This window comes from Mixophyes fleayi, chromosome 2, assembly GCF_038048845.1.
Source record: "Mixophyes fleayi isolate aMixFle1 chromosome 2, aMixFle1.hap1, whole genome shotgun sequence".
Taxonomy (NCBI): Eukaryota; Metazoa; Chordata; class Amphibia; order Anura; family Limnodynastidae; genus Mixophyes; species Mixophyes fleayi.
The window spans coordinates 65,261,815-65,333,903 of NC_134403.1; the positions used below are offsets into that span (position 1 = coordinate 65,261,815).

Consider the following 72,089-nt stretch of genomic DNA (forward strand, 5'->3'; position numbering starts at 1 on the left):
TCTAATACATTCAATATTCTACCATGATACATTCCAAATAGTACTATGCACACATATAGATTAAATCCTTTTTATAAACGTAATTTTAACATCTGATAAGATCTCTTTGTATTACAAGTTTTATATAGTTTTAAGTTTTCTGCTAATTGAAAACCCGATAGCGCTGCAACAACTCCTCAATTATATTTTATTCAATAGACTTAGTCAACAAGCCAGGGTCTGGGACACGTACAGACATAAGAGGTAGAAGGGAGATTTGAATTGCAGTCAGCAATCTGAGTCCAAAATACCAGTGGGAAACAAAGTACCAGAAGGAGAATTCAAAGTCAAAGTCAAGAAACAAGCAGGGTCATACACTGGAAGCACATTGATAACTGCAGGAACAATGAACCATGGGAGCCAGATGTCAAGGAGGTAAATCTATTGCTCTGACATTGATCTAGTATACAGAGCCGTCTTAATCAGTGCAGGGGCTTCAAATTCCCCACCCCACTATAACATGAATGCATCCCCAATCAGAAGCCTCTTGTACTGACTGACAGTCAGTGCGAGAGGATGAGGAATATTGCCGGAGCTGATATCACGGGACCCGGAGTGAGGTAAGTATAGTCTCTTACAATACCCCTGTCAGGATCTGCCTCGCTTTCTCTGCAGTATTGCCTCAGGATGCTGCTTTATCTTGACAGCTCCTCCCTCTGGGATTATTGCACTCTATTCTTGTGTTCATTGAATGTTTCTCCAGGAGTACCTCTCTCAGAGTTGCTGCTATTGTGCTTGTTTTTTCCTACTACTAGGCATTACCTTGCTGAGCTAATTAATCACCAGCATCTGATTGTTTTTCTGCTTATACCTACCCCTTCCAGTTAACCTTGCTGGTCATTGTTGTTTCCTGCCTTCCCTATGGTTTGTTCTACCTGCTGCTCCTGTGCCCTGGGGCTTCACATTCTGCTGCTACACCACTTCTCCAGATCTCTATCCACCTACCATTATACCTGTGTCTGCAGTATTCCCTGTGCACTTTCAGCTATAGTGGGTTTATCTGTATTTTCTGAGCAATAAACACCTTTATGCTTCATCACATCCCAGGCTCCATAGCTGTGATTTATATTGAAGCATGACAGTATGAGCAGCAAAAAGTACAGCTTTGGAGTCAAGTGAATGATCCTGCTTCAGATTTTTTCCTGGGACTCTTACTGCAATTGTGTCCATTTGTTTTTTCCTGCAAAAATGCCTTACAAATGACTGAACTGCCTCTGCTACAGACACTGCAAATGGACATAATTGTGTTACTCTCTCAGCTGGCTCAATTTTCTGCTTTACTCACAAACCCACTCAAGAGACTGTCAGATTTTGTCTCTTCCAATTCTAATGCTGTTGATATATCTCAACCTACTTTCTCTGCTGTTACTGAATCTGTGCAAACAACATCTTTTAATAGTGCTACCGCAAGCTTGCATTTATTCAAGAACCACTTTGTTACAAACTCCAGGCTAGCAGGTGGTCCATGCCCCCATCTGACTGAAGAGGAGCGGTGGTACAGAAGGACTAGCAAATTTTGTATTTACTGTGTCAGTAATGGACACTTCCTACAAAACTGTCCTCTTCGTAGGCCTTGACATCCTACAGAACTGTCTTGTTTTATCCCCTCCTCATTCTTCATGGTTACATGTTGGAAAACCAAACCTTGTCACCAGGAGTTAATGAAGGAGTTATTTTTCTCCAATAGGAGGCTTGAATGAATTTCTCATTGGCCTGAGACAACAGCAACGATAGGTCTTGGAACAGGGAATCCACTGCTGGTACTCCAGAAGATGGTAGCCAGGGACGCTTTGGATGAAAATCTTGGAGGGCATGAAAGGGAGAAACTGAGGTGGATTCATGATAATGGTTATAATGAGCAACTCTGTCCAATGTAGTAAGTCAAACCAATCGTCCTGTTTGGCTGAAATGTACATTCTGAGGATTTTTGTCCGGTTCTTGATTGGTCCTCTCAGTTAGGCCATTTGACTGGGGATGGTAGGCTGTTGAAAGTTACGTTTCATCACCATTAGCAGCAGCAGCTATTTGTAAAGTGCCACTAAGTCCACAGCACTGTATAGTGAAGTCACTCACATCAAGTTTGACTCCAGTGGTTCGGCAAAAGCTCTCCAGAATTTGGATACAAATTGGGTAATTGATCTGAGACTATTTCTTCTGTACATCCATGTGCTGTTTATCGTCTGACAAAGCATGCTGGGTTTATATTTTCACAACATCTGGAGAGCCACAGGTTCGCCAGACTTCATGGTAACTAAAGATTTTCTTTCTAAATAGTTGAGCAAAAGTGAAGGCTGAGGGTTTACCTTTCAAAGGCACAAAATGAACTGCTCAAGAGAATCGGTCGGTAATTACCCACACAACTGAGCAGCCCTTAGACAATGGAAGGTCAGTAATGAAATCCATTGACATATAGGTCCATGGACGCTTGGGAATGGGTACAGGATTTTATAGACCATACGGTGCTTGTTGTGGACCTTTATTTCAAGCACAAGTGGAGCAGGAAGAAACAAATTCCTTCACATCGGAATGTAAGTAAGGCTACCAAAAACTACATGTGATCTTTGTTCTTCTTAGTGCTGGCATGTCTAGAAAACCGAGAAGCGTGAGCTTATTTGAGGCGTGTTGTAAAAAGATGGCAGGAATGAAGGTTTCCCCTTAAGGAACTCTGATTGGAAGGGGTAACTGCCAGGATACATTTAGGATCCAGAATGATTTTTTTTATTATCAGAGGTTCCATATCAGATGGATCAAAATACCGAGACAGTGCACCAGCCTTCTGGTTCTTCTGAATGGAAAGTGATGACAAGATCAAAGCGGAAGAAAAATATTGACTACCTCTCCTGGCGTGGATTCAGACACAATGCGGTTTGCAAATAAGGGATATTTTTGTGGTCCGTGTAAATGATCACAGGGAATTGTAGCCCCTTCAACAGGTGTCTCCATTCTTCCAAAGCTACCTTAATCCCCAATTACATAGTTTTTCTTGGCTGAAGTGAATTTCTGAGAGAAGAACCCACATGGGTGATGTTTCCCTGAGGAGGCTTGTTGTGATAAGACTGTCTGCATCCAAAAGAAAGGATGAGCAGCAAGGATTTGTTCAAGAACTGGAGCAGAGTTGAAGGTAACATTGAGATATTTAAAGACTTCTATCACCTCAGGTGGTCAATGTTTGGAGAAGAGGAGCTACTATGAAAGAAAAGACTTTGATATAGTGCTAATATTAATTGGTGAAGCCTATAAATCATTGGATGGCCTTGATTCTAGCGGGCTGAGTTCAATCTGATATGGCCCTAAGATTCTTGGGGTCCATTTAAAGTGCGGAACCAGGCAGCTGAGAAAAGGATTGTGAAATTTTTCAAAGATGCACTTGCCGAGCTTGCAGTACAGTCGATGGTAACGAAAGCGAGACAGGACTTGGGCCACATGCTCCTGATGGGTAGGAAGATCGCGGGAGAAAATAATAATATCATCTAGGTACACCATCATATACTGATAAAGACATCCTGGAAAATTTAGTTGATAAAATTTTTAAAAACTGCAGGAGCATTGCATAATCTGAAGGTCATGACCATATACTCAAAATGTCCATCATGGGTATTGAAAGTGTTTCTCCATTCATCACCTTTTTAATACAGATTAAGTTTTATGCCCCTCTGAGGTCTAAGTTGATGAACACCTCACCTCCCTTTATCAGGTCAAATAATTCGGAGAATAAAGGTATTGGATATTCAATTCAGTTTAGTAAAGGCACGTGAATATTTGTAAGGGATACTGATGAGCTTAAATTGGCATATTTAAACTATGTAACAAATTTGATTTAAAATTTTTTAAATACATTTATAGTAAATTGAGTGACAATGATACCATTTGAAAATCAGTTTAATGCAGAAAAAGATTAAGTCATAAGGTATACATGATGCAGAAGAAAAAAATGGCATTTTGCACTTTTTGAAGGAGTGAAAATTTGTGAATAGACATTGCATAAAGACAGCTCTTTCAACAGGATATTCTCCTTGAGTATAATGCAGTGAAGTGTCTTGGAAAGTTGTCTACATATCCTGTTTAACAATGGTGACCGTGGCTAGAGTGGTGTTTGGAGACGTGGCTGCTTGAACTGAATCCTGCTTTGCGATGATGATGCCCACTTGTTGAATGGGACATTTCTCGTGAATGGTGTTTTCCCCCAGTGCTGGAGTGCAGAACAGCTAAGCAAAAAACAAACATTAATGTTACCATTGTAGCTATTGTGAACAACAGATAGCTGTCAATATAAATGAGAAAATAAATGTAAAATGCATATAAATATAACAAAATCTGCATTAAGTTAGACTTATCTACTGAAATATAATAATCTAAGCTTGATGGAAACCACCAGCAGTTGGAGTCGGCAGAAGCAGGGAGTAACTGATTGATGAAAGAGTACCAGTTTTGATTGTGAATGTCAAGTGATCACCACACATGCTACCCACATTCTTTGTACCAAGTAAACCCAGCTGCTACAAGTCCCCCCAAGTTCTAATTGTGGTGAATATTTAAATGTTGCTGGGGGTTTCCATTCCCTCTAATTGTTCATGTTTGGTGATAACAAAATGTTTTACAATCCGATCTAGATATGAGAACCTCAATACACATTGAATAGTTTAGTACAGGTGTTTTTACTATGTGCCTTGTGCTGCCGTTTTATGTTCATTCTATCTTGATGTACATTATAACTCTGTCAGACTATACTGCAGTACTTGTTTGTAATATAAGTGAATAATGCATTTTTTCTTCTTTTATTAATAAGGCAAAATGTTATAGACAGAGTTAAACATGGTATTAAAATGGCAACTTAGCAACTAAATATTTATTGTCAGAAAAGGTTACCACACAATTTTAAAATTTATATTCTCCGTTTGATAATACCACGATTTGAAAAATAATTTTTTTAACCTGTTGGTAGCTAGCAGAATAATAAGCATATTTTTTAAGTTATTTTTATTTGCGTGTTAGATGGCGATTCAAGCTGACATATAATTATTTCACTTCTCCCTCTTTTCTCTATTTATAAAAAATTTTTTGCAAGCAGCCAAGACTACTCTGCAAAACATTGAGCAGTGCAGAGAATCTGATAATTGTAAGTTTAATTTCCAAACAGAAGGTTTGGGTCAAACAGGCTTTTTAGAATGCTGCAATTTTCTGCCCAAGAAACCAGGACAATCTAAAGAGAGGATATGCGGAGTTGCTCTCAGTCAGTGTGATATTAAAGTGAACAGGAAACGATGTTCCCATCACAGCATAGCATTTCCGCTGTCAAAACACAACATGCAGCTTTGTGATGGCCCTAAGGGAAGAGTGAAATAAATAATAATGTGTTACTATCAATTGGAGGATATTAATTACAACAAAAATAAGTATGTGGACATCTTCTTTAACACTCATCTTCTAAAAATACAGTCCATACTCATATGAACTGATATTTAGTGTATTAGCAAAATCTATTGTTATTACAATGTTTTTATCCTTTTTTAGTAGTATGCCTAATAAGTGACACAGGTTTTTGAAGTATGGGACTTTGTATGTTCAAATTGTTTCAAATGTTTAATTATTACAGATTATATTTACTTACAAATGTTAACAGGCCCGTCTGTAGCCAACCTATAAAAAAAAAGATATACATATTATTAATGCTTAATATCACAAAATACTATAAAATAAAGGATTATACACATTAAATAAGATTTCAGATTTTGTTTATTTTTACCTGCGTGGAGATAACTACGTTTTCTTATTTAAATTGAATTTTTATGATAAAACTTATGTTAGATAAAGCTTCTCTGGTAGCTTTGATAGGTTTGTGAAGTAAGCAATGTTGTTAATTGACTGTGAGATTGCCAGTTGGTGTTTTAACTTCAGTGTATTCTACAAAATATGTTTGTGATGTATGACATTACTTAGTAATGTATTAAATATACTATTGGGCAATAACCTTTTCCTCACTGAGCAAAACAAAGGTTGGTTCATTAATGGTTGCCTCACCACTAGGCCATGGCGTCAAAATGTCATCCTTCTACAAACCACCAACCTGCCATAGCAGTTTATTGTTATTCTAAACTTATATCATGCTAATAATTAGCAACAACTTTGGCCTTTTCTCCACTTCTGAGTCTGCTCATTTATGTACTGAATTAACACTTGTTATTGAATTTTTAGTACTAAATGTCCCGATAGTTCTAGAGTTGGGTAACCGGATAAAATATAGGACAGGAAGGCAACATGCGGTATGCTTGTGATGCATGTCATCATTTAGTGAAGTACTGGAGATATTCCCAAATAATAAACCCACCCACCCACTGAGGAAAACATTGGTTGCTTATCAAATAGACCAAGCTGTCTTTACAGGCCTCAAGGAGGAGGAGAGGGAACTGGGCAATGCATGGATAGGAGAAGGATGGCTGGGATCTACGTGGGGTTGAATAAGGGAGGTGTATTTAGGTAAAAAAAAAAAGGTCTGTATAAATCTCTTCTCTTGGATGGAGACAACTGTTTGCAAGAGTGTATATAAAACTATGTTTTATGGTTACATATGTGGATTTACTAGCATTAGTAGCATATGTAGGAATTCATTTGTGAAATAGGTTGGATCTGTTTTAGAATATTTGAGAATGAATAAGGTGGAGAACCCCTGGTTTTGGATATTAGACTCACCTGCACTCTTCTCCTTCCAGCATCTTCTTATATGTCGCAATCTCAATATCCAGAGCCAGTTTAACATTCATCAGTTCCTGGTAATCTCTCAGTTGGCGAGCCATGTCCTGCTTGGCCTTCTGTAGAGCAGCCTCCAGCTCAGCCAGTTTATTCTTGGCATCTCGGACAGCTTCTTCTCCACGTTCTTCAGCCTCATTGACAGCAGTTTCCAGTGCAGCACGCTGGGACAACAATAGAATAATGCTTGTTAAACTGGGGTGTAATAGAGAGTAATATGGGAAATACTGTCATTGTCAGAAATAACAGGAATAATGTGCTTCTGTCACTTCCAGAACAACACTTCCTTAGGATAACAAACCACTTGTGTGACTTCGCAGAAACAAACCACTTGTCTCCACTCAAAACTTAAAATTATGTTTTTAGTGTAGTTCTCTAAATGAAACATAAATGCAAAACTTACTCATATTATCTAGCAGTTTATCAATAATTTACCAAATTTGGCGTTACTCCCGACATTAGGGGAGGCTGCCTTTCCTGCTATCTGTATAAAAAAAGTTAGCATCGGTAAGAGTGTCCTCCAATGTCTGAAACAGTTCAGTGATGCTCTGCTAGTTCCCACTGAATCAGGTTGTTACCCTACAGACAATGTGTTGGTCATTGACAACTATTAGCAGTGAGTCTCTCCTGACCAGAGAAGATGCCAGGGGACCTGCCAGATTCGGTGACTCACCAGATACAGGAAATACAATGTTGCATATATAAATAACTTGAATTCCATTTTGAGTGGAAAAAGCCCTTACTTGGGATATAGCATGGCCAATCTCTCCTTTAAGTCTCTGAATGGCTTGGTTGAGTTCAGTGATCTCGTTCCTGCTGTTCTGCAGATTATTTCCATTTCTTCCAGCTGCCATGCGCAGGTCCTCAAACTGTGATTGAAAGTAGAAGAACATGTTATTATTAGTCATTTTAGTGTACTCCAATATGTATGTAATTATATTTGTAGTATATGCCTGCTTGTCAAACTCACCCTTGACTGGTACATGGACTCAGCCTCAGCTCGGCTCCTGTTAGCAATGTCCTCATATTGAGCTCTGACCTCAGCGATGATACCTTCCATGTCCAGATTTCGGCTGTTGTCCATGGAAACAATAACTGAAGTGTCTGAGATCTGAGCTTGAAGCTGACCAATCTCCTGCAGAGTTAGGAAAAATGATAATAAGTCTTACACTTGGTTTATGAAGGCAATCAACATCACATTAATCTAATACAGATATGGGATCTCTTATTTAGAAATCTCTTAAATAGGAAGTTTATTGAACCAATGAGAAAAAGTAAACTATTGCTGATTGTGGGATGAAATACAGACACACAGATATGATCGCCAAGTGGTTTTTCTTACAGTCACCTATAGAGTAAGTATAGACACCTGCTACTTTAAAACCTTATTTGATATGTTTTAGACATGGTGCTCCACATTACAGAAAGACCTGTTATCTGTCACTAGCATTCTGAATAATACATCTCTTAACTGTTTATTTATCAAAATACACAACTGGTACTGTTGATATCAAATTATATAGATTCAGTTATATTGTAATAATTTGAGAGCAGGGTCTTCATTATTATTGTTCTGTATGCCTTGTAATTAATTAAATTCTTACTCTGTTCAATTCTTACTCTACAATAGCATTAAAAATAAAATACTGACTCTTAGAAATTTGTGGATATGTCATTGAACAGTAATGAGATTTAGAAGGTTGATGATGAATTATGTCTAACTCAGGGTCTACAAAATGTAGAAAATAGATAGAGCTGCTTGATCACAAATCTAGTGAAAATTATTTTTACATATGGTGATGACATCTAAATGGCCATGATTTACAAGTAATTGTGATATTGATAACAACACACATACTTCAAGTATACCACATGTGTCTATTAAAGTCATGGGCAGCTCCTGTGATGTGCAGACAATATAGTTGGACATTGTTAGTGATAGACAGTTTCCCTTTAGTTTGATTCCTGGGTTTATCAGTGAAGTCACAGCAAATATTAAGAGCAAGAAATGTCCCTGTTTTAAATTCAGTCGAAGAGCACAATGCACAGGAGCAGATACTAACACAAATACAGAGTATGTATTAATTTGTTTATTAAGTGACATAGCACTAAGGAAAATTCCATGAGTGTGTGTTTTATGCTTTTACATAAATATTATACATATAAAGTTTGTGTGATGGTTGCAATACACAGAGCAGCAATAGTTAAACTCAGCAGTTTGTACTCTCCACATGATATCTCTTGTTCTTCTCAAAATTCTCTGATCTATATAGTGATGACCCATATATTATAGAATAACCTAGTTATAGACAATAAAGACATTTTTGTGTCCCTATAATATCAAAATAATATCATATGGGAGGGACCCAGTTTAAAAAAAGACAGGTGTTAAAGTAAAGTAGCAACACAAACATTACCGCGTCATACAGAGTCCTTAAGAAGTTGATCTCATCAGTCAAGGAGTCAGCTCTGGCTTGCAGCTCAGCTTTGTTCATAAAGGCTGCGTCGACCTCCTACAGGTTAAAGCACATTTAATTACAAAGCCATTTATTTGATTGTGAAGAGTTATACAAATTCAATTTAATATAATGATTGTAATCAAATATTCCATATAATGTATATTTTCCATAAGTGTGAGTATTAATCATATTGAATGATTTCGTTTTTGTTTGCAAATTTAAAATAATGCAACAAGCTTTCAAATATATTACATTTTGTGTTAGAGAGAGAACATTGTTTATCAATAAATTTCAGTCACTTTAATTATGAATGTCACTTTAAAATGGCAATTAAGGAAATTAAGTATTGTTTATCTCTTACTCTCTTTAGTCCAGCAAATTCATTCTCTACAGCGGTACGTCGGTTTAATTCCTCTTCATACCTGCAAATTACATAATATTTAAAGTAAGGGCAGTCAAGATATGGAATTCACTTCCAGGGAAGGTTGTGATGGCAGATTCAATAGATATGTTTAAGAAAGTGTTAGACAAATTTTTAGCGGAAAAATGTATCCAGGGATACGACTGTTAATTAAAATGAAGTATAGTAGTGGATATAGGGTAAAAATAGGACTGCAATATTGGGTCTGGGGGAATTTTCACAATTGAAACAGATTGGCGGTTGCTTACTCTGAATCAATTTCAAATATAAGTGCTGGATCGCTGGAGATCCAAAAGGTTGAACTTGATGGACTGGTGTCTTTTTTCAAGCTTATCATCTATGTTATTATGTTACTATGTATGTTACATATTTTCATAAGTCTATTACCAGAGTATACTGTGTGTTAATAAAAAACAAGAAGTTCAATGTTTAAGAAATAAAATCAAACTTATAAAGAATATAATATAAAGGTAAACCAATGCTCCATTTAACAAGTCTAGATCAAACAGTGTAAACTAAATTCTGTACTGTTTTCCTCCAGTAACATTGACCTTGCCCACCTGACATTTCATAAATACGCACAATGACTGTTTCAATGTTTTCTTCCAGTTTTATTATTCCAACCAAATATATCACAATAATGTATACTTTACTTATAGTTGAATGCAAAAAATGAAGCTTAGAAAGGTAAAGTAAAATCTGGGGAATTAGAATTTAATAAATAGACACCTTTTATTTTTCTAACTTCTTGTCTCAGTCTAGGCAAATTAAGTTTTCAATATGGTTTGCGTGGTGTAAACTCATTGTGTAAATGAACAGTCTAATGTATAAAAATGACAGTTGCCAGAACATTCATAGATACATAAAGTTATGCTGAGTACACAGTTTGCAAACTTATAAAATTAATTTGAAATTGAATTTCACTCTGTTTACAAGTACCATTTAGGTTTTATTTTAGTATAATAAAACAAAAATATATACATGGAATCATTAGTTAGCAGTTAATATGTACAGACAACAAATTAGAATAAATTGCATATTTTCTTTTACTCTCTGATGACTACAAATAAACTGCAATATTTGTATTCAATTGTTAGGGAGCAAGGTATTTGTACAAATTACAGTTAAGTATGATACATGTACATTAAGTTGCATTGAACAATGACTTGTGCAAAAAATGATCATAAAGATCTACCTACCATAAATGACATAGGACTCAAGAGAGTACACTCTACTTTTTTTAATAGGCAATTCTCCCATTTAACACCAATCCAGCGACAGGAAATTAGAAAGGAAGGGGGGGGGATTCTGCAAATTGGAGAGGGCAGCAATCTGATTGGTTGAACATTGTCCAGCTTACAGTCAATCATATATTGTTCTCTATGACATGGAACACACTCCTCCCATTTTAAATGTATCCTGGGATTTAAAAAGCTGAAATTGACTGATGTAACCCAGTAGCCAATTGATTAGGTCAGATATAACATTTGTACCTTTTCTGACACTACTTTGACTGTTACGGTATATCTGATTAATTTTCTTTACTGGAACAATGCAATCCAGTGGCCAAATTATCAGGTCAGATAAAAATAGTTATACTTATTGTAAAAGAAGTCTACAAGCCTCTTTTCTTAATAAAACAAAACAAAAGAAACAACAAACTGTAATTTAAATACCTTCTCCTTAATTCTTCGGCAGTTCCCTCCATGCTGTTTCGTTCTGCATCCAGACGAGCTCCCTCACATTCCAGATTCTCCAGCTGCCTCCTGAGGTTGCTGATAAAAGTTTCAAACAGAGGTTCAATCTGAAATCTGGCTGTATTTTGGTCTTGTAGAAGAGCCCACTTAGTCTCCAGCATCTTATTCTGCTGTTCCAAAAATCTCACCTAAGCAAATCAAAAATGAATGGACAAAATAAGAAATAAAATATATCTTCACTATATATTATGAATATAAAACTATATGGTTATCCAAGTATAATAATACATGTGCTGTAAAACTGTATTACATAAATAAATATTATATCCATGTTTAACCCTGAATCCTCATAAACATGAGTTGATTCAGAGGAAGGCCAAACCAAACAAAGCAATTAATTCAATTTGCCTTCAAATGGGAAACCACTTCCCTCTGACTCCATGCTGGAAGTCGAATCCCACTGATTAACACTTCTCAAGTGGAAGTTTAGAAGTGTTGGATATTTTGAAATGGCAGTATTAAAAATACTCTATATAGATCACTAGTTCTACTTAATAAAATATTTTTAAAAAGCTCTGCATTGCTTCAGATTACTAAATTCAATAGGGCATTTCTTATATTTGTGGCTTCTACTAACTGAAGTATGAAAGTGTTCTGCAGCAAAATTGTTGCATCTTTCTGGGTAGGATTTTTCATTACACTAATGAACTTTGGGGCAATTAAAATCGGTAGCTGAAAAAAAAATATGTCTAGATTTTATATGCAAACAAATGAGATATCTAGCCAGGATATAAATGCTTTTAAAAAGTAGAACTCTTGAAAGGGCCACAGAAAATAACTGAGAACATTTAATTACTACCACAAATATAAGTAACAAATATAATAAATATATAATACTAGACATGGGAATATAATCAGAATGCTGCTCTTATACATATTCCAAACTAATTGTTTTTAAGACAGTATGAACTCAAACCCTTTACAGCAGTTATGTACCTTGTCAATGAAGGAGGCAAACTTGTTGTTGAGACCTTTAATCTGATTCTTCTCCTCTGTCCTTACTCTCTGGATGTTTGGGTCAACTTCCAAGTTCAGAGGCGCTAGGAGACCCTGGTTGACAGTAACAGAGGTGATACCTCCACAACCAGATAGTCCTCCAAAACCATAACTGGTCTCACCAATACCAAATCCACTTCTCCCATGAAAGCTTGCTGCTGAAATCTTATGGCCCTTTGATCCAAAATTGTGAGCACTCTTACTGCTATAGCAATGCTGAGCCTTGTGACCATGTCCTGCATGTTTAGAAGAGTGTGAGAAGATGCTGTGTGAGCTGGAGTGTTTAGGTAAAGCAACAGAACAAGAGCTGAAGCCCTTGTGCCCAGAGGAGGAGAGGATGGAGTGATGAGACATGATGGTTCTTCTACAGAGGATGTGAAGCACAGTCTACTAAGAGGAGTCAAGTCAGCCGTTGCCTTGTGGAGCAGACACCTGCTGCTTTTATACTTGAACTGGGTGTTACCACTTTTATTACATTGGTAGCATCATTTTCTACATTTACAGAAAACATATGAGCAACACACCTGTTTGATCAAAGCTGTATGTATCATCTGTATACAAGTGTCATCTATAATAAAACTATATAATTTTTGTGGTTCAATCATACCGTCTCACCTTCTCAGTAATATAATTTTTATAGTGTCAGCTATGTATAGTGGATTAATAGGTGCTTTGATTATACACAATTAATTTGTAATATTACTTCATGTAGCTAATAGTCTATGTCTGGCTTTTGAAAGAATACAATAAAACTTTGTTTAACATATGGATATATTATAGTCCGTTTACCCCCCTTAATATTATTGGGTAAAATAACACATTCCCAACACTTACAGGTTATATGGTAGTCATGTTATTGGAATAATGAATGATGCAAGTGAAGTGGGTTTCTGATGTACTTTGCAGTGGAAAAAGTGAACATTTTGGTAAAACACAAAGAGTGTCATGTAGAGACAGTCCAAAGGTCTGATCATGTTGTCACACAATTGTATTTGTAGACTATCATCTGTTACTGAAGTGCACATAGTCTTTCGGTGGATTATTCTGGTTAAATTTCATCAACAGACTTTGTACACATTTAAAGATGTTCCTTCTTTTGTGTGTTGTCCCACAGATTTTTATAGTAAGTCAGAAGGATCTGAAATTTATAACATCACAGAGGTATCGAAAATCAGAACACTATTTCAGCTCAATAAGCCTCAAATAAGGCACAATGCACTTGAATATGTGTAAACTAACAAATTTAATGCAACAATCCAATGAATTGAGGTGTGGTTTTTTAACCTAAATCATTGTGGCAGGCTATAAGAAGAAAGTTGTTATTTACATTTTTCCCTTGGTTTGTTTCTTCAAGCTGTTGTTAATAATTTATAATTCTGCTCTGTGTTCTGGACTAATTTGGCAAACACAGTCACATGACACATGATGTAGTGAGCAAAGAGTCCTTGAATTGCCCCTGTGAGCTCTGTGTGAGCTCTGTATGGTCTGTGTAATACCCTGACCCTTATAACCCCCACTTTGACATGTCATGCTAAAAGATATGAGCCTGTGTGTAGTTATCAGACTTACTGTGCCTGACAGCCATATTTTGTTTCCTCCAGAGAGATATTGAAAATGAGATAATGATTTGTAGAAGGGCAGTTAAGAGAAATGAGATGAATGCTTAAAAAGGTACTTAACTTGTTATTTAATAGAGATGTTCACTGACCCCCGTGTTTTGGTTTTGGTTTTGGATCTGTATTAAGTTTGTGTCTTGGTTTTGATTTTGGTTTTGGCAAAACCGCCCTTGCGTGTTTTGGTTTTGGATCTGTATTTTTTAGAAACATTGTTAAATATGCTAAAATCACATAATTTTGCTTTTTTCCTACATTATTATTAACCTCAATAACACTAATTTCCAAACTTTTCAAGTCAATTTTGACCACCTAACAAGTCACAATATTATTTTCATCCACTTTCGGAAGAAGACTGCAGCAAGCTCTCTGGATGCTAAGCGACAGAGCAATGACACAAACACACAGCAGTTCATAGCACATCTAGGAAACATTGCCACACAGCAGTGGCACAAAAGAAAGGTGATGCAAAATTGAATTGTCCTTGGGAACTCCCACCCATCCATATGTTAAAAAGGTTTAACAAACTCACACAGAAACAGGAAGGGTAGCAGGTACAGTTTAACAATGCAAGCATTTCAGCGACAAGGAGTGACAGTTTTGTTTCTGAAATGCTAGGTTAGTTTGGCCCCCACAAAACAAGCTAACAATGTGCTTAAAGCAGCTAAGCTAACAGTGCTGTCAATGAACTGTAAGACTGCAGCAAGAGGCTGGTTAGAACAATGGCTCAAACATACATCAGTTTATATTACATCTAGGAAACATTGCCAGTGCCATACAGCAGTGTCAGGAAAGAACAGTGATGCAAGTTGTAATTGTCCTTTGGCGCTCCCACCCACCCTTATGTTAGATCTTAAAAAGGACATGCACACTTTAACAAACCAAGCACTTCAACGACAAGGAATGCCACTTTTGTGGCTGAAGTGCTTGGTTTGTTTGAGCCTCCCACAAAACAAGCTAACATTGGGCTTAAGGCAGCTAAGCTAACAGTGCTGTCAATGAACTCCACAGTGGCAAGATGTTGTTGTCATCATCTTCAGCCTCATCCTCACCCTCATCAGTGTGTACATCAACCTCACACAATATTAATTCATCCCCCCTGGAATCCATCATTACAGAAGTCTCTATAAAAAAAGTAAAAAATAAAAAATGTGAAAAAAACACATCTTTAATAAAGGTGAAACTTTACTGTAGAAAACATTAAATTGCCAACATGCCATTATACCCAAAATATTAATAAGCATTCCAGCATCAGCTAGCTTCCTTCTCTTAGCTAGATCCCAGCACCTGCAATCTACACTGTCATCATCCTCACACAACACTAATTCATCCCCGCTGGATTCCACCATTACAAAAGTCTCTGTATTTTGATGTAATTGCTGGTAAAGCCCTTCCTTGTGGAATTTGTAGTTCATTTTGATCAACATCATCTTTTTGACATTTTTAGGAAGTAGCCTCCTAAGCCTATTGTTGACAAGGTTCCCGGCTGTACTAAAAACTCTTTCCGAGTACACACTGGAGAGTGGGCAGCTTAGGTATTGCAAAGCGAGTTTGAACATGGGTCTCCAATGCCTTTTTTTCATCTCAGTATGTAAAGAGACTGACTAACATGCCTATTTCTATGCGGTCATTAAAATAATCCTCCACCATTCTATGGATGTTGATAGTAGGTGGCGTTACGGCAGAGGTGCCACGATTTTTGGGCAAATCTTTTAGATCAGACCAGATGTCAAAATGTTCTGCTAAATCATCTACATCATCACTGGGTCTCTTGGAAGCGCTAAGTTTTTTTCCTAGCAGCAGTAGCCTGAGGAACTGAAGGAGGGGACGCTATTGTGTCACATACCACTCCAGCTGTCAACCTGCTCAAAAGGAGTTCATTGCATCTCTTCTGATCTGGGACAGTTGAAAACAAAGATAAGACATAGCTCTTAAACCTAGGATCAAGCACAGTCGCCTAAATGTAATGATCCGATTTCAAGATGTTGATAACTCTTCAATCCTGTCGAAGCAATTAAAGTTCTTAATCTACAAGTCCGACATACTTGGCGTAATTGCTTTGTTTCATCTCCTCCTTCAATTTCTCAAGCTGCTTTTCCAAAAGTCGAATAAGGGGAATCACTTTGCTCAAGCTAACAGTGTCTAAACTAACTTCACAGGTGACTACTTCAAATCGTTTCAGCACCTTGCACAACATGGAAGGTATTATCCACTGTGTTGGAATAAAATACATTCCCCGTCCTTTCTCAATGTCATGGCTTGTGGAGTAAGCATGGATGGCTTTTTGCAGTTTCTCCATCCTCACAAGCATATAAAGTTTGGCATTCCAACTTGTTACCACCTATTGCTTCAGTTGGTGGCAGGGCAAAATAAATTATTCTTGCAGCTGCTGCAATCTCCTACATGCTGTGGTAGAATGCCTGAAATGCACCGAAATTTTACGGGCTACCAAAAGCATGTCCTGCACCTCACGGTTATTTCTTAGGAAGCTCTGCACCACCAAGTTTATGGTGTGAGCAAAACAGTGAAGGAATTCACCCAGCTGTAATGCTTGCACAATATTGTTGGCGTTATCAGAAATGACATATCCTAGGGAGAGTCCAAGTGGTATAAGTCATGTATCAATCACATCTCTTAGTTTTCATAACAAATTATCAGCTGTAGGCCTGTTAGTAAAGCCGGTGATACAAAGAGTGGCCTGTCTGTGACAAATGTTATGTAGTGGTGTACATGCTGCTGCTGTTCCTGCTGGTGAAGGCGAATGACCAACCCAGTGGGCTGTCACAGTCATATAGTCTTTGGTTTGCCCACTTCCACTTGTCCACATATATGTGGTTAAGTGGAAAGTGGGCAGAATGGCATTTTTCAGCGTAATCACTACATTTTTACACACTTTTTGGTATAGTTGTGGAATAGCTTTACGGGAAAAATGATGTTGCGATGGAATTCTGTAACGCGGACACAAAACCTCAATTATCTGTGAAAAACCAGCTGCGTTTATTGTGGATATTGGATGCAGATCTAACACTAACATGGTAGCTATGGTGTCTGGGATTCGCTTGGCGATTGGGTGACTGCTGTCATATTTGCTTCCCCTAGTAAATGATTGTTTCACAGTTAATTGTTGTAATGTAGGACTGCTCTTTTTCTTGGCCTTCTTCTGGGATGAAGATTCACCCCTAGCAGATGCAACAGCAGCAGCAGTGGGACTAACGCTTTCTTCAGAGGAATCAATTATAGTGCAGGAGTCATCCAGCCTTACTAAGTGGGATGCAGGGCTAACTCCAAGCGCTACTGAGGATATTGATGAGGATGGTGTGGTGGGATGTTGGTGACCGAAGGGTCCTAGCTGATGATGGAGTGCTTGTAATTTTTTTGGAAGAACTTTCAGCTTTTCCCAACAGCTTGCCATGAACTCTTGTCAAATGGCATAATATGGATGAGGTTCCAAGATGGTTAAGGTCCCTCCCTCGACTGACTGTGGCTTGACATACACTACAAATGGCTATTGGATTTGGGTAGAAATAATTCCACACAAAAGAAGTGGATTTTTTTGTTTTATGCCCAGGCATGACAATAGCCTTTTTCTTGTCACGTGCCAGAACTGCTGACACTGGTGCAGGACTTACACAAACAACCTCATCCTCATCAACTTCCTCATTAGCGCCCCCGTGGCCTACACAAATCTCTCCCTCATCCTCTTCAAATTCCAAAGTGGCATCCTCAATTGGTGTATCACCGGCTATACTCTGGTTGTTCAGGCACACATCAGCAGAAATGCTGAAAGGGCCCTTCTTTATGGGTACACTAACATGGATGGACTCTCCACAGGGATTGTTGTCATTTCTGATTCTGAGCATATATTTTCCTCTAATGCCTTACTGTTTTTTTTCAGCTCGGCTTTCACGTAGTTGTGCACCACTTTTGGACTCCAAATTACTTGGACTTGCTTGGTCACGAGTGACCATACAAGAAGGCTCAGTAACATTTTTTGATATGCCACTAATAGAGAAAGGCCTCATTCTTTCTTTGCCACTGCGTGTGTAGAATGGAATGTTGGCAAAAAATTTTTATCAGCAGTTAACTTTTCCTCATTTACAGTTCTTTTTCGCTTTAACACAGTTTTTTCTCAGATTTAAAAAGACTATGTACTTTCACATAGGCTTTACCAGATGACGTACAGGGAAGACTACCATCAGGACTTGTGCTAGCACCTGCTTGCTGATCCTGCTCATATGTGGACTGATTTGAATCCATTTAAATGAGCCAAAAGCACTTGTAGTGTAAAATATTAAATAGATAGTGCTGATAGATAAGACTTTCTGCAGCCAGAAAAATTGTTGTTTCACACTGGGGCATATGGGACACCCCAAATCCCTTGTAGTGCAAAATATTCAAAAGATAGTGCTGCTAGATATAACTTTGTGCAGCCAGAAAAATTGTGGTTTCACACTGTGGAATATGGGACGGGACACCCCAAAGCACTTGTAGTGCAAAATATTCAAAAGATAGTGCTGCTAGATAAGACTTTCAACACCAGAAAAATTGTTGTTTCACACTGGGGAATATGGGGCACACCAAAGCACTTGTAGTGCAAAATATTCAATAGATAGTGCTGCTAGATAAGACTTTCAACACCAGTAAAATTGTTGTTTCACACTGAGGAATATTGGACACCCCAAAGCACTTGTAGTGCAAAATATTCAATAGATAGTGCTGCTAGATAATACTTTCTGCAGCCAGAAAAATTGTGGTTTCACACTGGGGAATATGGGACACCCCATATCACTTGTAGTGCAAAATATTCAAAAGAGAGTGCTGCTAGATATGACTTTCTGCTGCCAGAAAAATTGTGGTTTCGCACTGGGGAATATGGGACACCCCAAAGCACTAGTAGTGCAAAATATTCAATAGATAGTGCTGCTAGATAAGACTATCTGCAGCCAGAAAATAGTTTCTGGTGGAGGGAATATGACACCCCAAACTGTTGGTAATGTTTGCAAAAATGCCTCCTCTATCCTCCTCTCTTCCTGCTATAACAATTGCTAGAAGAATTTCAAGAATAATTGCAAGTATAATGTATAGAATAATTGCTCTCTCCCTGCTCTAATGCTGCCTACGACCTAACCCTGCTCTCTCCCTCTGTCAAATGGCGATGCATTGCTGTGGAGGAGGGTATTTATGGATTTCAAATATCGTGAGAACAGAGCTCCGACGACGTCACAATGACGTTTTGCCTCGATTTTGATTCCGAATTGGCGCCCGAGTACGTACCCGGATAGGTGAAGTCTGGGCGGGTTCGGTTCTTGGGGAACCGAGCCCACCCATCTCTAATTATTGTGGATCTTTTCCCACTATTACTTAATAACTTAAGATCTTGGCATTGTATTACTGTTTAAGAGCAATATATTTAGAGTATATGACAATGAATGATGGAACATATATTAATGGACAGCTTTGATTGCGATTACATATACAGGTTTTTACTAGCCAAATGCACATATATGTTCTATATAACGTTATCCATCCAATCAGAAGAACTCTTGGCAAGTGGGATGGGAATTTATTGGTACATAGCCAAACACTGGAATATACATCCTTGAGAAAGTCCTTTTTGGACGAAGCATGTTGTTAACGCCCTTTACATCTAACCCATACAGAAAATGCATGTGGACTCTCTCCACAACACAAAGATCCCTCTTGCTGCCATCTACACTGGAGATCATTGGAACAACCGCTGGGTACCCGGCTATAATACTACTATTATCGACACGTGTACAATTAAGCTCTGCCTACTACTGATTGACTGGTTGATCTGCTTATGTTGGTTGCAATTGGCTCTGATATTACCAGTAATATATCAACTGCCCAAAGTCCATAAATCACTCACTAAGCCACCCGGTAGACACATCGTCTCGGGCATAGATTCACTCACATTGAACAGCATGGTTGGGCAGGATGGTTGGCTAAGTGGTTAGCACTTCTGCCTCACAGCACAAGGGTCATGAGTTCAATTCCTGAACATGGTCTTATGTCTGTGTGGAGTTTGTATGTTCTCCCCGTGTTTGTGTGGGTTTCCTCCGGGTGCTCCGGTTTCCTCCCACACTCCTAAAACATACTAGTAGGTTAATTGGCTGCTATCAAATTGACCCTAGTCTCTCTGTCTCTGTCTGTCTGTGTGTGTATGTGTATGTAAGTAAATTTAGACTGTAAGCTCCAATGGGGCAGGGACTGATGTAAATGAGTTCTCTGTACAGTGCTGCGGAATTAGTGGCGCTATATAAATACATGGTGATGATGATGATGGTGACGATTGAGCCTATCAAGTTATATTGATTTTTTTTACAGCTTTTAGCTACCCATCAAAAAAGCTCCCTGAGGGACACTAGCCATATTTTAGAGATTCTCAAAGGCATTCAATTGGAGGAAGGCTACATACTGATGACGTGTGACGTCACGTCGTTATTAGAGATGCTCACTGACCCCCGTGTTTTGGTTTTGGTTTTGGATCTGGATTACCGTCGTGTTTTGGTTTTGGTTTTGCCAAACCGCCCTTGCGTGTTTTCGTTTTGGTTTTGTTTGGTTTTGTTTTGCAATTTTGTTTAAAAATCAATGTTTTTGGGCATAAAGTAACCAAATTTAGTGCTCCACCTGTTCCTTGGATAAGTAAGGTAATTCTAAAGCTAATAAATTAGGAAGAAAACAGTTTAACCCCTGGTAGGCCGTCCTTAATTCTTCAGACAAACCTGATTGTCTTCCTCTTCATCTTAGACTATTGGCAATGCAGCCATCGTCTTTGGGTGTATATTACACCCTACACTTATAGTTAAATATGTAAAGAAATGGACAAAGGCAGTTTGGTTTCTGTCTCTCTAAGCCCCCCTCCACTTGTAGAAAATACTTAAAAATTCAGCCGTTATAGACTGTACAATATAAATTGAAATGGACAAAGGCAGTTTGGTTTCAGTCTCTATAGCCCCCCCCCCTCCACTTGTAGTTAAATAGAAAAAAAGCAGCCTGCATAGACTGAACAATATAAAAAATAAATGGACCAAGGTAGTTTGGTGGCTGTCTATGACCCCCTCCCCACCCTCCACTTGTAGTTGAATAGAAAAAAGCAGCCTGCATAGACTGTAGAATTAGAATATAAAAATAAATGGACCAAGGTAGTTTGGTGGCTGTCTATGACCCGCCCCCACCCTCCACTTGTAGTTGAATAGGAAAAAAGCAGCCTGCATAGATTGTATAATTAGAATATAAAAAGAAATGGACAAAGGCAGTTTGGTATCTGTCTGCATCAGACCCCCTCTCCACTAGGAGTAAAATAGAAAACTATTCAGCCGTTAGAGAGTCTACAATATAAATATAAATTGAGAAAGGCAGTTTGGTATCTGTCTGCATCAGACCCCCTCTCCACTAGGAGTAAAATAGAAAACTATTCAGCCGTTATAGAGTCTACAATATAAATAGAAATTGAGAAAGGTAATTTGGTATCTGTCTGCATCATAATCATCAACATCATCATTAGTGCCCTCGTCGCCTACCCAAATCTCCCCCTCATCCTCTTGTAATTCCAAAGTGGCATCCTCAATTGGTGTATCATCGGCTACACTCGGGCTGTTGAGGCACACATCAGCAGGACTGCTGAAAGGACCCTTCTTTATGGGTACACTGTCACTAACAGAATGCTCACGATTAGACATACCACTGGTGGATGGACTCTCCACAGGGATTGGTGTCATTTCTGATTCAGAGCATACATTATCCTCTAATGCCTTACTGTTTTCTTGCAGCTCGGCTTTGACGCGTAACAGTAGTTGTGCACCACTTTTAGACTCCAAATTACTTGGTCTTGCTTGGTCACGAGTGACTGTACAAGAAGAAGGCTCGGTAACATTTTTGGATCTGCCACTGATAGAGGAAGGCGAAGGCCTCATTCTTTCTTTGCCACTGCGTGTGTAGAATGTCATGTTGGCAAAAAAAAAATTATCGGCACTTAACTTTTCCTCAGTTACACTTCTTTTTTGCTTCAACACAGTAAAAAAAATTTTGGTGTGTGTTTTTTTCCCTAATTTAAAAAGGACTATGTACTTTGACATCGCCTTTACCAGATGACGTACTGGGAACACTACCATCAGGACTGGTGACAGCACCTGCTTGCTGATTCTGCTCATATGTGGACTGCTATGAATCCATTTTAATGAGGCCAAAGCACTTGTAGTGCCAAAATTATATTAGATAGATACTGCTGACAAATATGACTTTTGACAGCTAGAAAAATTAGTGGTACACACTGGGGAATATGAGAGACCCCAAAAGCACTTGTAGTGCAAAATATTGGATAAATACTGCTGCTAAATATGACTTTTGGCAGCCAGAAAAATTACTGTAAAACACTGGGGAATATGGTAGACCCTAAAAGCACTTGTAGTGCAAAATATTGTTTTAAATACTGCTGATAAATATCACTTTTTACAGCCACAAAAATTAGTGTTTCACACTGGGGAATTTGGAACACCCCAAAGCACTTGTAGTGCAAAATATTGTATAGATACTGCTGCTAAATATGACTTTTGGCAGCCAGAAAAATTAGTGTTTCACACTGGGGAATATGGGACACCCCAAAAGCACTTGTAGTGCAAAATATTGTTTTAGATACTGCTGACAAATATGACTTTTGAAAGCCAGAAAAATTGCTGTAAAACACTGGGTTATATGGGACATCCCAAAAGCACTTGTAGTGCAAAATATTGTTTTAGATACTGCTGACAAATATGACTTTTGACAGCCAGAAAAATTACTGCAAAACAATGGGGAATAAGGGACACCCCAAAAGCACTTGAAGTGCCAGAAATTGAAAAAAAAAACCTCCTTTATCCTCCTCTTACTGCTGTAACAATTGGTATCAATATTAGAATTGTATAGAATAGAAACAATAATGTGTCCCTGCGCTGATATAGTCAGTGACCTAACCCTGCTCTCTCCCTCTGTCAAATGGCGATGTATTGCTGTGGAGGCTGGTATTAATGCTTTTTAAATCTCAAGAGAACCGAGCTCAGAAATACGAATACGTCACGATGGGTTTTTGCCTTGATTTCGATTCCAAATGGGCGGGAGAGTACTGAGCCTGCTCGGCTCGGTACTCGGATATGCGAAATTCGGATGGATTCGGATCCCTGGGAACCGAGTCCGCCCATCTCTAGTCGTTATACACAATCATTGAACATGAGGCAGGCTGCAGACTGCCAGCTGAACAAATTGAATTATACTAGACAGAATCTTATTCATCCTACAACACAATTACTTTTCACCAGTGGGTACCATAGACAGATTTGCGGGATTGCTATGGGTACAAAGTTTTCGCCCAGTTACGCAAATCTGTTTATGGCCCACTGGGAGAACCAACACATATAGGAGAACAATCCCTATCTGAATCATGTCCTTCTTTGGCAACAGTACATATATGATGTGATTTGTATCTGGACAGACACCAGGGAGAGACTAGAATCATTTCTGAACTAAATGAATGAGAACCATCTTAATATCAAATTCACTGCTAACATCAGTATCAGTAGGGTGGAATTCTTAGACTTAGATATATATATATATTTTAAACAACAAGATTGAGACTAGCACTGGAAGTTCCTGGAAAGCTCCTACCGGTAAGTGACTATCTGTCCACATCTCGCAACCAGCCACTGCTGCCAGGTATTTGACTGTGAGACCTTTTGGTGGGACATTCTAGCAAACATTTGCTCACAATACACCCATTGCTTTTGCTTATTTAGCAGGCACGATTTTGCTTATACAGCAGGCACAAATTTGGAAAAAGTGAAATTACCCCTATCCATAGATTTATCTGGGAGTGGATTTGTCAGCATTATCACGGCAACTAGCTGCTCCCATATATTCCTGGTACCTCTGCTTAGGACTGTGAATTTACAGGATTTGGAGAGTTAAGATGTTTTACATTTTTGACAAAGGGATTGCTGAGGGGCAAGCTGAGACTGTTCAATATTATTCGTGATGTCTCCTCACCCAATATAGAGACTGAACATAATTTTTGTACTGAGTACATGTTCTGCACATCTCTATGTTTATCCTATGTTGTTTTATCAGTGCACTGATGTTGCTGTGTTTTGGTATGAATATATTACCTTGAGATTATTTGCAATCATTCAAACATTTACAATTTATGGATTACACCGTTTTCACATGTTCTGGCACCTAGGGTTCTCCATATCAATATATGTGGGAGGGTTGCAGCCCACTCCTTCACTACATTTATCCTATTTTGGCAGCCTATTTCACACCATTAAGGAAGTGCAGATACTCACTCTATTTGTCTTTAAACTTTTAAGTATAGGATTTAGTATAATTAGATAAGGTAGCATACTCCAGAGTATGGCTGGAGTATGATACAAGTACTTAAGGTGGTATTGGTAGGTAATAACTAGTGAGTATGGAATTTACTGAAGTCAAGAGCAATTACCTACTTATTTTACCAAGTTATTTACCATATATCTAATTGCAGTCTATGAAACTAAGTTATTACAACTGACTGCCTCCTTTAAGTTGGCAAGTTGAATGCCTCTTCTTTATAGCTAAGTTGAGTGTATGAGTTATTATTTTAGTATTCTTTTGACTTTTTCCTAGCAAGAGGTTTATGAATGTATTTAAAATGCAAATGCAATTTAATGTTATCTATTGATTGTAATCTATTCTGGTGAGTGGTCATAACATCTTTTATAATGGTTTCCCATCATTCTGCATTGCATACTTTTTAGTTTATAATAAGAGAATGAGAATAAAGATGATTTTCTTACCCACTGATGGGAAAAGATAATTTATTGAAGAAAGCATAGATAAGCAGGGTTGATAATATTTACAAGGCATGATTGTAAATAACAAAGGAAGCTCAATGGAACTCATAAACTAAGGCTTCAGTCTACACCTCCACTTCAGCAGTAGTGCCCATGACCAGAGTGATGTTTCCTGGAGATGTGGCTGCTGGATTTATTTCCTCCCTTGTGATGATAATGTCCACTTTGGTGTCCTACTGAATGGTGTTTTCCACCAGTGCTGGAGTGCAGGACAGCTACACAGCAATAAAAGCAAACAAATGAATTTATAGATAGTAATTATTGTATCATAAACAGATACTATGAATCATTTTATGGATAAAGCTTAAATGAATAACATTTTTTACTATTCACATTCAATAAAACATAACTTTTCTTTGTGAAACACCACAGCTTGTACTAACCTATAAAGTTGGTAACATTGCTCCTAAAGAGGCTCATGTTAAGTTGAACACAAATTGCATTGCTGGTGTATAATACACTTTTTTTTACACCTGTGTGCATCCACACACATCACTACTTTTGGAACTAGTGCTTCTTCCCAGAAATAAAAAAAAAAGTGTTTACAAATCAGAAACACAATTTGCATTCAACTTAACATAATCCCCAGAGTGAGGGGTTACGGTGACATTCTATGCACTGATTTAATCCACCTTAAAATAGCTAAATCCAGGGAACATAGCAGAGAATAAACATGTTTACATTTTACTTACATATGTTCACAGAGCTATCACCAGTCATCCTAAAGTGGAAGAGAAAATAGTTAGTATTTTATAGTGTTATTAAGGTGTCAGTTTTTTAACTGTAACATTAGTCATTAATGATGTTGATGGAACAAAGTGTCCCTTTCTGGCTGTTTCTTATTATGCAGTAGGGTTTTGTGCAATTCATAAGTGTGCGCATAGGGTGTGCTAGGTGTGTCAAGACACACCATAATACACACCCAAATTTTTCACACTGCAGCTGCTTCATGAAACTGAGTTGCTGCACATGCCGGCTGCAGCAGTCCCCCCCCTTGTTCTGATGCAGAACTGAAGACGTCTGATGTGTGTTGATTCCAGAGGTCGCACATAGGAATATAAAGTGCCTACGTATGTTGGTATAATTATATGTGTTTAATGGTAATGTGTGTGCATAATATGAATTGGGGACATTACTGTGTGGCAAACTGAGGGCATTACTATGCGGCATAATAAGAATATTTATTTTTATATGTAATATAATACTTTTTTGTTGATTGTGTGGCTCTGCAGATTGTGAAATGCCATATAAATAACTAAAGATGATGATAAAATGAACTGGTGTACTACTGTGGTATAGTATGAACTGGGGGCACTACAGTGCGGCATAATATGATCTGGGAGCACTTATAGAGACTCTCCCCCCTAGGTGGTGCTAGATTCACCCCTCCAGCGGCAAGCTGCAGTGCAGAGTAAGTTTTCCCTGGGTGCAAAAACTAATGAAATGCGTTGTTCATGAGTATGATGTATTACAACAGAAATGGGAATAAAATAAAAATGACAGTAGAGGCCTTAGAAGAAAACTAAAATATGTAATATACAAGTTGAGTTGGAGTCAGCATTTAGCTGGTTTATATAGATTTATATTTCTTTATGCAAATCATTGAGCGATGGTTAAGTGTGAATAACTTCTGATGTTAACTTCTGATGTTTGAAAATCTTTTACTTAATTAGTTATGGAAGGGAATATTTTTATATATATATATATATATATATATATATATATATATATATGTGTATATATATATATATATATATTTCAATCTCATTTTAAGTATTATATTGATCGGAAAATATTGTACCTTTATTAAACAATGTAAGTAGGATATTCAATTTACCTGCACTCTTCTCCCTCTAACATCTTCTTATATGTAGCAATCTCAATATCCAGAGCCAGTTTAACATTCATCAGTTCCTGGTAATCTCGCAGTTGGCGAGCCATGTCCTGCTTGGCCTTCTGTAGAGCAGCCTCCAGCTCAGCCAGTTTATTCTTGGCATCCCGGACAGCAGCTTCTCCACGTTCCTCAGCCTCATGTATAGCAGCTTCCAGTGAAGCACGCTAAAAATAAATTTAAAGGACAGTAGGGTTCGTTTTGATTTTCTTTGTTTTTTTTTATTTTATTTATATTTTATATATCTTTATACCTGAGATTTTGCATGCTCAATCTCGCCTCTAAGTCTTTGAATATTCTGGTTCAGTTCAACCATCTCATTTCTGCTGTTCTGCAGATCACTGCCATTTCTTCCAGCTGCCATGCGAAGTTCCTCAAACTGCAGAAACAGGACATAGACAGTGAATATCAAACAATTAATGCACTTAAATATAAATATATATTTAGGGCTTGTGTGACAGACTCACCCTTGACTGGTACATGGCCTCAGCCTCAGCTCTGCTCCTGCTAGCAATCTCCTCGTATTGAGCTCTGACCTCATCAATGATGCTGTTTAGGTCCAAATCTCGGCTGTTATCCATGGACACAACTACCGAGGTGTCTGAGATCTGAGCCTGGAGTTGGCTGATCTCCTGCAAAATAGAAACTAATATAAGAAAATTCAACTATTAAAGGAATATCATAGTGAAAACCTTAAACCATTAAACAAAAAAATATCATGAATGAATTTTACCGCATCATACAGAGTCCTCAGGAAGTTGATCTCATCAGTAAGGGTGTAAGCCCTTGCCTTAAATTCAGCTTTGCTCATAACTGCAGCATCAACATCCTGAAATCAAGGTATAGTTAATATATCATAATATATAATATATAAATGTATATTGTCATATGGGAAGTTTAAGCAATGCATAAATGTTTAAAAGTATAGTACTTACTCTTTTCATCCCAACAAACTCATTCTCAGCTGCTGTGCGTCTGTTTACCTCAGCTTCATAGCTGTAAGGTGAAAAGTTACGGATTATCATATTATGTTTACTTTTCCTAGGTTGAAATTCTATTAACAGATTGTAAAGTCATGTCATGTTTATTAAGTGATCAAAAAGCAGAATTGCAATATATAGAAGTATGCTGCTCCCATCAATTGCTATTTGATTTCCCTTTGCAGTATACCATAGTGTGTTACAAGACGCATATGGTGGTAACACTGAAAGATTAGGGCTCCCTTAATTTTGAAATGAAATGCAGTGATATCTATGTATCTTGAAGTTTGGTCATACCAAAAATTCCACCCCTTACTTCCTTTTTGGTCTCAAATTCTTTAACTCTCAATACTTATTTTCCAATCATTTAAACCCCTGATGAACACAAATTAAAAATCAGAATAGATTACTATAACTGCTTCACCAGCAGTTATAGGAACCTATTCTGACCTTTAATTTGCGCTCATAAGGGGTTTAAATTATTGGAAAATAAGTATTGGGAGTTAAAGATTTAGTGCGGAAAAATAGACGACTACTCTGGAAAAGCTGCCACGCATGGGAGACCTAACAGTGCTGTACAGTGTATAGTTTTGCATTTTGAAGCACAAAGAGAATATTCATTACCTTCTCCTTATTTCTTCTGCAGTTCCCTCCATGCTGTTCTGTTCTGCATCCAGACGTGCCCTCTCACATTCCAGATTCTCAAGTTGTCTCCTGAGATTGCTGATAAAAGCCTCAAACATAGGTTCAATCTCAAATCTGGCTGTATTTTGGTCTTGTAGAAGAGCCCAATTGGTCTCCAGCATCTTATTCTGTTGTTCCAGGAATCTTACCTAAATGAAATTAAACCATAAGCATAAATCCTTCAGATGGAATAATTAGATGATTAGCACAAATTGTAAAATACATTCTTGACTTCAAAGCAAAATGTGTTTGTTAATGCTTCACTCACACATGGACATATCTTTCTAATCAGAAGGAAAATATTTTTATCTCAGATATTGCTTTAGCTGATGTAATCTATAATATAAATGCTTAGTGGCGTGTGTTAGTCTGTCTGTGTGTGTGTGTGTGTGTGTGTGTGTGGAAAAAATAAAACCAAGCTGCAGCGCCACCTGCTGGGCGGAGTTATACACTGACCTACTAAATTCTTAGTGTGTGTGGGAAAAAAAATTCAGAAAGGGCTGAAATTTGGTATACTAAGATGTTTTTAATTTGTTAATTTAATTTGTTAATTGTTAAAAGTGTTTATAAAGATTTAAAAAAAAATATATATATTTCATGAAGGAGAAGTGACAGTTGGGAGTGGTTGGTGGTTGCCGGGGGTGACAGTGGGTAGTGGTTGGTGGTTGCCGGGGGTGACAGAGTGAGAGGAGTGTGATACTCAGGACCGCTGAGAGAGATCCCTGTGTCTGGATAGACATCTGGATAGATGTGGCTATAAAGATGAAGGATGAGGTGATGGAGAAGAATGATGAGGTGGTGACATGTGGACAAAACCACGTTAAAAAAGGGCGCTTACGTCGGGAAGTAACGCTCTTTCACTGAGGAGGCCTGGGCTATGGCCCAAATGCACGACAAGAACCTTTTTAACACCTTAAGTAGCTTGATTTGACTAGAATGCATGAGTATCATGCACGGGTTAACTTGTGTTTAAATATAATGCTACTCTAGAATTCTAGCATATACACAGCCATATTTATTAAATTTCACAACCAAATAAAGGGGATGGAAGAAGTCACACATAATGTAAATGTATTGAGAAAGGTAATAAATTTATTTACTTTGACACTTCGGTAAATGATGCACTATTTACATATACCTCCAGGCTCAGAACTGATGAGAGGCTAGAAAATGTTTATGGGTATCAACAATTGAAGGACCAGCTACTAAAGTCGTGTAATGCCAAATGTTTTAATGCAACTTGTCATTCCCTACAACTGTCCCTGTATATTATAAAATGTATGCTCTGCTGCGGTTCCCTGTGATGTCTTGTACCGGTATATTTTTCATTTGTGCTTGATAAAACAATTATATGCCACACCTGTTTCCATTCTTGCATTCAAAAGCATCATGCCCCCAAAAAAAATTCTTACCTTGTCGATGAAGGAAGCAAACTTATTATTGAGACCCTTGATTTGATTTTTCTCCTCATTCCTCACTCTCTGGATGTTGGTGTCAATCTCCAAGTTAAGTGGTGCCAGGAGTCCCTTATTCACAGTTACAAGGTTGATTTGTCCAGAACAAGGTGAACCTCCAAAACCATGACCTGTTCTACTTATACCAAATCCAGATCCTAAATGAAAACTTCCATGTGAAATCTTATGTCCCTTTGATCCAATATTGTGTGCACTCTTACTGCTATAGCAATGCTGAGCCTTGTGACCGTATCCTGCATGTTTAGAAGAGTGTGAGAAGATGCTGTGTGAGCTGGAGTGTTTAGGTAAAGCAACAGAACAGGAGTTGAAGCCCTTGTGTCCAGAGGAGGAGAGGATGGAGTGATGAGACATGATGGTTCTTCTTACAGTGGTGATCTAAAGAGGATGTAAAGCACAGTCTACTCAGAAGAGTCCCGTCAGCTGCTGCCTTTTGGAGCTGTTACCTGCTGATTTTATACTTGAACTGGGTGTTACTGTTCTCATTATGCTAAGTTACTGTTGTCTATATTGTGGCGTCCTTTTATTTTTATAGAAATCATAATAGCAACATACCTGCAATATCAAAACTGAAATAATTTTACTGGTGGATTGTTTATATATAAAAGGATGAAAGAAATTAATTGACATTACGCTGAACAGACAATGTAATAACATTTATTTTTTAATTAATGTATATCAGCTGTTTGAGGAACAATAAAAGCATAGAGCTATTATGAAATTACAAAGTGAGCTGTTAGTATACGTAGACTGCAACACAAATGGGGTACGCTGAAGGCTAAAGACATGTATTGTCATTGAATACAATGCACACTTAAGGGGCAATTTATTTAACGGTGAGGTTCATCATCATCCTTTATTTATATAGCGCCACCAATTTCACAGCGGAGAATATTTGTCATTCACATCAGTCCTTGCCACATTGGAGCTTATAGTCTAAATTCCCTAACATACATACACACGGACTGAGGTTAATTTTGTCAGCAGCCAATTCACCTACCAGTATATTTTTGAGTGTGGTAGGAAGCCCAGACAAATACCAAGAGAACATACAACTCCACACAGATAAGGACCTGGTTGGGATTCGATCTTATGACCCCAGTACTGTGCTAACCACTCAGCCACCATGCTGCCCATAATCACTGAGCCACTGTGCTGTCCATTGTACTGTAACATAGACTTGAGGTTCCGCTGTAACCTTGCGGCTATTTCACCACATAATGTTCTAGGTAATAATCATCATTCTTTTATGTGCACATTTCATATTTGTGCTGGCAAAAATGAGTGATGCTTTCAGTACCATATTTGTGTCATTTGCACCAAAATCATCATCTCCTTTTTATTATACTTTAGTGTTTTCTATACATTGTGTTTTTCATGTTCATCGCCCTGAATATCTATTTAAACATCTGTGCATACTTGAAGCCTGCTTCTTAACACTACCTAACAGGAATGTATACCCTAGTCCAGGGGTCGGCAACCCCCGGCACGCGTGCCAGACGTGGCACGCGGAGCCGTTTTCAATGGCACGCCGGCCCCCAGGTCACGTCCCGACATCAAGGGGGAACGCTGTTTTCGGGAACTCCGAGCTTCTGCCGCTGGTGTCTCTGGGGGAACAGATAGTCTCCCTTTGAACTGTAGTGCGCGTGCGGTCATTTATACAGGTACCGCAGCGCTACATCCTCTACCTACAGCCTCCTTCTACCTGTTTTTCCCCTCTTCGCCTCCCTTCTGACACATTATTATTGAGTGCCTCTCTTGCGGTGCACTGTAAAAGCGGAGCCTGAAGTTAGATCTTCCATCTGCATTACAACCCTGCCTTTTTCAGCCTCCATTTTTCCCTCCCAATGTGTGCATCTGCCGCCCACTTGCATGTCTCTGCCCCATGAGTGCCTCTGTCCCTCCTGACCCATGTGTGCCTGTGTCCCCCTGCCCATATGTGCCTCTGTCTCCCCAGCCAATATGTGCCTCTGTCCCCGCTGCCCCATGTGTGCCTCTGTCCCTCCTGATCCATGTGTGCCTCTGTCCCTCCTGATCCATGTGTGCCTCTGTCCCTCCTGACCCATGTGTGCCTCTATCCCTCCTGACCCATGTGTGCCTCTGTCTCCCCAGCCAATATGTGCCTCTGCCTCCCTCCTGACCCATGTGTGCCTCTGTCCCTCCTGCCCCATATGTGCCTCTGTCCCTCCTGCCCCATGTGTGCCTCTGTCCCTCCTGCCCCATGTGTGCCTCTGCTCCCCTGACCCATGTGTGCCTCTGTCCCTCCTGACCCATGTATGCCTCTGTCCCTCCTGACCCATGTGTGCCTCTGTCCCTCCTGACCCATGTGTGCCTCTCTCTCCCCAGCCAATATGTGCCTCTGTCCCTCCTGACCCATGTGTGCCTCTGTCCCTCCTGACCCATGTGTGCCTCTGTCCCTCCTGACCCATGTGTGCCTCTATCCCTCCTGAACCATGTGTGCCTCTGTCTCCCCAGCCAATATGTGCCTCTGCCTCCCTCCTGACCCATGTGTGCCTCTGTCCCTCCTGACCCATGTGTGCCTCTTACCCTCCTGACCCATGTGTGCCTCTGTCCCTCCTGCCCCATGTGTGCCTCTGTCCTTCCTGACCCATGTGTGCCTCTGTCCCTCCTGCCCCATGTGTGCCTCTGTCCTTCCTGACCCATGTGTGCCTCTGTCCCTCCTGACCCATGTGTGCATCTGTCCCTCCTGCCCCATGTGTGCCTCTGTCCCTCCTGCCCCATGTGTGCCTCTGTCCCTCCTGCCCCATGTGTGCCTCTGTCCCTCCTGCCCCATGTGTGCCTCTGCTACTCTGACCCATGTGTGCCTCTGTCCCTCCTGACCCATGTGTGCCTCTGTCCCTCCTGACCCATGTGTGCCTCTGTCCCTCCTGACCCATGTGTGCCTCTGTCCCTCCTGACCCATGTGTGCCTCTCTCTCCCCAGCCAATATGTGCCTCTGCCCCCCCTACCCCATGTGTGCCTCTGTCCCTCCTGACCCATGTGTACCTGTGTCCTCCCTGCCCCATGCATTCCTGTGTCCCCCCTTCACCATGTGTCACTGTGTCTCCCCTGCCCAAATGTGCATCTGTCTCCCCAGCCCATATGTGCCTCTGTCCTCCCTGCCGATGTGTGCCCAAACTGTTTGTGTGTACCTGTCTTACATTGTGGCTGCCTGTTCCTTTATCTCTCCCTATTTGTGTGCATGTCTCCCTTGTCCCTCCCATCCCATTTGTTTACCCTTTTTTCCTATGTGCCCCCACAACCCACAGTCCTATTGCACAACACCTTCTACCCCCTTGTCTTCCACATCTCCTCTTTCTCCCCTTTTGTTCTGCTCTCCTGAATGTGGTAGGTAGCGTTGATAGCTGCTGATCTGAAGCGACATAAAGGAACAAAGGCAAAACCACATCCAGCGCCACATAACTGAACCTGAAAATTGTAACCTGAGGCTGGCGGGTAAGCAAAACTTTCCTTTAATAAATCGTATGGGCTTTTTCTTCAGAGGGTCACCTCTGGGTATCATACTGCTATTGTTGGAGGTAACCCCTACAGGAGGCCTCTGCACAGTGAAGCCTATTTAACACAAAATATCTGTCCTTTGTGTGTGTGTGTGTGTGTGTATATATATATATATATATATATATATATAGGCACGCCTGGGCTTGACGAGGTTTTAGCCGGCACACTGACAGAAAAAGGTTGCCGACCCCTGCCCTAGTCTATGTTAAACTGTGCATTATATAACTTGGCATAAGACAGAGAAAGTTGCATCTTCCAAACAGATACAGCCTTCTCTGGCTGAGAATTCACAATTCAAATGTCTCAGATCAAACATTTACTCCCTCCCAAATTGACTGATAACAGAGAACAATATTTTGTGCTCACCTGGATAGCAAATGTAAATATAATGTCAACTGTAAAGTGGTCTGTGTGCAAATCACCACAGAACTCTGGGTGAGCTGTAGAAGTGTAGTCATGATAAAAAGAACATGGCTGTAAGGTCATTTTCTGTATATCAAAACACTTCCTGTGCAACACAACACTTCCTGTAACATGTGCATAGCAATAATAAAACTTCCACCATACACATACAGCATACACCCACATCCCTTCTTTATTCAGAGAACAATACACAAGTGTGTGGCACAAGACAGTGTGACAGGTGTTGTAGGAAAAGTGTGCAATAAATAAGAAATATGTACTGAGAAAATGGGAGTTTAAGTAACATAGTCCTGGAATTTTGGATTAGGCCTGGTAATTCTACCAGACCTGGTGACAAAGAAAGCGGCTAGCGGTGTGACCGGTGTGTGAACTGACTTACTATTAGGCAGGGGCATTGAACTGTCCTGCACCCCAGTTGATGTGTCTTCAGGGGATCCATTTAATATGATGATGGGTGTTCTGACACCCTTACTGTCAGGTGAGGTGCAGGTGTTGGCTCACACACCCCTAGGAGGTGACACCTGTTGCACTCATACAAAGCACACTCAGATTTCACCACATAGCTGTTGGGCCTGTTGGAAAATCCATGCACAGTTCTGACAGGGGTCTGAATGCTGACGTCTGCCCAGGGAACAATGGTCTCAAATGATGGGATGTTTTATCATGTGTGGCTTTGAGCCGCAACCTGGAATTATGCGGTCATTTTGCACATTGTGTTCAACTTGTGGACTAAGTTTGAACTTGGTTGGTGGGAATGATGGTGTGGGTGTGCCTGGACAGAAGGCACTGAGCAGGAGAGGGAAGCACATCTCTCAGAGTATTTCTCAAATTGAGGAGCACCATAGACATGTAAGCACTGCCTCTATAACATTTGTCTAGCAGGTGCTTCGCAGAATGTGCTGCCAGTGTCGGACTGGCCCACCAGGGTACTGAGGAAATCCCTGGTGGGTCCCACTGCCTGATTGCTCAACCCCCTTTCATAGGTGGCCCACTGTCCGTGACAATGTTGAGTGGTGGACAGTAAGTCCCATTATTATCGCAATGCCGGCAATGTCTACTGACATCACAAGAGAGAGGACCTGGAATATATGTCAGATGAGAAAAGGAAGCATACGAGTTATGATTCTTTATCACTATAAGGATTTTCATAGCTAACATCTATCTTATCTGTCCCTGCGAGTTTCACTAAACAATGTGAAAGCCTTTAGCACTGCAAGCAAGTACGGTTTATTGCACAGCCAACGTGCATTAGGAGGACTGAGCAGAAGACAGGGGTCAGCATGCTGGAGCCACTTCCACTTTAAAGACAAGATCACTGAAATTGAACTGAGTTTCTCCTGGGTCCTGTTGTGGAGTTGACAAATTGTGTGAGTGAGAGGTTCGTCGCACACACAGCTGGCTACTGGGGCATAATATGTATTGGGGCATTTATGTGTGGCATAATGTGATTTGGGGGCACTTATGTGTAGTATAATGTAAATGGGGGGCATTTATGTGTTGTATAATGTATATTGGGACAATTATGTGAGACATAATGTGTATTGGAGTATTCAACCATATATATATATGTATATATATATATATATATATATATATATGCACACACACAGCGGTCAAAGTGGGTTGGTATACGGTGGTATGCCTTACCACCATTTCTTCTACTGCTTTGATTAGACAACTATCAACCACTTACATTTTCCATACTACCACTTCTAAATGAATTACCAAGGTTCCATAAAGCTAAATACATGGGTGCATTGCTGAATATGTTTCAAAATTGTATAACTAACAAAATAGTACAATTCTAATATAATATATGGAATAGCATAGAATAGAATATATGATGTAGATAAGGTTCACACAGTACATAATCAAACATAATAGCATCTACAGAAATAAGGATAATCTTTGTCAGTGGATGCTGAAATAAATTGTATGTACAAGATTAGTTGTAATTGAATTTTTAAATTAAAAAATCAAGAATGAGCGCTAATGTAGCTCCAAACAGCTGCCCGAGGTACACAAAAGGAGCCACCAACTCCCTAAATAGACAATGTATAACAGAAAGGTGTAACTCACGGCGCTAGAGGAATCACATGCAGTGGAATGCCAGCATATATGGATAGCTGTAACACATAAAATAATACACACATAGAGTAGTACAGTCCCAACAAGTGGATAGATGTCTAAGGTGCCTTCAGATGATTAGTCCCTCTTCCAATTGTGATCTATATGGACAACTGATGTGAATAACCACGTGAAGGGGTCCCCACAGGGTAAACGCTTACAAGATGCTTTCTTTAGGCACAGCTCATCAAACAAACATCTGACGGTACCTCAGAATTTATCTTCCACACAGCACTCCAATGATAAGAGATATATATGCAGAGAGATAATCATAGCATAATACCGTTTTATTTAAAATTATTAAAACAATATATACATTCTTATGTGCTTCTAGGAGTGTACCCATACTTCATAACCTTTGTTTCCATGTCTGCATTTATTTTGTCTACCGTTTATGTCTCAGTTTTATGTATGTACTGTTTTCCCTACCATACGGTGCTGCGGAGCACTGTGGATGTGGGGAGTCTCAAAACCATTTAACAACAATATACAAAATAAGCATTTTTTCTAATTGGCAACCCCCCAGAAAACACTACACATAAAACAGGGTACAAATATAAGATAAAAATCAGTAAAACAAGAGAAGCCAAACCGGATGAAGAACTATCTACTTTCTGATGAGGAATCACCAGCTAGAGGATTGAAGACAAGGGTAAGTTGGGTTATTAGTAAGGTAAAACTAGGGTTGAGATCAACTACAAAAAACATAGTATTATATTATTTTAGAATTGGAAGTAGGTTAATGTTTATAAGGTGTGATCAAGGGTCTAATAATAGGAGAGCCAGGCTGACCATATGTTGTGGAATTTGATTGGGCATTCAAAACACTTGTGATTTATTCCGAACAATATAATTACCAAACTCTATAAATTAATAATAAAAAATTAAGTTGTGAGTGTGGGTGGTTCAGACATTTTCAATTTTATATGCTTTACATGCTTTTTGATGCTCTTTTGATTGCAGCAATAATTGAAGATAATGTCGAGGCATGTTGAAATAAATGGATATTTTCATTATAAAGTGAATTTTACAAACTGACTCTAGCATTGCAGAAACACACTTCACAGCCAACTGTTAATTTCTAGTTCTCCGATTCGATCCTTTTTTTTAACTCTATTATTAGCACATAATATTAACTAACCAATATATATTATGCTAACATCTATACTCAACAATTACATATAATGTGAGTCTCACCTTGTTTCTGAAATCTATAATTTTGGGTATTGATAGTGGTTTGTCAAAATATCAATTATTATTTTGCCAGTCTCACAGTAATAAAAAAATATCATATCATTTCTTTAAAGTCTGAGATCGCTGTTTGTTTCAGTATTGATCTTCGCATTATTTGCAACTTTGATATACCTTTGGTTGTCTCCATAAATTACTGTTGGCTGAGCTGTTGTCCTTTACAATATCCTTTAACAGCTGCTATAACCAAATAACTTCTTGACTGCTTCCTGTTGGCCAAAGAGATTGAAATATGGCTTACTTTAAACAAGAAATCACTTGTCACCAGTCCAACTCACGTGGCCTGTGAGTTGAAAGTCACCTCTGCTATTATCTCTAGATTCATGTCTTGCATCTGTCTAAAATATGGCATTATTCTCTTGACTGCATTCCAATCTCTTTAGGAACGTGTAATTCCACATCTGCAGAGAATTTCCTTTGTGACTGCAATATTTGGACATGCAGACATGAAATTGTAATCTCTTTCTCACAAAAAAGCCAGGTCAATTCCTTTACTACACCCTGTGGCACCTTCTCTTCATTTGTTCAAATAAAGGTGAAGTGTCTACTTTCTTCTTATCTTCCTACTCGATCTTATACCCTCACAAATTAGTCGATCCCTGTCTCCTGTGCTCATCACAACCTTAACTAAAATCTGTAATCTCTCTCTCTCTTTACTGATATTTTTCTGCCTTTATTCAAGCATGCAGTGATTACTCCTATGCTGAAAAAAATAAATTCAGACCCAAACTTTCTCTCAAATTGCCATCCAATCTCTCAACTCCCATGTCCCACCACGCTTCTTGCTAGAATTGCCTACACTCACCTCACGCACTGTATTTCCTCACACAAGCTATTGGACTCTCTTCAGTCAGGCTTTCATTCCCAACACTCCACAGAGACTGCACTATAAGTTTGTCAGTGATTTGATCACTGCTAAATCTAAAGAACATTACTTACTTTTTATTCTTCTGGATCTTTCTGCTGCATTTGACACGTTGACCACTCTTTTCTCATACAACTGATCCAATCCCTAGGTCTTCAGGACATTGTCAGTAAATGTCAGTAAAAACCAAGGGGAGTGAAATTGCCAATGTTTACGAGCTACTACCAGGCTATATCACTAAACAGGAAATTGGAGTGGACCAAGAGGGACATGATTAAACAGTGGATAGATATTGAGAATGCCTCTGTAGGAGCTCCACTACACGCTCTACCAAAAATCCCAAGAATATCTCATTCCAGCATTGGCCTAACTCTTGCGATGTGGAGACAGCTTCGCTCCCATGACAGCTGTTCAGCATGTCCACCATTGTGGCCAAATCTGACTTTTTTTTATAGGATGGACTCAGGAAGGGGTCACTGATTTGGGCCAGCTGGTGGTCATTGAGAAGCTATTTTCTTTCAAGGAGCTTTAATCTAAGTACTCCCTGGTCTCTGAGGAACATTGGAAATACATTTAGGTGATGCACTATTTTAGATCAATTGGGGACTCTAGACCACTGGGTAGAGACCCATCTCTTTTTAAGGCTATGTGTCTGTCCCAAGCTGTTCTTACCCATGCAATCTCGGGTGTTTACAAGATCCTGATGGAAGAGCTGTTCCAGTCTGCAGCTTCCTTCACTGGTACTTGGGAGAGGGACATGAATGCAAACCACTTATCTTAGCTCAAAATATTCCAAGCTTCTCATATCTGCTCACTAAGTGTCTTGTTGGTCTAAACACAATATAAGCTGATGACTAGGTGGTACAGATGCCCTTCCTCTCTCCACAAATACTACCCACAAATGCCTTCAACCTGTTGGAGATGCAATAATGCCCCCAGAACGTTCTAACACATATAATGAAAATGTACCTGTCAGAATTACTCTGTGGAATTCATGATACCTGCCAGCAGTTGGCGCTACTGAGTACTGAGGCGCGGGGTCTAACACGCCCCTGGTTTTCACCAGGAACCCCCGCAAGGAGGTATGGACTTTGATGCAAGGGACGCGCAGGTCGCGGCCCTCAGTATCAGTCAGCTGGCAAGGTAACAATTGAGGCAGCGGTGACAACCCACCAGGATGCAGGATGGAACAGTAGTCAACAAGCCGGGTCACAACCAGAGGAACGGATATAGCCAAATCAGAAGCAGGAGAATGGTCAGGAAGCCGGGTCAATACCAAATATCAGTCTAAGCCAGAATCAGGAACCGAAGGAGAAGTCAGGAACAAGGCGGGTCAGAATCCAAGTAACAGCAACACAGGAACAAATGCTGGAGCAAGGCTGAAGACCAAATTCTCTGGCACTAGACATGTGTCAGAGGCTGCCTTATATACCCTAAGGTGCCTCCTGATAGGGTTAGGGAGATTTTGGTGGTAAGACATGCTGGCTGCAGACAGGTGAGCAGAGATAGCGTCCCGCTGCTAGGCAACAGGACGTGGTTGCTTGGAAGGTGCAGGCGTCCGTCTCCTGCACCAAGTGTCAGTGCGGAGACGGCGCCTGACAGTACCTCTATTTCAACTTTCTGGAATGAAGTTATCAGGCTCTCAGAGAAAATAGTTTGACCTGAGTTTCCAAGAGACCTGGGCTTTTGGCTGCTCTCCCAGGCTAATATAACAATTTCTCAGTAAAAAAACAGTTACTCTTAAAGCACTTGAACAATGCAGCACAAGCCATTGTCTCGTGGCACTATAGGTCTAGGTCCCCTCCTTTGATCAGAGAGTGGTTCAACCATGTGGCCTTTTTATATCCATGCAGGATATTATTCTATCTGCCACTGATAAGCAGCTGGTCCTTATGGTTACTTGGTTTAGTTGCTTGGAGCTTAAGGAATCAGCTGAATTTAAGTCATCCTTTTCCCTTTTGGCCCTTGCTACTGAAGTATGCAACTCTTCACTTTAGAATTAGGTCTAACCCAGAACTGGCAATCTTTGGTGACTCTAATCACCCATGGTCTCCCACCCACTCCTTTATTTCATTAAGACCATTTTGCTTTTGTTTAGCCAAGTGACTATATGAGCACCTGCCGCCCCTTCTTCCCCCCTTCTATTTCCTCCCCTGCTTTCCTTCTTACTCCCATTTCTTTGTTTGTTATCAAACTAAAATGTAAATGATCTGGCTCATACCTTGTTCTGCTACCTTATCTTATGTCCTTCATATTTTTTATGTTACTTTGTGACTACTCTCTGGATTTTGTACTCAGACATTTTTGTAAATAAAGAATTATTAAAAAGAAAAAAAGGAGAGTAATGTGCAGGTTAGAGGGTCACCCTTGCGGCCCCTCAAATGTATAAGGTTGACAATCACTGACATAGAGAGTGTCACATAATGCAACCAGGTTGAAGACTGCAAATATTTACTATAATAATAAATAAGAATTGTTTGCTACATTGTTTCCACCCTGGTCAGTAATAATGTTAAATAATTTATTGTATAAATAATCCAGATATTTTTTACTTTAAAGCAAGTAAAGCCACAAATTTACATGGAATAACTGGAGCCTTTGGGCCTGATGCAGAATTGAACCCAACCTGTGTGTAATTTATGGCCCAGAAATGCATCTGCAAATATAGCCTATTTCTGCTCATACGGTGAGTCGCATGCATCTCAAAGATGCATCCAGCTCTGGATCTGTAGCATTTGGACCTAGTGTACTGCAGGCATACTTGCACCCACATACACAGAATCAGCTTATATGCGCAATAAAACTTTGCAAACGTTTGTTTCATTAGGGAAAAATGCATTCATTATTAGGCTCCACATAATACAACAGACAGAACCTTCCTTCTGGTGATGCGTGAAAGTAGCAAAAAACTTTTTTGTATAGATACACACAAAATCCTATAACATAGCATGATTAATGAAGAAAGCACCCAGCAGCTTCAGAGTTGAAATCACAATCAATCCCAAGCAGTTAGCTAGTGCTGGCGACCTTCATCATTAACAGTGTGTATTTGCACCAGCCCCTAAGCTGATGCAAAAAATATAGGCATATCTGTGTCTGTGTTCAGATCTGCATTGGCTTTCAATCACACAATTTATACTGTGCAAATGGGCACACATGTTACTCTGCATCAAGCATACATAACTAAATGATGCCCTTATGCCTCCTCTGTAGCCATTTTAGAAAAAAAAACGTGCAATATTACCAGAACGAGCACAGTATTGGCAATTTATGAAATAAAGCTTATATGCACATCAACGTGCATGCTTTAACAAAGTAGCATCTTGATGGACCCTCCAGTGCACTTCTTCCCATGTCTCTTATATTGGACACATCTGAACAATTTTTAAGGACCGCTTGTGTGGGAAGAGATGGAAAAATCAGATTCAAAACTTTGCAGAAGTATAAATGTAACTTCAAACTTCAACCTCCTACACTTTAGGACACCCCGTTGAATAAATAAGAACTTTTCTGTTTCCCATCTAAAATACAGCTCGATGAAGCCTCATTTATGGCTTAAATTAATTGTAATAATGAGGGGACATCAAGGTTACCATTATTACATGTGGCATTTGTAATACTGTTTTCTACACTGTTCAAAGTGTGCCTGGAAATGAACTCGTCCGCCAAACTACAAAATAGGTGTGCAGAATGGGTCCCATTACATGTATAGGAAAAGACCCGAAGACTGTCGTGTTCTGAGTTGGTGTTAAACGAGAGCCCTTTTCTGAAATGGAAATTGTTGTGTGCTTCTCCAAACAGCAATGAACACCTCTAAAAAGAGCCGTCTCCACAACTTCATCTCATTACAATAAAACAAATCTAATTTCTGCACTGTTCCACAAAAAGAGGCAGACTGGTGTTCCTACAATGCACTTTACTAGGAATACCTCCATCCCACTGAACTTCTCTCCTGTGGTTGTGCAAAACATTTTGCTCCTTCACTTCCTTACCAGTCTCAGAGGAATCTAAGTGCAATTGCACAATTTGAGGGTTAAAATCTACTTTTACATGGTCCAGTAGATGATTTGTTCTTTATAAACTACCTGTAAAGGGAAGAGACTGAGCTTAGCAAACTTGCTTTACAGAACTTGTTTAAAACTATAATATGTTTTAAAACTTACATAAGCTTTATACTTTTCTTTCTTTTCTATCCCTGAAATTCTCTTTTAAAATGGCAATTTTCATGTCTTATAGACTGTGATATGGCCACAAAAGAATTGTTCAAATATTAATATTTTTCTTTTTATTCCATGGAAAGGGATGCAGGTCTAAACTCTTTCTGGCAGACTGACTCATTTTTCCTGTGTCAAAACCTTTATTCAAGCATTCATGCTACCTATAAGGTACACCAGATTGGTAGATGCCCTGGAGTATCAGCCATAATTGTTCTGATGAATTGGGTTTTGATATTTTGCCTGTATTTAGGACTTGTGTACATATGTTTCATCTTCTACACCCGCAGGCATATGTTTCAATTCACTCAGACTATTAGAGGGAATTAGTGACCAAATTACTGCTTGGAATTTGTGGCTGTCAAAATTCCATGGTTTTTGGATTATTTCCATACATCTGTCATATTTATGTATTAGCATCTGTAGATCCAAGGCTGTTTTTTCCCCTACTAATAAGTCTTTCATTAATCAAAATTGACATTTAAATACACCTTGAATCTGGTTGATTTTTCTTACCTATTTAATATTGCTGTCACTATTTGTCAATCATTGCACTGGCTGTCTATTTCTTCAAGGATACAATTTAAAATTATAATTCTCATTGATAAAACTTTCCATATTGCTGTTTCCTCCTGTATCTTTGCATCCTTCAGTTCTGTCACTGACCTATGCCTGTAATCCTCCCTTATAACCACTTTGTATTTAAGGCATCTCCCATGCTGCACCTGTAGTATGAAATGCAGTTTTTCTGCCAATCAGACTAACCCTTAACTTTAAAAATTGTAAGCAAGCCTTTTTTTCTGTGCTACTTATCAAATTACCTTTGATTATCAGCACAGACAAAATATTTATGAATTTAGAATTTGAAAATATTTCGCATAATTTTGTTTCTACTACAAACAGATTTTTTTACATTTGCAAAGTACAAGACAAAATAATAATAGACAAAATCAATGATGAATGATGAGTCCTAAATAGTGGCATAGAGGTGGTGAGGTCTTAGCCTCCCACTTTCACCCATCAATAATTGTTGTACAATATGATAAATGCAACCATTTCTTCCATAGCTATCAGGCCAGATATAGCCTATTCAAATATTGTACAATAGCTATTGTCAGCAAAATTCAGGGGATTTGACATTTCTTGTCTGTTCTCTGTCATATTTTGGTCCTTTCTGGATCCAGTTATATCATACACCACCCCAAATAATGTCACACATATCCCTTGCCACAACACCATGCCAAGCTATTGTATTCTTAGATAATTATCACACTATAAAACACTTGGCAAGGGTGCTCTTGGACAAGATAAGTTGCATAATCGAGAAACACTTCACACTATCACATTACAAATCCAAGTTTATAAGAAGGAATGCTTTGCTTGTCAAGGAATGTAAATAAGTGGATATGTTTGGATCTTGTTGAATCTATAATAATTTAAAAGCCACTTCCCTTTATTTTTACTGAAACCAGTTTTGCACGTGTATGCTGCATTTTAGAGGACAAGTGCATTTCCAGGCTAGACAACCAGGTTTTGTTTGACGGGAACAGAGAGACCACGGAAATGGGGTAATATTACCATAATAAAAACCAACCCCCAGTGCAGAGCTCGTGCCTCTATGAGGGTCACAAAACACAGTCCCCCTCCCCCCCCCCCTAGAGGTTACTGGCTCTGCACTGTAGAGTGTAGGGCTCCTGTGCTGTTTGAGCCAGGGTACTGATCAAGATCAGGGCTGATGAGAGGGGGGGGAGTGGGGCCCTTGCTTCTAATTTTTAATTTTTAAATTTTTTTATCTTGCTTTTTTTTTTTTATTTAATATTTTCTTTTCGCGGGGGGAGGGGAGGGATTGGTCGGTCCGTCAGGCCATCGTTGGTGGGGGGAGCTGGAACAAAATAAAAAATAAAAAAACACTCACGTGATCGCGGCGCCGCGTCCCTCCGTCCCTCCTCTCTTCTCTGCTCCATTCACACTGACTGTCGGGTGTGACATCATCAAGTAACGCCCGTAAGTCAGTGAGGAGCACCACAGCCAGCATGAAGAAAGAAGAGAAGACAGAAGAGAAGAGAAGAAAAGAAAGAAGCTGACAAAAGGTAAGGAAAGAAACGGAGAAGCAAGGGGGGAAACAGAAAGGGACAGTACTATAAAGAAGAGGGAGCAAAAAAAATGGGGGAGAGAGGCTGAGATTAAAAAAAAAAGGGGAGAGAAGATGAGATTTTTTAAAAAAAGGGTGAGAGAAGCTGAGATTTAAAAAAAAACTGGAGAGAACCACAGATTTAAAAAAAGGGGAGAGAAGCACAGATTAAATAAAAGGGGAGAGAAGCACAGATTTAAAAAAAAGGGGAGAGAAGCACAGATTAAAAAAAAAGGGGAGAGAAGCACAGATTAAACAACAAAGGGGAGAGAAGCACAGATTAAACAAAAAAGGGGAGAGAAGCACAGATTAAAAAAAAAAAGGGGGGAAAGCAGCATGGAGGCGCAGTGTGTGCATAAGGGGGCACAGTGTAGTTGTGATGAAGGGGCACAGTAATGTGTGTGTGATGGCACAGGAGGCTTGTTGCAATGTAGTGTGTGTGAGGTAGGTGGTGGCTAATTTATGGGCGCTATTTTGTTTGTAGGGTGATGGTGAGGCAATTTAACAGTGGGGACTATTAATTTAAGATGGGGTGGTTTGGGGGCTATTGAATATGGGAGTGAGTTTTGGGAGAATGAGGTCTATTAATTAAATGTAACTGAGTTATTTAATGGCAGTGATGGCTGCAGGAAATAGGTATTGCTGTTTGCAGGAAGGGAATAGGTTTATTTATTAAATGTGAATACTATTATTTTAATGTTGGGGCTGGAGGAAGGCCTAATCCTTAATTGTGGGTGCTATGGATTTAACGCCGGGGCTAGCTGTAATTTTCTAAATATTTCCATTTATTTTCCAAATAGGTCCTTCAACATTCCAGACAAGCCACAACTAAAGAAACCAACAGCTACAATTGGAGAAAGTGAGAAGAACAGGTAGGAGAGAGCAGCACAGTGTGTGAAATGTTGTGATTCTAGTAGGGACAATAACAATTTTTGGTGAGTGTTGTGCCCAATGTAAGGTGCAGACCAAGACTGAACTCTTTGTGTACACACTGCATTCTTTCTATACTACACTGTGGTGCTAGATGTCCTGAAAGTCAGGAGTGCTTGGACATATGTGACGCTCCGGTTGAATTGAGAGCATAGTGATTTTGATGTTAGCCATGCCCCAATGGCGCATTTGCCATGCCCCCAAATGCTTGACCACACCCCTGAAATTTTTTTTTGCATGCTCAACTCTAAGGGGGGGCCCCATGAATTTGTTTTACGGGGCCCTGAATTCCTCTTGGCAGCCCTGATCAAGATAGGCCTAGAGTGGCAATGTATCCACCCCAGATATTCCTCTGTAATCTTAAAGAAGCCTGCCCATTATACAACCAATTAGTTCTAATAGTGGGCTACTAAGCCAACTAATATGGGTTAGGAAACACACTCTGGGAAGATTTGCATGGAATAATGAAATATCGGAGCTGGTGCATGAAGTTTTCCTTGCTGTCTTCGTGTAACGTAAATTGTCCCAGAGTGTCCTAGAGCAGCTAATTGGCCTATTTTCCATATACATGCACAGTGAGACTGATGGGTTTTGCTGAACAGGGACTTTGATCCTATCACAATAAGACACTTAAAATGTATGGTAATTGCTCATTAATTGCGGATAAATTGTTTAGAATAAATTAGGAGAGTAAGTATAAGCTAGAATCAGCAGTTTTAAGGTTATTTTTGATGTAGGATAAATTTGTAGTCAAAAGACAACACCGACTATAAATGACCACTCTTACTGGGTAACCAACTCCATAGACATTGCAGGCTTCAGGAATAACTCGGTAGCCTCCACATTCACCTTTTTAGCCAGCAGAGCTAATGCCGGATAAAGTGCTGGATGCATTTTTAGTAGTGAACATCGAAAATAAATATGAATAGAAACTAATTCTAATGAAAATGTAACCAATTCTATCACCAAGATACTTTGTATACTAAAAGAATGTCATTTCCAAGAAATGAGCCAGACAGGCCCGGTACTACCATTAAGCAGCTTTAGGCAGCTGTGCAGGGTGCTGGGCTCTGGGTTGTGCCACTAATGTCAGGCATATTGTCTAATGCTGTGCGGTGGCCGATGAGCTAGCACTCCACTGTTTGCAGTCGCTGCACAGCTTCAGATCCACGGGGTAGAGCAGGGGAGGCATGTAGGATGATTTATCACCTCCCCCTCACAGCCGATGGGCCGCACTGTTATTCCTCCCCCATCCATCTCCCTCCCGGAAGAGAGGAGCAGCTGTCTGAAGAAAAGTTTCAAGTAAGTAAAAAATGATTTACTGCAAGGGGGGGAGGCAGTATGCTTCAGCAGGGGGGCATTGTGCTGCAGGGGTACATGGATGCAGGGGGGCAGTGAGCTGCAGGGAGGACATGGATGCAGGGGGACATTGTGATGCAGGAGTGCAGTGTGATGCAGGGAGAGCAGTGTGATGAAGAGGGCAGCAGAGTGACAAAGGGGGCAGTAGTGTGATAGAGGGGGCAGTAGTGTGATGGAGGGGGCAGTAGTATAATTAAGGGGGAGTGGTGTGATGCAGGGGGGACAATGTGATGAAGGGGGCAGTAGTGTGATGGAGGGGGCAGTAGTATGATTAAGGGGGAAGTGGTGTGATGCAGGTGTGACAGTGGGATGAAGGGGCAGTGGTGTGATGCAGGGGGCAGTAGTATGATTAAGGAGGCAGTAGTATGATTAAGTGGACAGCAGTGTGATGAAGGGAACAGCAGTGTGATGAAGGGGGCAGCAGTGTGATGAAGGGGGAACTGTGTGATGAAGGGACATGTTAGGGTCGTCTATTCAGATTACTTGTCATTTCCATTTGAACCAATAAAGGAAAGAAGATGCCCATTGCTTTTAGCAAGTGCATAATACATAGACAAGGACTCAGATCATCACAAAAAATTGTCTGTTGGTGGCTACATTTTTTGTTCTGAAATCTGACACCTGGACACCTTCCCTCTGGAAATCTTGTGTTTATCCCTGGGCAGCAGTGTGAGGGCCTGGGAAGTGGTTATTTGGTGAGTTGTGGTCTCTCACTCAGAACTGCCCTCCAAAACCTGCTCCAAATGGACATTGATAAACAATGCATGTTAAAAGCAAATACAAAACCTTTATAATTGCTTTTAATGAAGCGTTGGAAGTGTTGGAAGTACTGAGCAATATTGCTCATGAACACTGCAGGTAACATTCAAATTGGCACAAAGTGAATATTTGCATATAGAGATCCATTTGCTAATATTTTAGCACTATCGGTGTCTATGGTAGTTTAACAGGCTTTAAGAAGACATGCTGAATGTCTGACTTCAAGCCCTCTTTCTACTTACTAGGTTAATTTTTACCCATTTACTCTAGTTTGGAGGTTTGGGATTAATTTTGTGGGGTGTTTCATACATAAGTAACGAGGACTGTTTACATTAATTTGCTGTGTTTAATATCATGTGAAAGTGAAGTGGGCAATTTTATTTAAGCTCATATGAGCAGACCACCGATGATTGAAGCTGATTGGACAAATATTTAATACAACCCAATGCGCAAAGTAATCTTAATTCATCATAATTATTTATTTGATATAAATGCGCTTTGTTATACAGAATTTTGTAAAGGTTTACATATTGTTAGTACACAGAAGCATCAATGCTAACAATAAAGCAACATATAAATAAATGCTGTAAATATATATGCCTTGTTATCATTTTTTTAAGGCTTAAATATTGCTGGTGCACATGATTGGCCCATTCAGCAGTGATGTCCGTGGCCAGAGTGGTGCTTTGCTTTGGAGATGTAACTGCTTGAGCTGAATCCTCCTTTATGATGATGATGATGATGACCACCATGGGATGAGGCTCCTGAATGGTGTTTTCCTCCAGTGCTAGCGTGCACAACAGCTAGGAGAAATAAATTAAATAGTATCTTTCAGAAAATATAGAAAGTGCGAAGTAGTTTGGAAATACAATTATTGTAATGAGATGGCCATCCAATGTTAGTTCCTTGCAGCAAAGTATGTTAGCAGCTAAAGAGATCCTATCATATACAACAGATCCTGCTTCTATTATTTGCTTCAATTGAAATGTACCATTAAATAAAATAATGACATTTATATTTTGCTACGCAATGGGTAGTTAACGAGATAAACTGTCTTTATCTAATTGGCAACTGTATTCATTTACTTACAGACATTGACAGAACCTTCTGAAGCCAATCTGGAAAATAAGAAAAAAACAGTGTGTAAATGTATAATGAATATAACGCTTGCATTCAGTAGTTACTACATTGCAGTTCATTGACATAAATTATAGATTTGTATTATGTAGTTATGTATATTTTATTTTAAACAGACTGTTTTATATTTTAACCCTTTTTTAACCCTATTTATATAATTGGAATGTAGCAAACAGAAGGGAGTTAGAACAAACCAGGAAATAGACATATACATGGATTTAAACAATTTATTTCATTAGAACAGAAGGGAGAATTGTCTGAGAGTTTATAAAGCTAGACATCATTTACTCTTTCTGACTGATATACAGTTATGTTAGACAGACAGACATTACACTACATTCCTGCTCCCATTTATTGCAAGCCTACACATGGACTTTTATCATATGAAATATTTGTATTACCATATACAGTAAACAGCACCTATTTCCCTTTTCCCACCTACACATGCCACAGAAAATTCACAACATTTTAGGTTTGTTGCTTCACTTCCACTTCATGACCATAACTAAAACCCCAAGGACCAGTAAACATTTACCACAGGATACACTCAGGTTTCTTTTCATCACACATATTACACTCACCGGCACTCTTCTCCCTCCAGCATCTTCTTATATGTCGCAATCTCAATATCCAGAGCCAGTTTGACGTTCATCAGTTCCTGGTAATCTCGCAGTTGGCGAGCCATGTCCTGCTTGGCCTTCTGTAGAGCAGCCTCCAGCTCAGACAGTTTACTCTTGGCATCTCGGACAGCGGCTTCTCCACGGTTCTCTGCCTCATTTATAGCAGCTTCCAGTGCAGCCCGCTGGGACATCATATATATATAATTATTACTATAATAGAGACATACCACTACATTCATTCCATTTAGGGTTTTGAACTAATAATTACCAAGTCCCTTGGGTACTGCCCTCTTAACTGTTTGCTGAATGCAAACTGCCATGATTATTGCTCTCAGACAGACAACAAAAGGAGAATGTATACACTTGAATGGAAGACCTTAATCATTCTAATTCATTTACTCAAGGGAATTTGATAAATGTGCATAGTCAGTAATTCATTAATAGGAGTCAGTGATAATTAGTGTCTTCAAGCTCTAAAAAGCTGAGAACGTTTAATGGGTCAAGTGTGGATCTACAATGCTTCCATATGTGGGCAAGTGCACCAAGCGTCCGCCTTTAAAATACTACTCGGTGTCTCTATTTTTATTATTATCTTAATTTAATCAGTAGTGTAAGGAGCCATCAGGATTGTTTGAATATGTGTCACTTGTATGTGTTTGAAGCTTTTTGTTACATGGGTCAAAGCACGCCTAGAGATGTACTGTACTGCTAAAGTGTAACTGGAACAGTCACATTACAATTATAGGAGCGTGGTCATTACAGGCACCTCTGACCCAGTGGCGGGACTACAATTGGTGCAGCAGGTGCGGTGTACCGGGGCCCATGGAGGTAATGGGGCCAGCTGCATAGGGAGCTAGGGAGCTGTAGGCCCCGGTTCCCTCCTGTCCGTGTCCCTGCACCAGGGCCCACAGCTCACTGGTTCCGCCTCTGCTCTGATCATCTGGTAATTCAAACCAAAATCTAGATTTTCTACTTCAGTGCAAAACTAGGTGCAATAGTAAGTCTAAGCCACAGGTAGGAGGCTCTCATTGGACTGTGGAAGCCTTTATACCCCAACAGACAACCACACTCTTGGCCCACAAGTCTTTGCCCTTACACTTTAAAATGGTATATTATGAGTGACATACCAAACGTGTATTTGCACTGCACTTTTGCACATTCAACTTCAATATGCATTGTACATGCTGCTTTATGGTTATAACCAGGTATTTGCATTTTAAAGGTTTTGTGCCTGACATTCAGCACAGCCAAACCCATTACACAATAATACAACATTTACAACACTTGGAATTTAGCACTAGTTAACATCATTAAGGTTTCCCATCTCCGGCTATTGTGCAGTACTACACTTTCTCCAAATTTGAGGCCTGAAAATAGATATCTGAATCATTAAGGATCGCAACTGGTGATACATTGCGCATAATGCGAACAATTACTCTGCACATGCCCAGAATACGAGATAGAGAGCAGCAACGTTCAATTCATCTTCGAGCGCAAAGGACTCTTACTACAGCCTACAATTTCAGGGGTGGAACAGGGAGGGGAATTGGTGAATACTCGTAGTCAATGTACAGTATGGACCTGCCAAGCTTTGGCACAAGCAGCAGCGTCCAATTCAAGCTTTGGTCATCTCTTGGGTAAATGTTTTTCTGTCGTATCACTTGCACCAGCTACAGGTCTAGTTTAAATGCTGAGTATTAGTGATGATGGCTGAGTATGCAATGCTAGAACATGTGTTTGCCATCAGTAAGGACTGTAAAAATGCAGTTTATATTCAGTAGATATTAATTACATCCTAGTAAATGTATTTCATGGAAAAAAATAAAATAAATGAAAAGCATTTTTTATATTTTTAATGTTTTGTCATTAATGACTACAATAATTAACATGTGACATTAATTGAGTAGTTTTTATTTTTTTAAGTGTGTTCTTTTGTGACTTACTATTCCACATATGTATTAGAAGTATCCTACAATGTCCTGTCTGTTGGAAGAGAGCGGCCTAGACAAGTATTTATCATCAAACTTATCTTCACATCCGCTCCTTGTTGAACACAGATGTGCGTATATCCGATGCATGCACATTTTAAAAACGCACATTATGTTCATTTTGCATTTGGTAATGAATGAGGCCCAAGGTCTCTTGAGCAATAACCTATTTTGTATCCATGCGTATACCTAACTGCTTTTATTTTTACCTGGGATTTAGCACACTCAATCTCTCCTCTGAGTCTCTGAATGGCTTGGTTCAGTTCAGCAATCTCACTTCTGCTGCTCTGCAGATCATTCCCATTTCTCCCGGCTGCCGTGCGCAAGTCCTCAAACTGCAGATAAAAATGATGGCAAAAATAAAAATGCAACTGTGCAATTGATAATTGTGTTCTCTAGTTACAGTCAACTATGTACATATATCTTGCAATATCACGCCATTAAGTGTATTTAATCACAGCTTTAGCATTGCTCAAGCAGATGTGGCCAAGTAATCCAGTATGATTGTGTGTGTTGGAACTCTTGTGATGGAACTCTCTGCAGAAACATTGAAAATACAAATACCTCACTTTAGATATTGCCAATAGCAGCATCTGTATTTAGGCCTTGCCAAAATTGGGAATATGTCTAGGTTTGCACTTGTGGAACGGGTCTAAGGGTACAGGGACAGCAGTCAGCCGCTTGTTTCAGGATGTTACTACGTTTTTTTTCTTACGATTTTTACGATCTTAAAAGACAATTTTACATCACAGATAGAATACATGTATTTCTTATACTAATTTCTCTTATATAGATAAGTGGGTGATGCTGGGGCCATGAATCTCAATGAGGAGGACGAGGGATGAAACAAAAGAGAGGCAAAAAAGTTAAATCTGGACTTGATTATGATTCTATATCGTTTATATAATTCTACATATCCAGGTTATGTGGCTGAATAGACCAACATTAAACATACAGTAAGCTATATCATGACAGTCAGTTATATTCAATGAGTTTTAAAGCAGAAAACAAACATGAAGTAATCAGTAAGTGAGATTGTGAAGAACAAACAGGAGCAAAAAAGTTTAAAAACGAATTACATTTGCTTTTATTTAATATCTGTTTGTAAAATGTATTGTGTCACTCTATGGGGGGAATTCAATTCAGGAATGGCCGTGAACGCACTCCGATTTTTTTCACACCCCATTGAGGTGTACAGGAAGCTCTGTGATGTTCGGGTACCATAGTACGCGGAAATGAGTGCAGCCGATCATCGCGAGGAATCCTCCCCATGAATGTCATTTATATCACAGTTATTTTTCTTTATTTTATCTTGTTAGAAATATTGTACAGAAATTCTACTGAACCCCAAGTCTCAAGATCCTGCCCATGAGTTGCAGCTACCAGCCCCAGTTCTGTGTTCCTGAAGATAGGCAGATAAATTAATCTTTCATCATGTTTCTCTGCATAATAGACTCACCCTTGATTGGTACATGGCCTCAGCTTCGGCTCTGCTCCTGTTAGCAATGTCCTCATATTGAGCTCTGACCTCAGCGATGATGCTGTCCATGTCTAAGTCTCGGCTGTTATCCATGGACACAACCACTGAGGTGTCTGAGATCTGAGCCTGGAGCTGAGCAATTTCCTGCAAAATTTCATTTTTTTCAAATTAAAATATGTTTTGAAAATGTTAGAACAGAAATTACAACTTTGAAAAGTTAGATAACTGAGAAAAGCTATGCTGAAGGCAAGCAGGTAAACATGCATATTGTTATACCGCGTCATACAGAGTCCTTAGGAAGTTGATTTCATCAGTCAGAGAGTCGGCCTTGGCCTGCAGCTCAGCTTTGTTAATGAAAGCAGCATCAACGTCCTATAAAACAATTGTCAGTTAGTCCTTTGCTTATTAGCATTGGATGTATTTATGTTTTAAATGTTTATATTTCAGTTTTTAACTAGAGTATTTGTTTCATTTTAAGCACTTACTCTCTTCAGAGCAACAAATTCATTTTCTGCAGCTGTCCGTCTGTTGACCTCTTCTTCATACCTGTATAATGAAAAAAACTTGTGTTCATATTTAATGGTCTCATGCTCGCGAATATTCTGAAATGATTCTGTACATCATGCTTTGTTTCAGTAAGGTATCAGAGAATGTGCATGCAGAGGTAGCGACTCAAGTAAGGATAAGCAAATAAAAACTTTGTGTCAATTCAATTTTATGGCTGAACAGTCAGTTTTGCGGAGGTGGCAGAAGAAGCGTGGGAACACTTAAGGCTAAATGTTTCCGACGAAACAAGCAAAGTTTTGTGGCCAATATGGAATGAGGTGAATATTTTGTGGAATGGCTTTTAAAAAATATCTTATGGCTCTGCCTACAGTATGTCATGCGTTAAAGACTAGTAGGTAATTTCAAAAGCACAATAATGATGGCATGGCAAAATGCTGCCATGTGCCAGTGAGGTTCATACTATGTGCTATATACAGTGACTGCTCATTGTTGTACAACTTACATCACCAAATGCACTTCTCATATTTATAACTCTTGTCACTCTTTAGAGCCCTTTGCTGCCTTTGTCCCATAGTGGGCTATGTAATGTCCATTTTACCCAGTTCTCCGTGCTCCAAGACATAGCAAGACTGAAGCCAAGATTTTGAAAGACATAGGATATTGCATGTATCAATGTACTTAGGAAATATTACATTACCTTCTCTTCAGATCTTCTACAGTTCCCTCCATGTTGTTCCTTTCTGCATCCAGACGTGCCCTCTCACATTCCAGGTTTTCCAGTTGTCTCCTGAGGTTGCCGATAAAAGCCTCAAACAGAGGTTCAATCTGACACCTGGCTGTTTTCTGATCTTGTAGAAGACTCCACTTGGTCTCCAGCATCTTGTTCTGTTGTTCCAGAAACCTCACCTATTCCAAAAAAAATGCATCCAAAAACACAGTTAAAATTAAGAATTCAAGAAGATAAGATAAAATCGAAAGTTGCAAAGAGTAGCTGTCGTCTAGTAGGTCCCCCAAAGGCTCCAAGGGTTCAGTGCTGCACTCTTCTGCTACTTATCTTATTCATATGATGCTTTACCTCTGTGGGCTTATGATTCACATGAATGGGAAATTTTATTGATATGAGCTTATCATAGTAGTAGTAGACAGGAGTATGGCACTGAACAACTGGAGCCTATGGGATAATACCAAATAAAAGATAATGAGAAGAAGAAGAAAAATTGTTTTAAGAAACTCCATGCGAATCATTATTTTCATTAAATTCTTTTAGTTTCATTCATTTTATTTTTCACTCCAAATTCAAATTGCAAAAGAGAGAGAACCAGTTACCTCTCAAAAGTTAAATGGCAATGGTGAAAATATATTAAAGATTATCAAGAATAGTTTGATAGTTTGAGGGGCCTTAAATAAGGTATAGCTGCAGAATGAGTAAATAGTCTCAGCACCTAAAATCCCACTAGTCCCTTAATATTTGTAGTTAATGCATCAGTCCATCAGATCAAAGACTTAATAGTTTACTAAATAATCCTAGAACAATAAGCAGTAAAATGGAGGATCTTTCATCCCGTGAAATTATGTTTGATCAGTTATTTACTGTTAGAGATTGTGTGATACCATATTAGTTGCTTAATGTAAATAATAATGTTTTACCTTGTCAATGAAGGAAGCAAATTTGTTGTTAAGACCTTTGATCTGATTTTTCTCCTCGGTCCTCATTCTCTGGATATTTGGGTCACTCTCTAAGGTGAGAGGTGTCAGGAGACCCTGGTTCACAGTTACAGAAGTGATTCCTCCAGAACAAGATAACCCTCCAAATCCATGACCAATTTCACCAATACCAAATCTGGATCCATTTCCACTTTTTCCAAAATGAAAATTTGGCACTGAAATCTTATGTCCTTTGGATCCAATATTGTGGGCACTTGAACTGCTAAAGCAATGCTGAGTCTTGTAACCATGTCCTGCATGTTTAGAAGAGTGTGAGAAGATGTTGTGTGAGCTGGAATGTTTAGGTAAAGCAACAGAACAGGAGCTGAAGCCTTTGTGCCCAGAGGAGAGGATGGAGTGATGAGACATGATGGTTCTTCTTACGGAGATGATCTACGAAGTTTGTCTTCTCAGCAATGTTCAAGTAGCTGCTTCTGCATTACTGACATCTGCCTTGGCCTTTATATACTTGTAATGGGTGTAGTCACAATAATATAGCATGTCATTACTTCATATGATTTTAACTGAGTAGCTTCAGATCCTCCTTGTTTCATAGAATATAAAGCTTATATTATAATGTGTTTTATTAGTGATATCTAGAGTTTACCAGCAACAATATAAAATTCCTACACAAAATAAAAGCCAATTTAAAATGGTGATTGGTGAATAATGAATGACTTTTTAAAATATGAGACTTAGATTCAAGGAATTTGGGTGGATAAGTGATGAATACACTGTTTAGTGGACAGTGAAGTACTAAGGAGCAGGTTCATTGATGGAAGCAATAAATAGTATGTTCCGAAAAAAGCAGCTAAACAAAAATAAATTATACAGACTAAAAGGAAGAATGATAAATAAATTGTAGATAGAATACAAAAGAGTGCAAATAATAAAATTTGTAGTAAGTGCTATTATTGGTGAAGGTATGTAGCTATGTCTGGTGATATATGGCACTTAGGTTGATACATTTCATAATTAATTTAGATGTTCTCCCTATGGTCTTGTTTTCATTATTACTAGAGTTACATATTATGGTACTCATTCACCTAGCACAAGCAGAGTGAGTAAAGAAGAATATTCGAGAGAGTAGGCAGTGAGTAAAGAAGAAGAATATTTGAGAGAGCAGGATGGAGTGTAGGGACACCTTATCTGTGCACACATTCACCATATTGAAGTATATGTTTATTCACAATGCACCCACTTAGCTAGATATGCCTAGTCAGTGCTATGAAATGTCCAGTGTGATTACATCACATGCAATCAATGTACAGTAGAAGCAGCCTATATGAGCTGCCATAATAAATTTCCTGTCACGCCTGAGGATCTGTCTGTACCCGGACTGGGTTCTGTCTCTGGAGCAGAACTGGTGAATACATGTAGAAAGGTGTGTGGCTTGATTAGGTTCTTTTGCATTGAAGAAAATGGACTGGTACAGATGAGGGTTGCTGTTACTTAAGGAGGCTTGAGAATGTGAATCGCACTGGAGACTGGCAAGTAGTCAAGAATAGCAAAACAGGTGATCAGATTTAGCAAAGGAGACCAGACTGGAACCGAATTGCTGGACCGGACTGAAAACAGAAACCTGGTCCGGACTGGAGCCGGATTTCTGGACCTGACTGTCAACGGATTGTTGGACCAGACTGGCTAGGCAGAAATAACTGAGTAGACTGCTGGAAACCAGGTTGACATCTAAAGAATCACTGTTGCACTGGCAACAGGTTAGGGCTCCAGGAAGTCTTTTTATAGTAACTTCTATCCGCTGATTGGAGGCTGCTGTCAGTTGAGCTGCAGCACACTGACTGGCTGAGAGGGAGCAATTGACTGAATCCAAGATGGCAGCATCCAGGCACTGGTCTTGGAGGGAACTCTAGAGTGGAGACAGACTAGGCAGTAGCCTGCAGTGGAGGGGTAAGTAACTGGACCTAAGAGACCGGTGCATGATATTTTTTCTAATTGTATTATAAAGAAGACTATATGACGAATAAAAATATTCAACATTTAACAAATGCTGAAATACATATGAAAATTGGGTTGGATCATAATATTTTGAGACTATTTGGACTTTGCTAAGATCTCTACATTCTAAACTAGATGAAAAGTTTCTCAATGCAGACACCGTATGGTTCGATACCGTAAAAAATATCAGTCTGCAGCTCATCTCATTACATTACATTATATTACACAATGATTTGTAATATATTTAAAATTTTCTGTTTATTATCGTAGAATTCTTTTTTAATGTGGGGTACATATTGGTACTGTAAGTATGTATTGACATAAATCTCAGTGGTGGACAGTTTTCCAGCAATACTAACTTATTTCTGTGCTTGATCACTCACTGAATATTATTAGAGATGAGCAGGCTCGGATTCCGCTAATCCGAGCCCACCCGAACAGTGCGGATCCGAACGGGATCCGAGCACTGTTCGGATATTTCCGGCGCCCAAAAAATGAAAATGAGGCTCTGTCGTCCAAGTCTCGCGTCGAATCTCGCGAGGGATGGGAGGGAGGGCCCAGAACAATTCCATCTTGTACCTCTTTTTTTGGCATTATGTGCTCAAGCTACCTCGGTGCAACCTTTTGGCCTAAAAACAATATTGTGAGGTGTTCAGAATAGACTGGAAATTAGTGGAAATGATTGTTATTGAATGTTATTGAGGTTAATAATAGCGTAGGAGTGAAAAAAACAAAACAAAACTGGTTTTTAGCACTTTTTATGTTCTTTTTCAAAATAAATCCGAATCCAAAACCTTAAATCCGAACCAAAACCTTTCGTCGGGTGTTTTGCGTAACAAATCCGAACCCAAAACCTCAAGCAAATCCGAATCCAAAACACAAAACACGAGACACCAAAAGTGGCCGGTGCACATCCCAAAATATTATGAGGCTCAGTCTTGTGAAAAATTCCTTAAGCCTAGGCCTAGAATTACAGATGCATCACTCAGTTTGTGCAACATTTTTATTTCGTGCAAATAATCATTTAATATATACATATTCAAAGCTGTTATGTTACCCATGGAACGAATTAGGGTTGTATTATTTCAATTTATATATCTTACATATATGGGATGAAGAGGGGGTTAGAACCATAGAAAGCTACAATGGTATTTCAGGGTGTGGGATTGCAAAGAAAATGTAGTATGGGTGGGCAAAGAAAAAAAAGTTCAGCGTGATATATTCCACCAAACTTTATTTAGACACTAAAGGTTATTTACAACAGTATAAAACATGTGCATGTGCAGAGCTTTTCAATTTGTGCAGCAGAGGTGGGGATTTTGCAATCTTGCATAAGGCGTATTGTGAATTTAAACTACAGTATATGCATATTCTAAAATCAGAAAATAAATGCCCTAAGTGTTACTGTCCATGTGCCAATATTTTTAATTGCCTTTGGGCCTGTCCTCATATTCAAAATTATTGGTACAAGACCATTCCCCTTCTGGGCAAGATTATAAAGATCAATACCTAAAAATACTTTTGCGCCTAACACACAAACAGGTGAATCCCACGCAATGTTTTTATGAAAGTGCCCCTGGAAAATCAATTTTATGCCAAGTTTGCAGGTTTGCATGTTTGACTTTAAATGCACTGGGTAGAAACGGTGAAGGTGTTATCACTGCTACCACGAGGACCATCCTTTTCATTATTGTCAACTTTCTTTTTCTCTCCTGAAACACTGATCAGTTTAGCCTCACTTATGTCTTAAATGAATCAAGAGAGGTTGGTTACTTTGAGACTATCATTATTTGATGTGGCTCTTTTGTGAGTTTTTATCATATTGGTCAAAATGAACCTAGGTATGCAATTCTCTGTACAGATACAAAAAGCTTCCCAATAAAAGCTTGTACAATGTCCGGTTTCCTCCATCTCTGAGGACAGAAAAAAAATATTTTACAGGGAGCAAAAATGCTAAACTTGGATTAACCACTTTAGATGTACTATCCACACCTTTAAAATCTTACTTACATAATATTATCCTAAATACCAATCTCATTTTCAAATGTGAGTGCACAACTAGACACTTTTATGAACCTTGCCCTTACTCAGCAACAAATCTATCTATCTATCTATCTATCTATCTATCTATCTATCTATCTATCTATCTATCTCTGATTCCTCCTATAAACACTTTGCGGCCCTATAGACACTATCATCATGGTCATTCCATTCAGGCACTTGGTTGCCTTATTAATGACACAACAGTTTATAAATGTCCTGCAATCGGTTGCCAGTATATTTGGTGAAAACATTTATTTCTTATCAATGTTGTAAATAACATAGTCATTGGTGGCTTTTCTTTGCTTGTGTCATCTTTCAAGCATATCCACTGTAGAATTGGAAGTTCCTAAATTAGTTGATGTTATGGAAAATTGTGCTATCTTTGTAAAGAGGTAAAAGCATTTCCTGTTTAATATAATATGTAAAATGAGCACAGATCTTCATTGATATTGCTAATATGCATTCAATCAACTTGTAAGTGCGCAATAATCTTTTTACAATGAGGTTTAGCATATTAACAAAACATGGGATTTGTTGCATTTACTTATACGCAAGATGGTGACAATATTGGAGCCACTGTGAGATGTAAGATGTCCTATGATTAGTTATTTAGAGGAAGGTCAGTGCTCAATTTCGCAGTTTATGTAAGCAAAGATGTTGGAAAGTGTGTGCGACTTCTAGTCCAAACTGAGTAAGTATAATATTGCACAAATACACTTGTTATTTTTAGAAGAACATTGGTGCCAATTGTGTTAAGGACAATGACAATGAGGATGATGAGAAGGATGAAGATGATGATGGCAATAATGGTGAAGAACCTGTGGCTTAACCTTTTTTAAGACACTCTAGAACATTGATAGGCAACTTGGCTGCCAAGTGAACTTTTGCCAGCTGTCCCCAGTTCTGTCTAGGTTTTTTTCTTTGCTTTGACTTCTATTCAATAAGTCACAGCTGGAGTAGTAGGTTAAGCTGTCTGAGAGAGAAGAGCTGATCACAGAAAACAACTTCTGCATCATCTGACCATTGATGAAAAAAGAGTGAGTACAGGTGAGATCAGATCGGCACCACTTGATCTCCCTCCTTCCTCTGGAAATCCCAATTGACAAGGTAAGTGAACTTTTTGGACAGGGTAATGTAGTGGTAATTAATTATTGATTAGTGGTCATTAATTAATGATCATTCATTGTTAATTAGTGGTGGATGGTCACAGGTATTCTTCGGGGTTGTCTTTAGTTAAATGTGTGGAGTTTTGGAGCACAGGTGGGACCTCTAGGCATGTGGGTTGCTATACTTCAAGATACAGTCTGATGGTATTTAATAATTATTATTACAATTAAAATTACTTAGCTTCAATAAGTTGTTAGACAAACACATAATTCCTCAGATTTAATGCATGGAGACCCCACATTCAACAAGCAGCCCTCATTTTGAATCATGCATCAAGGAATACTTTAATGGAGGAGATCTGGCAGAGTCTTCCTAACTCACCAGTGACGTCTCAAGAAGGTCTGAACATTGTCTTCCTTATATAACCCTTTTCCTTATATTAAAGTGAATACTGATGTAACACAGGCAGTTGATGACACTATTATTCTAAGTATGACAGCTAAGTTTGCAATTTAAACATTACATTCATATATTGCTTATAACCAAACTTTACAAAGTATACTTAAGAATTTACAAATACTTATATTGCTGTCTGCTCTAAAGTCCACATTATGCTGTGTTTAGTATATAATCATTGTCTGTCTGGGTTCTAAATTACTCAAAGAGCTGAGTTTGCGAGAGCAAGTGTTACAGGGCAGATGGCTGGCAACCCAGAAGTAGTGTAATAGATAGATAGATTCTACAGGCTCAGTGGTATAGTAGAGAGGCAAAGGTCCCCTCAGTAGTTTTGGAATAAAACTAGGAACACAGGGCTAAAACTGCATAAAAGCATGGGTTTATTCTCTTGACCTGATGTAAGGTTTTATCACCGCAGCAAACTATTAGCAGTAGTTTAAAAAATTAATACCACAAGACATCAATATGCAAAGTTATGCCAGAAAATAAATAATGATTTAGGAATCTTGTGTCAACAATGTCAGCAGTGTGCAAATATTAATCACTTTAACATGTAGGTCACTGAATAAACATATTTCACTTAGAAATTAGGCACTATGCTTCAGTGAAGTTGGTTTCACTGGATAAATACTTTAAGAGACAACTGGCTGCTACCATGTTAATTAGACAATTATATTAAATGCTGCTTAGTACAATATCCTGGTAATAATAACCTAAAAATGGAATTATTTATTAATATTGACCGACATAATGAGGACAGAAGAATGGAGAAGGACCTATCGTTCTTTAAGCATCCTCCAACATCCCCTGCAGTAATGGCTGATGCTGCAGATCTCATGTAACTTAGTGCCTTAGACTTCCTCAGGAGAAGAAATTTAGAAGATATCATCTAGATATATGCATATATTGTGGAGGCAAAGGTCATATAGAATGCAGCTGTCCTAATAAGCTGTTGACTGGTTTAGCAAGTTGGCTCAATTTGTATTATTAGCCAAGTTATCCACTGCCAAATATCTGGCCTCCATCTTCATCCAGCATGTCTACAGACTCCACGGATTGCCCTCTGACATTATTCCTGATAGGGGATTACAGTTTGTTGCTCAATTCTGGAAGTGATTTTGTTTTGTGCGGTATATAAATATGAGCTTAACGTCTGCTTTTCACCCTTAGTCTAATGACCAGACTAGGAGGGTAAACCTGTTCCTGGAACAGTTTTTGGGATGTTATATTTCTAAATTGCATAACAGTTAGGCTGAATATTTACCTTGGGCTAAGTTTGTCTATAATATCTTCTGTCACTCTTCCTCAAATAACTTTCCATTCTTTTGTGTACATGGTCTCTCTAGTCATCCTGAATCAAGAAATACATCTGGGGGAAGGTCCATACAGAGTTATAACAAACTTCTTTTCGCTCTAATTTTTTTCTGCCTGTGAAGACACTAAGATAAGCATCCTATACTGGATATTTGATACATTTCGGCAAATGGAAATGGTGCAAACAAATGCAATTTGTTACAGTAATTTACAGAGTTGCCTAGGATTTCAGCAATTGTAGAGCCAAATGAGTGGCAAGAAAATCAGGAGCAGTCTCCACGATATTCTTTCCATATTTAGGTGAAAATATGTTGGTAGCAGCCTCTGATGACATCGTCTAACCTTTATAAGCAAAAGAATATATTGCCGGGAATATCTCTGTGTCTCCTTGCATAGGGTGCAAGCTCACAGGACGACTATTCATAGATCTTGACCCAGGCTGATGGAATCCTAGCTCCTGCTCAGTCTAACATGCCCTATTGCTCCCAATTTCCTCTTCATCCTCCGTCTCACAATGATTGTCAATGAGGAGGGCTACTTGGTGCTATTAAGTCTGAGTTTGGAAGTAGAGCCAAAATGGCTCTACTTCCAAAGGCTGACAGGACAATTAAAGAAATTATCACTAGGACACTTTGTCTCCTTCTATGCATTACTCCTGCTGATTTAAATACTTTTTTATTATGCAAAGGCACCCAAATGGTTGTTTTTATGGAAACAATGGTTCTTTGTTCTAAACGCAAGGCACAGAAAATGACAAGATTCTCAAGACAACATACTAACAATGAAGTTGTCCATATCTCTTGAAATATTTACATGAAAGACTGCGTATATATTTCCAGATATTGTTCCTTATTTACGCATTTATTGGTAAGAAAATCACAAGGTGCCAGCTATCAATCATGTTAACAAATGCGTTCATGTTGAAACCTCCACACAGCCCAACATAGCAGGACATGCAATTTTAAAGTAGGCTATGGTGATGGGGTCTGGTTGCCCACATACAATAAGAGACTCCAGCAACCCTCAAATAAGTTTGGACCCAAGTATATTACACCAATCAAGATTATCAAGAAAGTGAATCCTGTTGCATTCAGTGTGGATCTTCCCAGGACAGTAAGAATTTCAAAGACTTTTCATTATTCTCTGTTTAAGGCTGTTTTTAATTGTAAAAGATTTGGGTATAGGCAATCTACTAGACATCCTCTGGTAGTCATCAATGGTCACCAAGAGTATGTAATAGAAACAATCCAAGTGGGTCCAAGGTCAAATTCACTTTCTCTGTCTCTTTAATTCCCTGTCTGTTGTTTGTTGCCCGTTGCGACCTTTGGCTACATTAATGGTTCTCCCATCTGCTGCCTGCCACAACCCTTGGTTACATTATTTATACTTCCTGTGCCTTGCCCATCTCGACTCTTGGCTTGTCTATTTGGATTTCTTGCTCGCTGGTTATAACCATCCTGGTGAGTTCCACTATTTTTAATCTCCATCCATCTTTGCTATAAAGCATTCAGATAAGTCCTCACCACCATGAGTGTCCACAGCAAGATATTGTAAATGATTCTATATTTTCAATGTATGTGTGGTACGATATGTATGCGTGTGTCTATACTGTTTATATATAAATATATATATATATATATATATATATATATATATATATATATATATACATATAAAAGGCCTCTTTGTGGTATATATATCTGTAGTAATTGTTTGGCTCTTCATCTCTGACTGGTTAACTAAGCGGATTTATTATATTCCAATGTACTTTTACTTTGACCATTTATAAGGAATACATTATATTATGTTCGTTTTATCTTCTTCCATTTGGAAATTATGTGGAAGCTGGTGGTTCTCATGAAGAACAAGATGCGGAGGATTCATCCTAATTGATCAGATAAGCTTGATTCACATTATTGCACATTGATACGTGGCTAATATGCACCGAGCACTATATATTAAGTTTAATACAAAGACACCTTTTATCTGGCAACCAGTACATTAGTCCATGAGCATTTGATTACAAATTTCTGAATTTTATAAATTGTTTTTAAAATCACAGAAGAATTATGTGCACAAGATTCTTCCTTGATCTGTCTTTATGAACAGTGCTGTATATCTCTGCTCCTGAAACTGCTGCCCTGTTGCAGGCTGGGTGATGGAGACTTCTGACATTACAAACACACAAGTTGCATCCATAGAGGAAACTAAAGCCACTTGAACATAGAATGTGCAAACTCCAAACAGATAGCGTTTTGAGTAAGAATCAAACTTACGGAGAGCAGCTAAAATACACCCATCGCAAACATAGACTGGAGGCAGCCATTTTGTGTGCAGTCAATCATTTTACTTGGAACCAGTGTCAGAAAATTAGGTCATGAAACTTTGGTCATGAAGAACATTAGTAATGGCACTTGTTTCTTCTGAATTCAGATTACATTTGGCTAATAATAATTATTATTATGAAAAGATTAGTAATAGCCGTAAAATAGAGCAGTATGCTTATATTAAACTAAATTTAATGAGAATATAACCAGTTATAAATCAGTTTATTGAAAGCTAGTGACACTTCTTATTTCTTTTACTATTGGTGCTCAGTGTAATTTACTGTCAACCCACTGTAGGTATAAATGTTGTACATTTCTAAATATATGTTTTTGAATAATTACTAGAATACCAAAAAACGTCAGTGCGTGCATTGCAGTTTATTAAAGCGCCACATGGTACATAACTCATACACAGCAAATACTAAAATTAGAATATGCTAGGTAGGTAAGCTTGGAATGCTAAAGCAAATATAGAGTTTACATATAAATGCAACTTGTTACAGATATATTACAGCTTATTCAGATGGGGACATATTGTAAATGCAGAAGCTCATAATCTCCGTATATAAGCTTCGACTTTAACAGTGATGTCCATGGCTGGAGTGGTGCTTGCCTATGGAGCTGTGGCTGCGGGAGCTAACTCCTCCCTTATAATGATGGTGGCCACTTGTACCATGAGACATTCCTCCTGAATGATGTTTTCCCCCAGTGCTGGAGTGCAGGACAGCTGAGAAAGATGGTTGAAACATTGCAATTTAGCAAACTTAATAAATAAGGTCAAGAATACATTAGTAATAATAAATTTAAAAAATGGTCTTTACATGGATATATAAATATATGTATATGTTTTAAATATAATTTTTACAGTATTAAGGGTGAAATCATTACAATCCTTACACTTTTCAAAGAATAAGTTATATCAACAAAATGTACCCAGATATTAACATCATCATTAATCTACTTACAGATATTAACAGGGCCCTCAGCAGTCAGCCTGAAAAACACATAACAACAAAATAATTATTTAAATATTAGACTGTTTTAGCTGTATATGAGTGCATTTCTCTTACATTTAGTTATATTTTAAGTATATTTTCTACTTTTTTAAATTACTAAATAAAATGGTGTATACAGGTATATGTTGAAAAATTATAATACTTATTAATATGCATATAATGTAGTGATGATTGATTCTTGCTTTTAAGTACCTACAATGTATATAATAGTCAATATTCATCACAGAGTTAATAGAAAACAGCTTTAACTTGTACCTGAAATCCACCTTACAGTCTTAATTAAATGCTTTAATGTGTTTGTTATACAGCTTCCAGCAGCTACTCTCCTTACTCTATTTCAGGATTCGATCATGAAACTTTGACTATCTACGACACTTTCCTTGCAAACAGGAACAAATATAGACAACCCATAACTTTGTAATGAAAACCTATGTGATCTGGCAGCCAACTACACCCAATTTTTTCTTTTGAGACCCAATTGAACTAAGACAGTTATGGAAACCTACCCAAATTACCCTGTTAGTAATTATGTCTGCGTTGTCTGAAGTATGTCAAAATAAGCATTCAGTAAGTATTACTTGTATAGCTTAAACAAATGTTATGTAGGTATGTCTATACTAATGTAAATCTTATACTATTTCCCACTATTTCCTTTGACATTATGTATAGCGACATTGTGATGTCTATAAATATAAATATAAAGTATTTTGTTTGTAGATCTAATTTTACAGAATACACACTTACCGGCACTCTTCACCCTCCAGCATCTTCCTATATGTAGCAATCTCAATATCCAGAGCCAGTTTGACGTTCATCAGTTCCTGGTAATCTCTCAGTTGGCGAGCCATGTCCTGCTTGGCCTTCTGTAGAGCAGCCTCCAGCTCACACAGTTTACTCTTGGCATCCCGGACAGCAGCTTCTCCACGTTCCTCAGCCTCATTTATAGCAGCTTCCAATGCAGCCCGCTACAATTAAATAACATGTATTTATTAATAAAGGTTTGCAAGTTATGATTTATTTCTCTGACGCTACCTATGAAGTCTTGTGGGTTGATTTCCAATAGCACAATTTCTAGTGGTTAGCAATGCTTACTAAATGGCTACACATCACATAGTTTCTATGTATAAAGACTATGCACAGCCCTGTAAATACCAGGAAACTCTCAGTGTTATCCTTTATATCGACCCAGAGGGTAACTACCCTCATCCCCGTTAGCCACCATTTTAATATGTTGCTGACTATATTTCCTCATTAATATATCTAATATTAAAATAGATCTTATAATTGAGATGTTTAAATATCTATTTGAAGTGACAATGCTGAAAATTGCACTTACCTGTAACTGTTTAATTTGTGATCATGATTTTTGCATATGTTTTTATGCCATTACTCCTTTTTAGATTGTAATTTCTTTGTGGCATGGGCTTCTTTGGTAATGTTTTTACTGCCATTGTACCTTTTAGTTTTTTGTTGTTTTTACTTTATTGCTTACTTTATTGATTTTGCTAATATTGGTAGATGATATGGCACATTTTGGTGCCGTATAAATAAATGACTACATATATACAATTATCAAGTATTTTTTACTGTTACTATTTGTGTTGTTTAACTTCCTTAAATCACTTTAAGTTTAAAATATTGGAAAACTGTGTACATGTTGAAGCTAAGTACATACAAAATAAATCATATACCTGGGACACATCCTAAACCATCAGAAATGTATTATGGCCTATATAGTATATCCAAGCAAGGAAATATTAATACATATCATCAGTAATTCTTAGTTGTACCTGAGATTTAGCACACTCAATCTCTCCTTTAAGTCTTTGAATTGTTCGGTTGAGTTCAGCAATTTCATTTCTGCTGCTCTGCAGATCATTCCCATTTCTTCCAGCTACCATGCGCAAGTCCTCAAACTGCAAATAACAATACAATATAGTTAGATACTATGAAATAATATAAGGGCCTGGTGCGTGAGTAGCACACAAGCCTCCTGCTCTTGCCATCATGTCAGTTCAGGCTGCTGATATTCCATGTCTCAGTGCCAAGAGTATCAAATGTCATCGGCCTGAAGCAGTTCAATGACAATATTATGATGTGTAGCCAACAGAGGGGAAATCTTGCAGCCTATATTTGCAACTGCCCCTTAGTTGTGTGTAGTCTAAATATGGACCTCAATGATGCATAGGAGGGGGTCTTAAAAATAAAATTGAGGTAAGATGGAGTTGACGGGTGGTGGGCAACTTTTAAATATATATACCATACTAAGGTGGAAACAGTGTTTAGGTATACGCTCTTCTTCTGACACATCTCTTAATTATCATGTTGAGGGTTTACAAGTTTTCTCATAACTCCATATGTGTTTGACTCACCCTTGACTGGTACATGGCCTCAGCTTCAGCTCTGCTCCTGTTAGCAATGTCCTCGTATTGAGCTCTGACCTCATTGATGATGCTGTCCATGTCCAGGTCTCGGCTGTTATCCATGGATACAACCACCGAGGTGTCTGAGATCTGGGCCTGGAGCTGACCGATCTCCTGCATATTAACAAGAAGTGACATAGTAACTCACTACTGTTTAAGGTATATCAAAATTAAATAAAGTACAAAAACGCAAACATTTTGTATGGTTTTTTCAATGTAAATAAACAGATATTTACCGCATCATACAGAGTCCTCAGGAAGTTGATCTCATCAGACAGAGAGTCAGCCTTGGCCTGAAGTTCGGCCTTGTTCATGAAAGATGCATCGACATCCTATAGAACAAGTGTAGGGGGAAATGATGTGGACACCAATATTTAATGTACTGTAACTTGACATAAACACCACTTTTGTCTTTTTACCACTTACCCTCTTCAGAGCTACAAATTCATTCTCTGCAGCTGTACGTCTGTTGACTTCATCTTCATACCTTTCGAATAACACTATTTAGTTTAGTTTATTGAACAAATATATGGAAATAAATATATCTTATATATAAACTGCATATTTTCTTTCATATCACAGCACAGAGATGGTTGTTTTTCATTTATTAATAATAATAATGAGTGTTATACCTTTTAGTACTATATAACAATATAATGTTAATCTCAATAGCTTGCCATTTGTAGATAGAACTTTACATACACAGTATAATGCCATTACATTTTGAACAATGTTCTTAAAAAACAACCCGCAGAAATAAACATTGCCACCTTTATAACTCTTTAAAAATAATATGTATCTTCAATATATTGGCCTTCGATCAGACTCAGGTACAAACTCCAATGTTAGATAACAGAAAATGCTATCGGAAAATCATGAGATTGGACAGATGACAGATATGTGAGATTGGACAGATGACAGATACAAAATTACAAAGATACAATAATATAGCAGGGCTGAATCCAATACTTTGCCAGAAACATGATGGGACTTATATTACTATACACAGCAAATATCACAGTACCTTCTCTTCAGTTCTTCTACAGTTCCCTCCATGCTGTTCCTTTCTGAATCCAGACGTGCTCTCTCACATTCCAGGTTCTCCAGTTGTCTCCTGAGGTTGCTGATAAAAGCCTCAAACAGAGGTTCAATCTCACACCTGGCTGTTTTCTGATCTTGTAGAAGACCCCACTTGGTCTCCAGCATCTTGTTCTGTTGTTCCAGAAATCTCACCTATTATAATTATAAAAGTTAAAAGAATAGAAATAAGAATTTGATGTGGTATTTATTTTAATACTTTTTTGCTGTTTATGTTAATGAAGTTGCAAATATTTGTCACCTTTCGTATACTAAGTACAGTGGTAAAGTATTAATATATGTGTGTCTGACCCTTTAGCCTCTCAAATCATGTAATCTCAATCTGCAAATCATTGCAATAACAGTCTTTACACCATATTGTTTCAATACAACATGAAAATAACAAATAGGAATAATAGACATTCTCTGATTTCTATATTTTATTTCAGTTTGTCTTATTTGCTAAAATGACATGTACAAACTTGAGGAACATGTATTTTAAAATCATGATATCAAAAAATAATATCTTCCTTAATGTTGGCTGTCTGTTTACTCTTTCAGTTCTTCACCATAAGGCATATTACATTTGTTTAGTAAAATATTACATCATAGATATTCTGTGATATATAATTTGCTTTGATCTACATGATGGGCAAGTTTGTCTTACCTTGTCGATAAAAGAGGCAAACTTGTTGTTAAGCCCTTTGATCTGATTCTTCTCCTCTGTCCTCACTCTCTGGATGTTGGGGTCAACCTCCAAGTTGAGAGGAGCCAGGAGACCCTGGTTGACAGTAACAGAGGTGATTCCTCCACAACTAGATGATCCTCCAAATCCACGGCTGGTTCCACCAATACCAAAGCCAGAACCATGTCCACCTTTTCCTAAATGAAAGCTTCCAACTGAAACCTTATGTCCTTTGGATCCAAAATTGTGTGCACTTTTACTGCTGTAGCAATGCTGAGCCTTGTGACCATGTCCTGCATGTTTAGAAGAGTGTGAGACGATGCTGTGTGAGCTGGAGTGTTTAGGTAAAGCAACAGAACAGGAGTTGAAGTGCTTGTGTCCAGAGGATGAGAGGATGGAGTGATGAGACATGATGGTTCTTCTTACAGAGATGATCTACAGAGGATGTACAGAGGTGTCTTATCACTAATGTTCAAGTAGCTTTTGCTGTAGCATTCACAGCTGTTTGGTCCTTTTTATACTAGTAATGGGTGTAGTTACTAATATAGACCCTGTCATTAGTGCCTATGATTCTAGCTTGGTGACAATGCTTCCTCCTTCTTTGATAGAAAATAAAACAATCACCCACCTATACTTTCAAAGCGACTACGCTTTTATTAGTAGCTAACATTCTATAATAAAACAATGATCTTGACATGTATAATTAGTAGAAGCCAACTTACTAGATGTTTTATGTATGTTCTGGAAAAAAACTGCATCTCTACATTGCATAGGAGGATTCTACAATTGTCTAACTAAAGCCAGATATTAGTTAAATTATTGCTGCAGTTTTAAAGCAACCACATTAAACAGTTCCATGGCAGCAGACCTTTGGGTATACTTAAGTGACACATGGATAGTAAATATGCAGGCGATAATGGATGAGTAACAGGTATAAGTTGGCACATTCACTAAAGAAAACATTTTATTTGTTTAAAAACTTTCATATTAAAAGGGAGAATGTGCCACATGTTTCATATTTCAAGTATTGCAAAAATGCATCCAAGATATTTATGTTTAACTATCTTTTTATTGAATGCTGAATTTTTCCATAATTTTATAACTATTATTTTTATTTTTTGCCCCAACTGAGTCGAACAGTATAGCACAAAGAGATCCGTCACATTGAAGAAAATCCATCACATTTTTTCCTGTTCTACATCTAAGAAAGTTCCCATGTGTCTCTCAAACATTTTCAACAGTAAACTAAAAATAAATCTGCAATGTGATTTATTCACGCCATATAAATGCTAACTTGTTTTATCCCATACCACTTGAGCAACCCTCTAATATCTCTGAATACTGCTACCCTTATACCCCATTCATACTGCACCAAAATCCCGGGTTTTTGCCGGGGCAAGCTCAAACGACCCGGGTCTTGGTGCAGTATGAATGGTACAAGTCAAAAATCCCGGGTCTAAAAACCCGGATCTTCAACCGGGGATTTATTGAGGGGTAATTCCCAGGTCGGACCCGGGTTGCCTGCACTATGAATGGTGCAACCCGGGTTTTTCAACCCGGGTTGCACAGAAAACAAGCTGATTGGCTGCCTGCCTGTCTCTGTAGGATGATGTCATCGGTGGGAGCCCGTGGAAGAAAAAAAAACAAGTCACCTTTCAATGACATCACCATTTTTCAGCCAATGAAAACTGCTCTGGTGATGACTCCCACAAATTGCCAGGGCACACACTTGTGCAGTATGAATGGGGTCAACCCGGGAAATTCCCGAGTCCGAGGTGCAGTATGAATGGTGTTTCTGAGCTGGGACGCTCCGAGCCCCGGCAAAAACCCGGCTTCAAAAACCCGGGATATTGCCGGGGCGGCAGTATGAAAGCGGTATTAGTGCAGGGGAAAAGAGCAGAGAAAAAGGTTGGAAATCAAAGAAGGACTTCTTGAGTAAAACAGGTGTATGACATTCTGGTTGCTGATCTTTTTAAATTAAGCTTTTAAACATTTCCAGAGTGCACAGCTTAGAGGAAATAATGTGTGGAAGCATAACACAATTGGATGTTCTGCCTCGTCACATGTGATATATTCATATATGCTTATTCTTACAACAAAAGACAGCACACACGTTAATAACAATAAATTATCAATCAGGTTATTATCAATTAAAGTATATGAATTGCAAACAAACAAAAGGAAACAAATGGGATTTACGAATTTCTGTTTGCACTGAGTTCAGGTTGTTTGTGTCCTGCCACCTTCATCTCCTGCATGTTTATGTCTAGTTAGATTTGAAATAGAATTCATTTAAATAAAATCACTTAAAATGTAAGCTCTCTAATGAGCAAGATCATCCATACCCTTTGTTTTCATGTCTGCATTTATTATGTCTGTCTTGTATGTCCCCTCTCTTTGTTTTATGTATGTCCTTGTTTTATGTTTGTCCTGTTTTCCCTACTGTACGGCGCTGTGGAGCACTTTGGCCCCTTACAAATCTATGATAATAATAATTACAATAATAATTTTAACTGCTACAAGTACTAACTGATGCAGATCTGATGAATTATTGAATTGTATGTCATTACTTCAAATGCATATAAAGTATTTTATTAATATGTAAAATGTTTATATTGATGCCACTGGTAAGCTAACATTGTAATGACTAATATCTAGTGCAGGGTTTCCCAAACCCAGTCCTCAGGGCTCCCCAACAGTGCAGGTTTTCCGGATCACATGTGACATAATTA

The 72,089-nt window shown here is 38.7% G+C and overlaps 4 protein-coding genes across 4 annotated transcripts; all 4 read right to left on the bottom strand.

Moving 5' to 3' along the window:
* Nucleotides 1-3,930: 3,930 nt before the first annotated feature.
* LOC142141063 (keratin, type II cytoskeletal cochleal-like) lies at nucleotides 3,931-12,935 on the bottom strand. Its single transcript, XM_075199149.1, has 9 exons — nucleotides 12,357-12,935; nucleotides 11,340-11,548; nucleotides 9,604-9,664; nucleotides 9,201-9,296; nucleotides 7,754-7,918; nucleotides 7,527-7,652; nucleotides 6,727-6,947; nucleotides 5,648-5,676; nucleotides 3,931-4,244 (listed from the first exon to the last, which is right to left on the bottom strand). The coding sequence occupies exons 1-9, from the start codon at nucleotides 12,768-12,770 to the stop codon at nucleotides 4,102-4,104; spliced, it is 1,464 nt and encodes a 487-aa protein (XP_075055250.1). The 5' UTR covers nucleotides 12,771-12,935; the 3' UTR covers nucleotides 3,931-4,101.
* An 11,935-nt stretch (nucleotides 12,936-24,870) lies between these two features.
* On the bottom strand, nucleotides 24,871-33,912 carry LOC142141062 (keratin, type II cytoskeletal cochleal-like). Its single transcript, XM_075199148.1, has 10 exons — nucleotides 33,825-33,912; nucleotides 29,880-30,317; nucleotides 28,408-28,616; nucleotides 27,739-27,799; nucleotides 27,537-27,632; nucleotides 27,271-27,435; nucleotides 27,057-27,182; nucleotides 26,750-26,970; nucleotides 25,605-25,633; nucleotides 24,871-25,127 (listed from the first exon to the last, which is right to left on the bottom strand). The coding sequence occupies exons 2-10, from the start codon at nucleotides 30,291-30,293 to the stop codon at nucleotides 24,991-24,993; spliced, it is 1,458 nt and encodes a 485-aa protein (XP_075055249.1). The 5' UTR covers nucleotides 30,294-30,317; nucleotides 33,825-33,912; the 3' UTR covers nucleotides 24,871-24,990.
* A 15,319-nt stretch (nucleotides 33,913-49,231) lies between these two features.
* LOC142140130 (keratin, type II cytoskeletal cochleal-like) lies at nucleotides 49,232-55,322 on the bottom strand. The gene is made up of 7 exons (XM_075197986.1): nucleotides 54,897-55,322; nucleotides 53,947-54,155; nucleotides 53,228-53,288; nucleotides 53,019-53,114; nucleotides 52,722-52,886; nucleotides 51,472-51,597; nucleotides 49,232-49,456 (listed from the first exon to the last, which is right to left on the bottom strand). Exons 1-7 carry the CDS (start codon nucleotides 55,320-55,322, stop codon nucleotides 49,232-49,234), a joined length of 1,308 nt encoding a protein of 435 aa, XP_075054087.1.
* A 10,590-nt stretch (nucleotides 55,323-65,912) lies between these two features.
* Nucleotides 65,913-69,768, bottom strand: LOC142140131 (keratin, type II cytoskeletal cochleal-like). The gene is made up of 7 exons (XM_075197987.1): nucleotides 69,340-69,768; nucleotides 68,620-68,828; nucleotides 68,022-68,082; nucleotides 67,832-67,927; nucleotides 67,545-67,709; nucleotides 66,963-67,088; nucleotides 65,913-66,137 (listed from the first exon to the last, which is right to left on the bottom strand). Exons 1-7 carry the CDS (start codon nucleotides 69,766-69,768, stop codon nucleotides 65,913-65,915), a joined length of 1,311 nt encoding a protein of 436 aa, XP_075054088.1.
* Between the last annotated feature and the right edge of the window lie 2,321 nt (nucleotides 69,769-72,089).

Excerpts from the sequence above, each read along its gene's own strand:
- LOC142140130 (XM_075197986.1), bottom strand. The coding sequence starts at position 55,322 with ATGTCTCATCACTCCATCCTCTCCTCTGGGCACAAAGGCTTCAGCTCC. Across the intron at positions 53,289-53,946 it reads GTAGAAGATCTGAAGAGAAG|GTATGAAGAAGAGGTCAACA; the intron begins GTAATGTAATAT and ends TTCATTATACAG. Across the intron at positions 52,887-53,018 it reads TAAGGACTCTGTATGACGCG|GAAATTGCTCAGCTCCAGGC; the intron begins GTATAACAATAT and ends GAAATTTTGCAG.
- LOC142141062 (XM_075199148.1), bottom strand. The coding sequence starts at position 30,293 with ATGTCTCATCACTCCATCCTCTCCTCCTCTGGACACAAGGGCTTCAAC. Across the intron at positions 27,800-28,407 it reads GCAGAAGAAATAAGGAGAAG|CTATGAAGCTGAGGTAAACA; the intron begins GTAATGAATATT and ends TTCACCTTACAG. Across the intron at positions 27,436-27,536 it reads TGAGGACTCTGTATGATGCG|GAGATCAGCCAACTCCAGGC; the intron begins GTAAAATTCATT and ends TCTATTTTGCAG.
- LOC142141063 (XM_075199149.1), bottom strand. The coding sequence starts at position 12,770 with ATGTCTCATCACTCCATCCTCTCCTCCTCTGGGCACAAGGGCTTCAGC. Across the intron at positions 11,549-12,356 it reads TTGCCTCCTTCATTGACAAG|GTGAGATTTTTGGAACAGCA; the intron begins GTACATAACTGC and ends TGATTTGCTTAG. Across the intron at positions 4,245-5,647 it reads AGACGGGCCTGTTAACATTT|CTGTTCTGCACTCCAGCACT; the intron begins GTAAGTAAATAT and ends TTTTTTGCTTAG.
- LOC142140131 (XM_075197987.1), bottom strand. The coding sequence starts at position 69,768 with ATGTCTCATCACTCCATCCTCTCATCCTCTGGACACAAGCACTTCAAC. Across the intron at positions 68,083-68,619 it reads GTAGAAGAACTGAAGAGAAG|GTATGAAGATGAAGTCAACA; the intron begins GTACTGTGATAT and ends GTTATTCGAAAG. Across the intron at positions 67,928-68,021 it reads AATTTGTAGCTCTGAAGAGG|GATGTCGATGCATCTTTCAT; the intron begins GTAAGTGGTAAA and ends CTTGTTCTATAG.